Raw genomic sequence first — 60948 nt, 5'->3', positions numbered from 1 at the left:
AGAAGGTGGGGAGGACTCATTTAGACCCACACTTTATACTGGAGTATAAAATAATTTGCAGATGTATTAAAGCATTACATGTAATAACACTACTTAAAAAAGCTAAAAAAAATAGGGACATAACTAAATTTGGGTGAAGGACTTGTAAGAATAAAACCAATAATGAGGGGCACCTGGCTGGCTCAGTCAGTAGAGTATGTGACTCTAGATCTCAGGGTAGTGAGTTCAAGTTCCACTTCGGACCTAGTACTTACTTTAAGAAAACAAAACAAAACAAAACAACATAATGAGAAGAATCATACAAGAAAAAAATGATAGATTTGACTTAGTCAAAATCATAAACTTCTGCAAATCAAAAACACTATCAAAGGTTAAAAGGTGAACAACCAAACTAGGAATAATTATTTGCAACAAATAATACAGGCCAAGGGTTACTCTCCTTATTTTATAAAGGATGCAAAAATAAATGCAAACTTAGAAGTAATCAGTAAACACATAATACATGTTTAACATCATTGTTAATATACAACTATACTTTGCATACCCAGTTTATTTTCATTTATATATGTTATGACACCTTGAGCAGAAAACTCGGGACATAAAATTGCTCATGCAGAAGAATCTAAATGGTATTAAAGCATGCAAGTTGTTTTTAAAAATGGAAATTTAATCACCTAAATACTTCAAATGACTTTCATTTTGGAAGGAATTATAGGTGATATTTATTTATTCATTTATTTATTTATTTTTGCCAAATGTTCCCAATTTGCATAGTACACATCTATTATTTATATAATACTCCATTTTTGAAAATGAGTTAACAGTATTTTCCTGGCTTGGTTCCCCACCAGGTGAATTGTAGAAATGGCTAACCTCCCAGGGGCACCACCGTGGCTCTGTGGGTTGGGCCCCACACTCTTGGTTTCAGTTCAGGTCATGATCTCAGGGTCCTGAGATTGAGGCCTGATTCAGGCTCTGCACTCAGTCTCTCTGTGCCCCCCACCCCCCAATCATACTCAATCTCTCTCTCTCTTTAAAATAAATAAAATCTTAAAAAAAAAAAAAGAATTGGCTAACCTCTTTGGTAAAGAGGGTGTGAGGGGAGGATTCCTGGAGTATCTTGCTCAGGGACAGCTTCCAAGTTGCTGTCCCCATGGAAACTTTCTTCCTGTCCACATAGAACTTCAGACCCATCACCCTGGGTCTCTCAGTTTCACTAAGAAACACAAGCTGCAAGTCAGACCTCCATCATGATCTGGATCCCAAACAGAATGCCACGAGTGGTTCCAGCTCTCTGGACACTGAACAAACTCAAATCAAGCCTTCCTATCTGACAGGGTTGCAGGGATGGGAGAGGGGAGGCACCCAAGGCCAGGAAGTGACAACAATCAGAGAGGAGGAGGAGTTTCAAGAAGACCCTTGCTCCTCAGGAGCTCAGGACCCTTGCTCTATCGAGCACCTCAGTGTCTTCTGCAAAAAGGCCCCATTATGTCTATCTTCTAGCCAGGTCTGACCTGGATGAAAGGCTGCAATTTAGGCTCCAGGAGCTGGAAGCTCTTTTGCAAATATGAGATCATGCAAATTATTGGACAGAGATTTGCAACATGCTGTGACCAACTGCAGTAGCCCAAAGGGCAATGAGAGCAGCAGCGTCTTGCTGGGCCCCTCTTTGTAGTGGGTTGAATGATGACCCCCCACCCCCACACCAAGAGGATATGACCAGGTCCTAACCCTTTGAAACATGGGAATGTGGCCTTATTTGGAAAAAAGTCTTTACAGATGTAATTAAGTTAAAGACTTCAAGATGAGATCATCCTGGGGGCACCTGGGTGGCTCAGTGGGTTAAAGCCTCTGCCTTTGGCTCAGGCAATGGTCCTGGGATCGAGCCCCGCATCAGGCTCTCTGCTCAGCAGGGATCCTGCTTCTTCCTCTCTCTGCCTGCCTCTCTACCTGCTTGTGATCTCTCTCTCTGTCAAATAAATAAATAAAATCTTAAAAAAAAAAAAAAAAGATGAGATCATCCTGGATTTAGAGTGGGCCCTAAACCCCATGGCAGATGTCCATAGAAAGACAGAGATTTGAGACTCATGGAGGCACCCAGAGGAAGAGGGCTGTATAAGACAGAGGCAAAGATCAGAGTGAGGCATCTACAGACCCAGGAATGCCAAGGGTTGCCGGCAACCCCTGGAAACTAAGAGAAAGATATGGAACCCACTGGAATACTCCCTTCCTTCTAGAACAAGAAGCACCCTGAGCCATCTGGCAGAAGCGTGCATCTCAGGCAGAAGACATGGCCATATTCCATCACTTCCAAAGCAATCCTTTCATAGCCCTGAGAAATAAGCAAATAAAATAAAATACAAGAGAAAATGATTGAGGTTGAAATAAAAAATGTAAAACTGATATCAAAGTTACTGAAGCCAAGGCAAAGTATGATTCACAGGTCTTTCTGCCTTTGGTGACAGAAGGTTCTTTGGCATCTCTGACCCTCCCAGTAAGTCCAAGGGAGGTCTGGATTTTCACCTGCAGATGTCACCCACAAGGTGACACTTGTGACAGCAGGCCCTTCTGACTGTTCTAGGAATCCCGTGGGGAATGTGATCAGATATCACGATCTTGGGCACGAGGCCCAAGTTGGAAGGAGACATGTTTCGGGGAAGAGGCAGGCCTTTCCCCTAGCAGGTGACTATTCCTCTGTTGATAAGTAAGATCTCTGCTCCTACCAGGGAACTGGAAAACAAGCCATCCAGGACAGACTTTGAAGGTCTTATCTTATCAGAACAAGAGCCTACCAACAGGCTGGCAAGCCTGTGGGCAGCTTGGCTGGGGACAGAACAGCTTCCTTCTAGAATAATTCATGTCTGTGTGTGACTTAAAATACAGAGGCCACATAATGCCCCCACATTTCGACATTGTTGCCATTGTTTTGAATAAGGCTTTCTGGGATTTTTCTTTTCAGTATGGAAAACAGAATAGCATTACATATTGTTATTATTGTGTTCATAGATGGGAACATTCAGTATATACTGTTCCATGACTTGCCCTTTCTTATTTATGTTCCACAATAAACAGTGTCTTAAGGCAGTTTGGGGCCAAAGAGCAGGGGAGACGCCCTTCTTCCTTACAAACCCCCAGAGGTCTCTTTTTTTTAACCGAGTGAGTGCAAAGCTTCAGAACTCCAAGAGACAGTCAACATGAATATTGAAGGAGGGGAGTGCAGCAACATCTCTGTATTTCCCATGCATATTAGAATATTTAGAAGAATATTGCCTTTCACCCACACTGACATCTCAGCTTTTGGTTGAGGACCTTTCTCCTTGAAATTTTCTTTTCTTTTCTTTCTTTCTTTCTTTTTTTTTTAGATTTTATTTATTTGTCATCAAGAGAGAGCGCAAGCTGGGAGAGCGACAGGTAGAGCAGGCAGAGGGAGAAGCAGGCTACCCGTTGAGCAAGGAGCCCCCCTTCCTACCCCAGCCTACACACTCAGGGATGTGGAGATGGACCTAAATCAGCCATCTGTCAGTCGGCAGCTAGGTTACTGTTTCCCTCTCCAAGGTAGCACCCCTCTGGCTTTTAAACCCGAGGTGTTAAACAATTAAGACATCCAAGTTCAACTTTTCCTTCCTCACTGGGGAACTCTGAGAAGTAAATAAAATCCTTGTGACTTCTTGGAGGAAGTCAGTCTGACACCTTGATAGAATTTATCTCAAGTGTCCTGCAGAACCAAAGATTATTCCATTGTATTTATTGATCTAAGCCCTACGGCTTGCCTTTTGGGCTTTTACCCAATTTTTGCAATTGTAACCCCATGTTTCAAAGACAATTGCTATAAATATATTTTCATTTGTATGTGAGGACATTCCTGAAAGGTGTTTTCTCAGAAATGGAATGGCTGGGTCCCAAGGGATCCATTCAGCACGCTAAATATCTATTCAGTTTTTTTGTTCGTTTGTTTTTTGTGTTTTAAGATTTTATTTATGTCTTTGTCAGAGAGAGAGAGAGAGCACAAGCAGGGGGAGCAGCAGGCAGAAGGAGAGGGAGAAGCAGGCTCCCCACTGAGCAAGGAGTGGGACTTGATTCCTGGACCCCAGGATCATGACCTGGGCCGAAGGCAGACACTTAACCAAAACCAACTGAACCACCCAGGAGTTCCAATGAAGTCAGTTTTTTGGTAGACCCTGCTGAATTTCATTCCAAAACTTTGTGCTTTTTTACCCTGCCAGCCGCGGTCACTGAGAGTGACTGCTTCTCTGCATCCACACTCACAGTGAACACGAGTCTAGGCAGCTTCAGCCATAAACATCTTTGCCATAGACATCTCTACTCTACCACAAGCGGCTTTCACTGTGTAACTGTCGACCAAAGTCCATTTTGCCATAAAAGATAAAATAATGCAAAATACAAGAGGGACATTTATTTATTTATTTTAAAAAGATTTTATTTATTTATTTGACAGACAGAGATCACAAGTAGGCAGAGAGGCAGGCAGAGAAAGAGAGGGGGGAAGCAGGCTCCCTGCTGAGCAGAGAGCCCGATGCAGGGCTCGATCCCAGGACTCTGGGACCATGACCTGAGCCGAAGGCAGAGGCTTTAACCCATTAAGCCACCCAGGCACCCCTAAGAGGGACATTTAAAAAAAAATTATGGAATAAAGGCAATTTGTCATAAAAACTAAAATCATGAAAAATAAAAGGAACATTCATTGAAAAGCACATACTGGAACATGAAAACAAATAATGGAATTAAAAATATTGGGAACCACAAACTACTTGAATATGTTCAAGATCTAAAATGTGGATTCATGGTAATGCTGCACAAATAGTTGATTTTATTTTGTGGATTGTTCTTAAGGACACGTCTTCAAAGTCTTTTGTTCATAGTAATACAGTAATCTGCCCTTATCCGTAAGGGATATGTTCCAAGACCCCCAGCAGATGCCTGAAACCACACCCACCCCTACATATGCTGTTTTTTTCCTGTATGTACATGCCGATGATGAAGTTTAATTTATGAATTAGGCAGAGTAAGAGATTAACAACAAAGGTTCATAATAAAACGTAACAATGTATTGTAATAAAAGTTACGTAATTGCAGTCTCTCTCTCCCTCTCTTTGAAAACATCTGTGCTGTGCTCACCTTTCCTCTTGTGATGATGAGATGACATAGGAGGACAATCATCTGCTTTTGCCAGTGTTGATTGACTGGGGTAAATGAAACCAACCTAGGGGAACCGAAACTCTGGAATGTGAAACTACAGATAAGCGGGGGGGACTACAGTATGCATTTTTAAAATTTGTCTGTTGATTCATCTCCTCATTCTGCATCACACTTTTTTTTTTTTCCGCATTAAAATTTCTTTTCAGGGGCACCTGGGTGGCTCAGTCAGTTAGGCATCTGACTCTTGGCTTTGGCTCAGGTGGTGATCTCAGGGTCAGGCTCCCAAGCTCAGTGCAGAGTTTGCTTGTCCCTCTCCCGCCCCTCTGCTCCTCTCCCGGCTCACTCTGTCTCGCAAATAAGTAAATAAAATTACGGTAAATTCAAATATAAAAGAACACAATTTCTTTTCGTTAAGAGAGGTATCCATTTCCAGCTGGTAGGATGTATTTGTCACTGAGCTTCGTGTTGCGTTGTGAAAGCCTTCCACACCGTTGTTTGCTCTTGGCATATGGTCCCCTGTCTACTGACAGACATTTCCAAGTTCTATGGGAAATGTGGAAGAAATGCCAATGCTGTAAAGTATTTATGACTGAGCTTTGTGATCACTGTAACTGATAAGATATCATTTTCTGGCATAGTATAGTAAGCGGTCTGCTCGACACGCTATGTCACACTGCTGGTAAGTTTTGTCACCAAACTTCCTATCAAGGAGATACACATAGTTGTTATCACCCACTGTTTTAAGATCACTACCTCTATTCAATACCGTCTAGACCATTATGAGGGCTAGCAAAGATTTATGTAACACAAAAATGGGAACTTTGTCAATGGAGAAATGAAACCAAACGTCAACCAGTTATTTTATCTTGTACAGCAAAATCGCCTTATGGCCAATTAGTTTTGTGACAAAAACGTTTGCAGCAAAAATGTCTACAGCAAAGACACTCACAGCAAAAAACACCGGATGTGAGTAGACACTCCCAAGGCTGTTCCTTGTTACCGATCTGATGAGCTACTCTTGTTTTTGATTTGCTTTTAATTATTCGTGAAGTGTAGCTGTCTCAAAGTCTTCCTAACCTCTGAGTGTGTTCTTAAGCAGCTGGTTCTTTGTTGAAAAAACTGAATTTATTAAGTTATATTGTTTCCTCCAGGAAGTGCTCATTATTCTCAAGAGAATATGTGGAAACTCTTACTTCCTATAATGCACAGGAGTTTCCCACTTCCTGCAGAAAAAGCGGATTTCATTCCAGCAGCGGCCAAACCCAGAGCACTTGAAGTCAGATGTGAGGACTTGCCACAGGAAACCAGTTCTCCTGATTTCCAGGGCTTCGGAGGTAAATTTATAGACTGCACACACAGGAAAAAGTCCTTTCAGGCTGCAAATATAAATTTTACGCAGTGAAGAGAAAGAGAAAGAGCGAAAGAAAGATAGAGAAAGAGATCATCGGTTGTTTAACTCAAGTAAGTTTCAAGCCAAAAGAAATTTCAAGATCTTGATATAAGGAGGTTGGTTTTGATGGATTGATCCCACTCATCTCCATCCCAGCCTTCTGCCAGAGTCCCTTCCTTTATCTCACAGCCCGAAAAACTGAAAAGTACACTCTCCACTCTCCTTTGCCCCTAGATTTTTGGATGTGAATTTGGATCCAACCATTAGATCCTGGGGCCCAAGGTTTGGAAGGAGCAGGTGAGATGGGGTATCTTCCTGTGGGGACAAGCAAGGTCAAGAGAAACTGTCTTTTCCAGCAGCATTCCAGCATTGCGGACAGCCCTTCACAGAACAATAGTGGCCCTTGGTGTCAGGATCACAGGTCTCATGGTGGTGTTCCAGATCATTCCTGGGGGCCACAGCTCAGAACCCACTTCTCCAACCCTTCCACTGACTTTGTAAGCCCCAGATTCGGTTCCAGCTACAATCAGCTGGCATAGTTCCTCTATACCCCAGCTGAACCCTGACTGATAGAGCTCACAAATACTAATCTTGACGGAGCCAGGCAAGATACAAGAAGGAAAAGCATGGACAACAGGCAATGCTGTCATGAGTCATGTTTATTATGGGTTCCCTAATAGCATTTTAGTAAAAACAACAGCAACAAAAAACCTTATCCCTGTAGAACATTTGAAAAGTACAAAAAAGGCCAAAGAACAAAATAAAAATCATCTGTTACTGCACAAGAATCAAATATTGATGAGAAGAAAACATTCAGGCCACTAACGATGTAGTCCTAATGGGCCAGCTGTTGCTATTCATTTGTATCTGGAATCACTGGTTCAGTCAAGGGGAGCCTGGGCTGATTTTGGTGCTGTGCTTAGTATCTACAATGGGATTGTAGAGCAGCTCCTGGCCCCTTCCCAAGAGAAAGGGAGGAAAGTTGCAGCTCTAGAATGTGACAAATACCCCATCTGCATCTAGCTCTAACCCACTTGGCGATAGTACGGGGAGGCTGAGTATCTGTATCCTTTCCCTCTCTGGTCACCCTCCTGCCCCCCATTCCCAGAGAGGGTCATCCGTCCCCTGCTAGCTCTAGCTACAACTTAAAATCTTTTTGTCTACTTCTTTCAGGGGGCCTTTTCCTTCCAGCTCTCATCCAAGGTCAAAATTTCTTTCTAGGGACCTCTTCCTTCTCTGTCCAAGAGAAAATAACAATAACAATAATAATGATAATGATGATGATGATGATGATGATGACGATGTCAGCTATCATTTATTGAACACTCTAAGCTACCAAGCAGGTAATCGCCCTAAGAAGCCTACAAAGTAAGAATTATTCTCGTATTACAGGTGAGAGGGCTCAGAGAAACCATTTTCCAACACTCTACATCTCATAAGAGGTGGAAGGAGTGTTCAAGCCCACAACCATCATGATTCAAAGACTGGGCTGTAATCCTTATGCTGTGCCCCACTCTCAGGGACCTAGAAAAGTGCCTATGACCTGCTGTCTTTGGGGGAAGCTGTCACTCCACACAGGGGTCTGTTTGCTCATAAGCACTTCTTTCCTCTATTGATTTGCCTAGCTGGATGGACATTGCATGGAAATGGGATCATACAATCTGAACATTATTCCTTCTTATGGCCAAATAATATTCCATTGTATAGATACACCCCATATTATTTATCCATTCATCAACCGATGGACACTTGGGTTGTTTTTACTTTCTGGCTATTGTGAAGCATGTCACAATGAACATTTGCGTATGAATTCTTATGTGGCCCTCTGTTTTCAGGACTCTTGGACATGTCTTTAGGAATGGAATTGCTGGATCATAGGGTAAATCTATCTTATCTTTTTGAGAAATGGCTAAACTGTTCTCCATAGCAGCCTCGCCATTTCACAGTGCCACCAGCAATGTATGAGGGTGCCAAATTCTCCACACACTTGTCTGTTAGGATCATCCTAGTAGGCGTGAGATAGTGTCTCATTGTGGTTTGGTCTGTGTTTCCCTAATGATTGATGGTGGGGAGCATCTTCTCATGTGCCTATTGGCCATTCATATATCTTTTTTGTGATTTTTTTCATCAGCTCTTCAAGTTTTTTGCCCCTTTTTGTTGGGTTATTTCTCTTTTTTTTTATTGGTTTGTAAGAGTTCTTCATATTTCCTGGGCACAAGTCCCTTGTCAGATATACAATTTGGAAATATTTTCTCCCATTTTCTGTGCCGTCTTCTTATTTTGATGAAGCCCAATGTAATCTATTTATGCTTTTGGGGTCACACTTAAGAGACTGTTATCTGGGGATGCCTGGGTGGCTCAGTTGATTAAATATCTGCCTTTGGCTTAGGTCATGATCCCCAAGATCCTGGGATCAAGTCCCACATCATGCTCCTTGCTCACGGGGAGCCTCCTTCTCCCTCTGCCTGCAGCTCTCCCTTCTTGTTCTCTCTCTATCTCTCTGATGAATAAATAAATAAAATCTTCAAACAAACAAAAAAAATATGAAACTGTTATGTAATCCAAGTCATGAAGATTTATTCCTATGTTTTCTTCCAAAGGTTTTATGGCTTTAGCCATTATATGTATGTCTTTGATTCATTTTGAATTAATTTTTGTATTGAGATGAATTTTGTGTTGAGTTGAATTCTGTATATTGATGTGAGGCAAGCATACAGCCTCACATTTTTGCATGTGGATCCCCAATTGTCTGAACGCTGTTTGTTGAGGACATTATTCTTTCCCCACTGAATAGTCTTGACACACTTATCAACAATTAATTGTCATTAATGTGTGTTTCAGGATTCTCAATCCTATTTCATTGATCTACATGTCTATCCTATGCCAGTACTGCATTGTTCTGGTTACTGTAGCTCTGCAGTAAAATTTGAAATTGGTAAACATGGGTCCCCCAACTTTGTTTTCCTCTTCAAGATTACTTTGGCTATTGTTTTGGCTATGCAGGATCACTTGCCGTTCCATATAAATATTAGTATCAGCATATCCACTTCTGTCAAAAAAACCCAAACAGTTGGAATTTCAAGAAGGATTACACTGAATCTGTCGGTCAGTTAGAGGAGTACCGCCATCTTAACAATAGTAAGTTTTCCGATCCATGAACATGGAATATCTCCCCATGTATTTAGATCCTCCTTAATTTCTTTCAGCAGTGATTTGTAGTTTTGAAAATATACTTCTTGTTCTTTATCTGAGTTTACTCCCAAGTATTTTATTCTTTCTAATACTAGTGTACATAAGATTGTTTTTAAATTTCATTTTTAGACTGTTCATTGTTGGTGTATAGAAATACAGCTGATTTTTATAGATTGGTCTTATATCTTACAATAAACTTGCTTATTCATTCTAATATATATTTTTCCTTGGGTCTTTTCAATATGTAATATTATAACATGTATGAACAGACAGAGTTTTACTTCTTCCTTTCCTATCTGAATGCCTTTCATTTCTTTTTCTTGCCTAATTTCCCTGGCTAGAATCTCCTGGCATTAGGGGAAAGCATCTAATCTTCTACCATTAAGTGTGATGTAGCAGCCAGATTTTCATAAACGACATTTATCAGGTTGGAGAGGTTCAATTCTATTCCAAGATATGAGTATGTTTATCATGAAAGAATGTGGGCTTTTGCCAAATGATTCTTCTGTGTTGAGATGATGGTATGTGTTTTCTGTTCCATTTTAATAATATAGTCTATTATACTGATGTCAATAAACTCTCGATGTATGAGTTTGGGACAAAAGTAGAGCTGTGTTCAAGCAGTAGGCCTCTCTAATCCCTGGCAGGAGGACAAGGTACATAATGGAATCAGTGACTGGCACTGAGAATATTTGATGCCACCCAGTGAAATCTCCTCAGCTCCAAAGCAGCAATTCTCTCTGATTCATCCCAGACAAAGGACACCCCCTCTCTCCTTGAAAACCTCTGGTGATAGGGAACTCACCTTCTAGAAGACAGAGAAGTGGCAGGCCTGGGAGCAGACTTGAAGAGCGCCAAACAATTTTTGGCAAGGACCATACCTCCTCAAAATAGAGTTAGAACATTCTTAATTGTATAAGACAGAAACCCCAACTCAAACCGACTTAAGTGAAAGGAGATTTGTTAGTAAGCTATCGGGGTTTCAAAGAATTAAAGGAAGACCTTTGGGGCTCAGGATAGATCAGAGATCCCAAGGATCAGAAATGGACAGCAGGCCCTGTCAGGACTTCCCCCTTATCTTCTGCTTCTCTGTCATACCATCATGGTGGAAGGCATGATCATTACCAGTGGGGGGTGGCGTGGGATGGGTAACCTCCCTGCCAGCTCCAGTCAGAAAATGCCAGGAAAGGACTCTGACTGGCCTGTCCTGGGTCACATACCTTCTCTGGAACAATAACTGTGGTCAGGGGAATGAGCTTCTCTCAGTGGCCCCGCTTGGGTTGCAGGCCTTTCTCCAAGGCCAGGGGCAGAAGACTGTGATGGAGCAGGAGAGAAGCTACTCCCAGAGGTAAAATCAGTTATTACCAGGAATATGACAAGAGCGGTGCTGGGTTGAATCCCCCCATTATCTCATTGCCTATCTCTCTGGGGCTCTGTCTTATGAAGAGTCATGCTTCAAGTAGAGATGTGTTACTGAGGGAAATTTGAGGGACTCCCTGACCTCCACTAAATTACCATCACAGGTTGCATTACCAAGCACTGAGCCATAGCACACAGCAGTCTTCAATGGCTGGAACCCAAGGTGGGACATGTGTTGGTTTTCTAAGATCTGCATCCCTGAGTACCACAGACTTACAGATGGCTGCCTTCTCTCTGTGTCCTCACAGGATCTCTCCCCTGTGTGCACATATTCCTGTGTCTCTCTGTGTGTCTTAATCTCCTCTTCTTGGAAAAGCACCAGTCACATTGGATTGGAGCCCACCTTAATAGCCTCATTTTACTTTAATTACCTTTTTAAAGGCCCTAACTCCAAATATAGTCGCATTCCGAGGTACTGGGGTTTAGGGCTTCAAGAAATGAATTTGGCTGGTCTTGGGGAGAGGCACAACTGCACTGACAAGAGGAAGTTAGAAGCTATGTGACATTATGAGTGTAAGTAATTATGAGATGGCTTTTATTTTGGAGCCACAAAGAGAAACCAGCATTTGAGTTCACAGGCAAGGAGCCAAGTAGCTCGGAAAAACAGAGACACCATTTACAGCTGGAGGGGCTATCCAATGGCAGGGGAATAGATTTCCTCCCCAGCCCACTCACTCATTTTACAGATGAGGAAGCTGGGGTGCGGGAAAGAGGCATTACCCTCTAATAGCCTACACAGAAAAGCAAAAAGGCATAGAGGTCAGAGCGGGTGGGGCAGAGACAGTTGTCCACCAAAGAGTCCTTTCCATACCATGAGGAGCGACACCCCCGCTGGGACTCCCTTCCCCAGCCCCCCTTGCATCTATGTGCATCCACATGAGCATTCAGGACGACGGCAGGAAGCAGATGACCCACTCGCACCGGGCAATCATGGAAAGTTTAATAACAATACCATTTACAAGGATGCACACGGGGTGTAGGGGAAACAGCAAATGTTGGCACAGTTTCCTGGGGCTGCCAACGGTGGGCTGTGGTTACCTTGCCTCAGTCTAAAAGGGCAAGTAGAGGGAATAGGACAAAACTTGGAGGGAGTGACCGTATGGAGTGACCATCTGGAGACAGAAAGCGGCCTTTAGTAGAAGAACATAGCCAACCTATGGACCTGCTTGGGACTGGGGGAAAGTCTCCAGTCAAGGAGAGACTGGCGGAAACACAGGCTTCCTTGACCCAAGCCAACTACAAGCAGAGGACAAAAGGAGCCCATTGGTGCCATCCACATGGGTCAGCTTCCTCACCACAGAGCAGGATAAGGAAGGCTGGAGAATGGAATGAGTAAGGGTGGGAAGGCATTCAGAAGGAGCTGAGGACCATATCTGTATGCCACCTGCCCGAGTCCTGGCAATGGAATGTGGGCAGAAATGATGGATGCCTCTTCCCCTGGAACTGGATTTTGATCTGGGCACATCCAACTCATTGCAAAGTCAAATGAATGAATTTGCATCATCAGAAAGGCACTTCATCTGGCTGAAAATAAAGATGAGGTCAGGCCGGCCAGCTTTCATTTCTGCTATTTCTTTGGGGACCTTCTGCTGTTAGCTCTAGTTCAGATCTTCTGCTTTGTCAAACATCCTTTTCCCTTTTTGTGGCTGATCGAGACCCAAGTTGGTGAATTATTCACTCTTCGGCCATGAAAACATAACGTTCTTTGTCACAAATCACATTAGGGTTTGTGCGAAGCTGGAGTTGGGATGGTCTGGCTCCAAAGCTTGAAAAGGGCCCTGAATGAAAGGCAGGATCCCAGACCCTCTGGCTCCCCCTAATAGCTTTGATCTTCGGTTGTCCTATCCCTAAAACAGAGTCCGATCATGGTGCTCATAAGGGATGGTAGGGAGAAAAGTGTTTTGTCAGCTGCTCCAGAATCTCTCTGGAGATTTACTCACCAGGTACCAGCCACCCCCAGACATCGGCTCTCTGATGAGCTGATAGGCACCCTCCATCCCAGGCCACAGGTTGAGAACTTGAGCATGTCACTAGCTGGAGTGTGTGACTGAAGGGAAATCTCCTCCTGGTATGAATTGCTGGGATTTCAAGAGCCACATTTAGAACCTGGGGGCTTTCCAGCCAGAGAACTTTCAAAAGCACCCAGTGCTTTCTTGAGTTGAGATGTGTAGACGGGCCTGACCTGGAGAGTTGAGGCCTGTTCAGGAGAATTGATGATCTCATCAGCCTTAGCTTTGGTTCCCCCAAGGGGAAAAGAGGGGACTAGAGAGGAGCAGCTCTGGGTCAGTTTGGTCTTCTCCCCTCTCAGCCTTTCTGTCTGCACTATTCATATCTACGAGGATTGCTTCTGATTGCACGTAACAGAAACTAACAACAGTATCCATCTCAACACTCAGAAACACCGTCTGTCTCACTTTCACCGTAGGAACCACAGGCCACAGAGAAGGGGGACAGACAGAGTACAGAGGGACATGGCTGTCAGTGGAGATGACTCGCTCCTGTTTTCACATGCTTGTCACATCTCTGACAGTTCAATTTAGAATGCCCCCCCCCCTTCCCTTGACTCCATTGTATCTTTCATGGCATTTACCGCACCGCCTGATATCAGATGCGCTATTTCTTGTTTACTTACATAGGTAAACCGAGGCCCAGGAGGCTGCCTTCATGAAAGCTACCAGGGAACTCAGATAGTCTCAGTCCTTCGGGTTCCTTATCCAGGTCCGGGCGGTAGGGGGGAGGGTGGGCAGGTAGAGTGACTTTTGACATGCCCCTGGCCGCGTCCCAGACTGTGAAAGATCTTGTCTGAGCCACTGTTCAGACTCTTGATAAACTACTCAAGGATAAGGTGATAAGAGATTTAGAGATGGAGATACTAAATTATTCACAGCAAAGAGCCTGGTGCTAGGGATTTTAGAAACCTGTGGCCCGAGTGTTGGGAAAGGATAGGTGACACCATCACTGAATAGGTTGCTCCTCGTCCTCTCTCCCATGCCCCACTACTTACCCTGACCCCAGGGCTGGTGAGCTCCCCGTCCCCGGAGGTGTTTAAGCCCGGGCTGGATGTCTGTTTACGGGGTATGCCCGGGTTGGAGATCTGTATTCACGTCCTGGTAGAAGACAGACTCGCCCCCACCCAGAGCAGGCGCAGTGAGCAGACAGTGGGCTCCTGCACTTTCACAAAAGAGGCTTTGCGCCATCTGGTGGACATGTCTTCAAACTGCAGCCCTTTCCCAGGGAGAAGCCCACAGTCCGAGGGTCCCCAAGACAGAGTAGAAGCTCTCACAGTTTCACCGGTGCCTGCATTATTAGTTTGTGAGAGCTCGGCGGGGCCTCCGCGCCCCGGCCAGGCATCGGCAGGCTCCAGAGAGCCAATGGTTATGGGGTGGATTTATTCTTAGCGAGACTCAGGGCTTGCTAAGTCATGTCCCTGGGATTGGAGTGACCTTGAATTGTCTTTGTCCAGGAGCAAAAACTTCCCGGTTCAGTTCCACGTGAGCCTCTGTGAAACCAGCCCCAGAAAAAAGCAACAATAACAATAAAACAAAAACAAAAACAAACTCTCTCAAAGTGTTTTTCCCCATGGACATCATGTCCTGGAAGGGTCTGTGTACCAAAAAGCATGTTCTCATTATGTTTATTACCTGATTGCATCATTTATTATCATCAGAGGCCCTTATAATGGCCCCATTGAAGCCGCGATGGGCGTTGCCTGTCAACAGGACCACATGGGGTTTGTGTCATCAACAAAAGCATAGACATTTGAAAGCTCAGTGGGCCAGGGCAGCCCCATCTGAGGTGAGTGTTATTTGTGCTCAGCCCCCCTAAAGCACTGAAATGGGCTCTGGCTCCCGGCCCAGACTTCCTTCTGCTCTGGGTGGTGAAGCCCGGGGCTCCGTTGTCCCCGAGGGAGATGGGCTCCCTGCCCCGTGCCGAGCCCTGTCCTAGGCCAGGGGCTCCTCTCACCTCTTCTCCTTTTGGTTTCACTTCAGTTCTGAGGAAAGGGCACGGTTTTAATGAACAGTTTATTCCAGGCCTAGCAGCCGGCCAGGCCCCTGGGAGGCAGGGAGCGCAGTTTGGTAGTCTGCTGAGTGACCCCTTGAAGGCTCCTTGTGCACTGGCTCTGTATAACGTGTTTTCCTCCCAGCATCAGCTGTCCCAGGAAGTGGGGTATGTGTGGTGGGTGCTGTTGGGAGTTTTCTCCAGTAGGTCCTCAAGGGTCTGACACAGGACGACCCCTCCCTGTTCCCAAAGGCGTTCTTCACCCTTACGGGAGTGTTAGCCTCAGTCCTGGTCTACTCTCCTGCCTTGCTAGCAAGGCTGACCCAAGCATGTAACTCGGGGACCCTTTTGCCCCCTCCCCCCAGGGACGGGCCTCTGCCGTCAGCCCCTGACCTACCCTCAACTCACCATGGTCATGAAGCCCACAGCCCCACCACACCTCCAGGTCCTCCAAAAAAGGAAAAACAGAGCAGAAGCCTCTATGATCCTTCCTAGGGGTGCTCTCTCTGGCATCTCCCAGGGCCACCTTGTCCCCCACCATCTCCAGGGGGGCATGCCTCTCCTTATACCTCTCCCTGAGGACTGTGACAAGGACTGATGAGTGAACTTCCCAAAGGCAGGACTGCACCCTCCTTCAGATGCCGGCCCTACCCCTCCCCACATCCGCAATTCACTTAAAAGGATTTAGGAATTTCATGATTAAAATCTTTTTTTACATGGGTGCATCCTGATTTCAGATGCATGGTTTGAACTCCCCACGCAAATCTTGGAGTCGGCCCCCGTGGCAGCTTAGTTTGGAAGTCCCATCGAGGGGCTAAGTGGGCACACAGGAGGGGGCGGGTCGCTCCCCAGACTCCTTCTGAGCCAGGAGCGCCTTGGCAGGTATCTCCAGAGGCTGGATAGTTTGGAGGTAACAAGCCCTTGCTCTGTAGATGTATGTGTTTTCTGTGCATCTCTATAAAACTTTCCCAGCCAAGACTTGAGTAGAAAATGCGGATTGACATCATGGGGAGAGATGAGAGGAAGAAGTCAAGAGTGATGGTCACTGCTAGGCTCCTCCACAATAGGGACAACAGGTCACCAGAATCAGCCCAGGTTTCCCCTAAGAGCCCAAGAAATGGCAGGGTCACCAGGATTGAAGGAAGTATTAGATGTCACCACAAATTTACACGGTGCCATATGTCAATCATATCTCAGTAAAGCCGGGGAGAAGTAGAACTTCCTTGTGAGGGAAGAAGACTGTTTGCAAGAATCCACGTAGCAGAAATGGAGAATCATGGAGCCCATGCTCCTGGGTGAATGCGTAAGTGGCTTGACTGGATGGAGACCGTGACTTGTGTCATTTATTTCATTAACGAACTTCTTAACACACTCCATTTTTAAATAAATTATTTATTTACTTTCGACTTTAATATTATCTGGCAAAAAAAAAAAATAAGAGACAAACATGGCTGGTTACTTTTTCAAATCATGAGAATTCATCTCCTGCTTTTTCAAAATGATCGGTGAGGAAGTCCATCTTGACCTGTGTTCAGTGACCCACCGCTTTTCAGGAATCCGTGCCAAAAATGATTGTAAACCCAGAGCCTTACCTGGTGCCAGGTAGACAGCAAGTGCTCCATTAATGCTGGCGGAGGGAAGGGCTGGATGAATCCTTTTAACGCTGGCACCCAGGTGGACATCCCTGACCTGGGCTTGATGTACGGGGGGAGATGGGGAAAGGGTTCCTCTTCCCCTGGGGTTGAGCGGGAAGACCAGGCATTCGGGCTGTGGGGTGGTAGATTCTGCCCAAGCCCAGGCCCTGTGGGCCCAGCGCTGGGTGGGATTCATCACCCTGGGTGAAGATGTAACCCCCGGGATAAACTGCTGTTGACAGCCACGAACGAATGCCTTGCAAATGCCAACATTGTACCTGGAAAAAGTGACTTCTGAGGCAACGTGAGGAGTCGGCCAGGCCGAGCTGGGCTGTTTGTCCTTGAGCCCATCCCTCCCCATCTCTGGCCTCAGTTGCCTTATCAATAAAAGGAGAGGCTGGACAAGTGGATTTTGAAAGGCTTTCCCAGTCCAGTTGTGGAGTTCTGGGTTAGAGATGCTGAGAAAAGCTACGGGGCAAGGGTTCACCCGCGACCAAAGTCAAGGAGATGGAGCAGCTTCAAGGGAGAAGAAAGGGATTTTCGTAGTGAGCCTTTACTCCCAGGCCACTTGCCTGGCCACTCTGGCGTGGAATGTGCCAGGGCCCGGGGCAGGGCTCCACCAGGACAGAAGCCCTGCACGGGCGTGGTGGCAGCTCTGAGGGCCAAAGTCCAGGAATCCTTATCGGCTTCTGCACAGTGACTCAGAGCCTACTCAGGCTCACCAGGCTGGGGATTTCCTGACCTGTGGGAGGGTGGGGGGTGGGGGCAGGAGGCAGAGGTTTCCTCCTGCCGAGAAAGAAGATGTGAATCCAAGAAGTTCTGTTTTCAATGAAGTGAAATATCCCCTTCCCTTTCACCCACAAACCTTACTGGAAGGGTTACAGGGCAGAGGCTCTGATCCCCTGGAGAGGCCCCGGCCACTCCTGGGGCATTGGGGAGAAGAGAAGAGAAGCCGAACACAGATTCATTTTCATGCTTTCGAGCAGTTGGGTTTGTGGTGTGTTTTTGGCGAACACAGACTAAGTGCTCCCTACCGAGCAGGCACACGCTAAGCACGTCACCAATGTCTTGCGGGGATTTCTAGCAATCCTGTGAGGTCAGGTTGGGAACAGCACCTGCATGTTACAGAGGAGAAGCCTGAAGTTCTGGAGAGGGACAAGAACCTGCCCAAGGTCACGTGGCAGGTGTGGGTAGGAGACGGCAGGTTCAGGAGGCCGTGGCACTCTCGCTGTGCCATCGTCATTGCGTCACCAAAGGACTGAAAATAGGAAAGAAGGTTGGGCCAAGGGAGGTGAACCATTCAGCAGAGATGCCGAAGGCAGAGAGGCAGGGCCATGGCCTTGGCTTGAGAAGGGCCCCAGAGTCACTAAAGGCCCTAGAGACACGCAGAGTCACTAACACCAACCGACCAGCCAAGGAACAGCACTGTGTTCTGAAGAGACATCCCAGCTCTGCAAGTCTTGCCTCTGTTTCCCATCTTTAAACCTTGGGGGTTTGGTGTGCAAATGGAATGAGATAAAATATGGGCAGGACCGTTAGCAAGAGGCCTGGTACATAGGGATCACTTTAATGTCAGTTAGCGTTGTTAGATTGTTATTACTAAGACTGATGGGTCCCTTTTACAAAAGAGGAAGGAGTTAAGGCTCTGTGAGGGGCCTCTGCTACTTTCTTCTGTAAGTTGAAGGAGCTGAGTTGGAGATTCTTTCAGTGCCCAGTGACCACTCCCAAGCTGGAGAGGTAGCAAGGGGTAGGGCAGGGAGAGAGTTCACTCTCCACGCCCCACTGAGCCCCAGGGCTGCCTTACTCGAGAACTATGCCCCCACAGTGTCCAGAATGTAAAACCTCCCAGTTCTCAGCCTCCCAGGTGCCCAGGCAGCTTTGAGGTCTGAGACAACGGTGATGATCCTGTGAGCGCAAAACCCATTGGGGATCCCTGCTGCTCTGAGGAAGGCAGAGATGACCCGGCAGCTAGCTGCCATCAAGGAATACTCAATTTCTGTCCATCAGTGCTTGGTGCCCAGAATCCACCTGACCCTCATGGAGAGACCTCCAGCATCTTCTCCTTGAAATCCATCCTGTCCTGCTCCGGGCTCTCTGGCTGCTCCAGGTGGCTGTCCTCGTCCTGGCTGACCTTGCTGGGTGTCTTCAGAAATCTGGAAGTCAAGCCCGGGTTGCAAATCAGCCCCTGCCCCAGCTGCGTCCAGCCCACCCACCACCACCACTTCCCCTTTTCACTTTGGCCCCTAGGCCACTCACCTGAATAAGAGTTTCTGCCCAGGTTCTTTCTTAATGATGTTCAGCTTATAGTAGTGGCGCAAGGCACGAGACATCTTCTCATAGGTCATGTTCACCCGGTTCTAGAAGGCAAAGCAGACCCACATCACCCTCCTCTCCCCACCCCACTCCTTCCAAGCCTCAGTTTCCACACCTGGAAAGGAGCAGGTTGGGGGCAACTGGGGGTGGCTCAGGTGATTAAGCATCGGCTTTTGCTTTCAGCATGAAAGCATGATCTGAGGACTGGGAGATCGAGTCCTACATCAGGCTCCACACTCAGCCAGGTGTCTGCTTGGGATTCTCTCTCTCCCTCTCCTTCTGCCCCTCCCCATGGTCACTCTCACTCTCTCTCAAAAAAAGTATCTGTCTCTGTCTCCTTGCTTCCCATTCTCCACCCTGCCCCCCATTTCTTTAAAAAAAGAAAAAAGAAAAAGAAAGGAGCAGATTGAACTGGGTGGTTTCTTAACCCCTTCAGTCCAGATTGCTGTGAGCATTTCTAAGAGTCTTTTGAGTTTGGAAGGAGAAAGGCAGGGGAAGGATGGAGGAGAAATAATGACCACTACCTAGGGGGTTGAGAACCATGGGACAGGAGTAAATCAGCTGTTGCTTTTACTTTAAAAAAATTTTTTTTAAAGATCTTATTTATTTACTTGAGAGAGAGTGAGCACAAGCGGGAGGGGGGACAAAGGGAGAAGTAAACTCCATGCTGAGCAGGGAGCCTGATGTGGGGCTCGATCCCAGTATCTCGAGATCTTGACCTGAGCTGAAGGCAGACGCTTAACCAACTGAACCATCCTAGCACCCTTCACTCATTGCTTTTAAATAGCAAATGTCACTAGTAGCAACAAATACATATATATTTAGTTGAAAAAAGTCAGAGAGAGAGCATGGGAAAGGGAGCACAGCCATAGGAGGAAATCACAATGAGCTGTGTGACTTTAGCTAAGTCATTTCGTCTTTTCTCTCTCTGAAGGGTGCACAGTGCAGAGTCAGGGCAAAGAGGCTGGGCTTTAGTGTCACCGGAAGCCCCAGCTCCGCCATTTGGCAGTTGCGAGACATCGGATAAGTTTCCTTGCCTCTCTGCATCCATTTCCCTGGCCTTCAAATGAGGATAAGACCATTCATCTTGCAGATGTGTTGTGAGGACTAAATTAGCTAAACCCTGCGAGCACTTAGCACAGTGTTCGGCATGTAGCATATGCTTATTAAATGGAATTGCTGCTGTCTGGGCCTCAGTTTCCCTCCCTGTACTACATGGGGACTGGACCAGGTGAACACATGCAGCTTCGCGTCATTTACATCCTTCCAGCCACCAATACCCTTGAGAGGCAACAAGGGGGGCACTGCGGGGCTGTGTGGGTGGCACAGCTGGTTGGGAGCCCAACTCTTGATTTCCTCCCCAGTCGTGATCTTGGAGTTGTGAGATCGAGCCCCGAGTAGGGCTCCTTGCTCAGTGGGGAGTTTGCTTTTCTTCTTCTCCCTCGCCCTCTGCCCCTCTAGCCACAAATCAATACATCCATCCATCAATCAACCAATCTTTAAAATAGAGTAGAACCCGGAGCCACACAAGACCTGAGACCTGGGTTTCTACCCCAGCTCTCTCCTGGAAACCAGGAAACCGGTCTGCTGCCCAACAGCATATTGCACAATTCAAGTAAAAACACTTTGAGAGTCCCAAGTGCTAAGCAAAAGTGGGTTTGAGCGAGTAGATGGCAAGACCCCTGAGTTTCAGGAACAGTCACCATCCTCCAGAAGTAACGTCCTGTTGTCCCCCAGGATCTCCCAGAATAAATTGATCCCAACACTCCTGGAGCTGCTAGGGAAGCTGGGGACACCCTCCCCTCCCCGGTGGTCAGTTGAGGACTGTCCCCTAGTGCTGACAGATCCACTCTGAACCCCTGCTCTGTCCTCTTCTGGATGTGTGGAGGCCACCCCGCCTGCTGGCTGCGGTTTACCTTATGGTTTCCCCAGAGTCTGGCAAGCCCATTTGGATCCACAACTCTAAAGATCTTGGCGTTCTTGTCTTCCCACCGGATGTAGGGCTTGTACCTGGGGTCAGAGAGCAGCTGGTACACATAATCCCACAGCAGTCGGCAGTCTGCAATTGAGCACAGGGGTGTAGACAGAGCTTTCAAGGAGCCATGAGGACAGGGATTAGGAAGGTGCTCTGGGACTGTCTAGGCTGGGGCCCAGGCATGCAGTGGGATGGTCAAGACGACAGCTTCAACAGGAGCAGTCACATGTGGGGGCTCATTGCTTCATTTATTCCCCATAACTTTAGGAAGATGATGGAATGGGCTCAGAGAGGTATGGACAGATTCCCCAGTCACCTAAGTCTCCTAGTGACACACAGACCAAGGAGTCTAACCTAGCCAACACCCTTCATGTGGGGGCAGGTGGCAAGGGCAGGCACTGGGGGTGCCAGAGGGTGGCCAGTGGCCCGCACCTGCCTCCAGATCTGTCTCTGCCCTTTGGCCGTTTCTCCATTAAATTGGGATTATTAAATCCATCCTATTGAGTCCCCTGGGGAGAGATCTTGAGAAAATCAAATGTGCCATCTTGGAGGGCGAGTGGCAGAGGGGGCCTGGGAGCAAGAGATTTAGTCACCCTCCTTGAGCCTTGCAGCTGGGTCATTTCCAGCAGGTTCCCTAACCTAACAGTTTCCTTACAGGTGGTGATATGAGGATTAAGTAACATAAACTCAAAAGCCCTTGGCCCAGGGTCTGGTACAGAGTAAGTGCTCAAAGAATATTTTATTTATTTATTTATTTGAGAGAGAGAGAGAGAGAGAGAGAGATCACAAGTAGGCAGAGAGGCAGGCAGAGAGAGAGGGGGAAGCAGGCTCCCTGCTGAGCAGAGAGCCTGATGCAGGGCTCGATCCCAGGACCCTGAGACCATGACCTGAGCCAAAGGCAGAGGCTTAACCCACTGAGCCACCCAGGCGCCCCAAGTGCTCAAAGAATATTAAGCATCATTATTAAAAAGACCTGATATTTGTGTTTTAGTGATTCCCAGCCATTTCCAACCCAGAATCTAGGCTTCTACCCCTTCTGTGGTGTCTTAGAATAAACCACTCCTTGGCGGTGGTTAAGCAGGCGGTTTATCTGTCAGTCTGTCTGGCGGCCTTTAATCAACCCTTTACTGATGAATGTAGAGTGGAATTGTGTCACCTGCTTAGAGTTCAGGCTTTGGAGCCATACTTCTTGGGGTCACACCCCAGCTCTGCCACTTACTGCTGTGTGATTGATCCTGGGGGAGTCACATAACCTCTCCATGCCTCGGTTTCCTTCCTATAAAATGGGTCTAACACAAACCTCCAAAAGCTGGTGTGGGATTAAATAAAGTTCTCAGAATCACACCCAGCACCCAGTAAGCACCCAACCACTTAAAAAGAAACCAATAAAAATTCAAAGGAGAGGAATATGCCATGCCAATTTCACTGACTATGACCGGCTTCACTGTCCCTGCCCTGGAGAAAGGGCGAGCTTGGCGACCCTGGACAGCGCTGCCTGCTGCAGCCAGATTGTGGCCGGCATATGGGACAGTCACCCTATATCCCCCAACAACCCAGCACAGACTCATTCTCAAGCTGAAAACAGCCCTCCTCCCTGCCACCCACCCCTGGGGCTTGGCCTCAGCACACCTCCCTCTGGGCCAGGGGCACACGGTCTACTCACCAGCAATCCTGCCATCGATGGGGGCCTGCAGCACGGTGGGGAAGGAGCAGGCTCCCTCAGCCCTGCTGCCCAGCTCCGCACAGTGTGATACGTTGAGGGACTCCTCCCTGCTGAGGGGCCCCTTGGCCAGGGGACTTGAGGAGCTGGCCAGCCCCAGGTGTGGTGGCTGCTGCAGGAGATTGCTTCGGGGGGCCAACGAAAGTGTCCCAGTCCCCTCTGCAAGCAGGTAAATACCACTGATTCTGTGGGCCCAGAGCTCCCCCCGCAACCCCAGCCCAGACCCCTCAATGGCATGACTGGGAGCCCTGTGGGCAGACTTCTAATGCTCTTCCTCCATCCAGTTCCCAGCTGGAAGGTCAGCGAGGCAGAGGGCAAGGGTGGGGGCCAGATAGACCAGGTGCTAACCCCAGCTCCCAGACAAGTAACCCAATCTCTCAAACCTATTCCCTTGTCTGTAAAATTGTTTGCTAAGCTAAGGGATGACAGAACCAGGTCCAGAATCCAGATGCTTTGACTCTGAGTATAGTGAGATCCATTGGAAGATTTTGAGCATAGAAATGACAGGATCTGACTTATGGATCTCTCCAGCTACTCTATTGTGAATAGATGATAGGAGGTCAAGAGTGAAAACAAGGACACCAATGCTGGTGTCTAGAGGTGATAGGGTCTGGGGCATGGGCAGCAGGGGAGGTGTGTGAAGTGGGTGGGTTCTGGATAGATTTTGAGGATACAGCCAATAGGACTTGTTGATGGTGGGGATTTGAGTGAGTGATAAAGAAAGCAGTCAAAGGTGATGTCCAACATTTTGGCCAGAGCAACTGGGAGGATGATGTTGCAGTTTGCTGAGATGAGGAAGCCCAGAAGAGGAGTATGGCTGTGGGGAGGGTGGTAGGGCAGGAATCACGTGTTTGCTTTAGGGGCTTTTAGGGTTCAGATGCCCATTAGACATCCCAGGAGAGGTGTAGTGTAGGCAGTGTGGGGTGTGAAAATCTAGAATTCACAGAGGTCTGGGCATATGTAGGGGTCATTAGTACTAGATGGTATTTAAAACCCTAGGTCTGAGTCCAGATAGAGAAAAGCCATGGGGGTACCCCATCACTGAGAAATAGGGAAGAAAAAGAGAAGCCAGAAACTGAGAAGGAGTGACTGTGGAGTGTTCTGGAAACCAAGGGAAGAGTTTGAGGGGAGGAGGGATGACCGTGTGGATGTGGACATCCCCACGTTCAGGCTGCTAGAATCCCTAATAAGGACAATTTCCACAGACAGATCAGGAGAAGAGGAAATGCTTTGCTGGAGAAGAGAGCAGAGAAATGAGGAGACAGGAGGAGGAGGGCTGCCAAGAGAGTCACAGGGGCCAGGGTGAGGGCTAAGGAGGCAGGGCAGAGGGGAGCTGGGAGCTCATCCCACACAGCTGCTTCTTCCCTTAAGTTGCCCAGAGGAAGCCTTGCCATCCTTCCCAGTGAGGCCAACTTGGGGGAGAGTCCCAGAGCTCTGAGAAGAGCTCCTCACCTTCTAGGAGGCAGGGGCAGCACTGAGTGGACATCTTGTGCCTGAAGGCCCCTCCAGAAAAGGGTCCACACACCAGGGCTTGCCTCTGGGTCTTGATGTACTGGAGCAGCTCATAGAGGACGTCACCTAGGAGTGGAGGAAGGGAGCCAGTCAGTCACCTGACTCTGGGGTGATGGCCGGGGTCAGTCACAAGCTTCATGCTGATGAGATGAGAGGTGGCAGAGTGGAAATGGGTAGAGGAGACAAGAGCCATGGGGAAGGGGAGGGGAAATGACAGGAGGACATGCCTCTGGGTCTCTGCAAACAACAGCCGAACAGATTCCTTTGCTGTAGGCCTGCCCTTGCAAAGAACTACCAGGCAAACATTTATGGAAAGGGGGACGTCTGCCATGCTAAGACATGAGCACGCTCCTCCAACCAATGCATCCATATCCCTCTGTCTCCCTCCTGGGCCTACCTAGGTTTCCATCAGAACATTTTAGAGGGAATCCAGTGAGTTCCCCTGACCTGAACCAGGTGCACGAAGCCGGAAGTCATCCTTGGTGAGAATGCAGAGGGCTCGGCCGTTCATCTCAAACCCATGCTCTCCAGTGCACTGCAGAGAGTACTCCTGCTCAGCCCAGCGCAGCCAGTACAACACATCCTCCCTGCTCCAGAGTGCTGGCTGGATGCCTGCAACCACAGGGACAGGGACTGGGAGAGAGAACAGGGCAGGGGCAGGAGCTCTCCCCACAACAGTCACTCATCCTTCCACTTCAGGCCCTCTCTGGAATGTCACCTCCTCCGAGAAGCCCACCCAGAACGCTACATCTGCACCAATGCTGTCCTCTCCTGTCTCCCTCTTGGTTACCATGTCCTGTTCTTTTCCTTCCTGGCACCAGACTTTCCTTTTCATTGCACTTCACATTGTTATAAATTTAAGTTTATGTTCATCATTATCTATGCATTATGCATAGATGCATATGCACTTATTTTTGTTTTGGTACCCCAGCTTGTTTTCCAGTTCTTAATTCAACACATATTTACTGAACTATTCCATGCCAGGCACCAGGCTGGAGGCTCGGGGACACATTGGTGTATGTGTTCAGCACCAAGGACAGCACCTGGACCACAGGCTGTGCTCATGATGGTTTGAATGATTAACAGTCCTGTGAAGAAGGCGTGTGTTATTGTTACTGTTTTCCCAATGAGTTAGCTGAGGCTCCCAGAGGCTGACCACTCCCGGATCACATGGGCAGAATGAGGTACAGCCAAGTCCAGAATCCAGGTCTGTCTGGCTGCTGCACTCTTCTGCTCTGTTGTGCCAGCTCAGGTCTGGGTTTGCTCAGGGAACAGCCCAGAGGACAAAGAAGTCTCCTGCACCCATTTCCAGCTTGTGTGCTCTTGTCTCTGGCAATATCCAGACAAGAAACTGTTTTCTTTTATTCCTCCTCTTTACATGTCTACTCTGTTTGGACCTCTTATGCTCCTAATGCCAATTATTTACCTCCCTCATCTGGGTTGTGTTTAACCAGGCCACCTTGTGACTTTCGTGGACCCTTGGTACTCTTGCCTTCAGAGGCTCCTTCCTCCCCTAAAATATACTTAAAATTTTATTTTATGACTGCATTGGTAGAAAGACGAGTGTCTTGTTATATGTGAAAGCATTTTCTTTTTTAATTTTTAAAATTATTATCTTTTTAAATAACATATAATGTATTATTAGCCCCAGGGGTACAGGTCTGTGAATCACCAGGTTTACACACTTCACAGCACTCACCTTAGCACATACCCTCCCCAATGTCCATAACCCAACCACCCTCTCCCTAGTGAAAACATTTTCTTCTGCTTAAAAGTTCGTTTTTTTTCTTTTGACTTCAAAAGAAATCAGAACTTTTTTGTGGGCCCCTAAAAGTATTAGGGCCCCCAGCCCTGTGCCCACCTTGATGGTGGCCTGGTGCTTTGCTTTGTGTGGTGTGTCTCCTTCCAAGAATGCTTCAGCCCTGTCAGGATCCTGTGTGACAGTGGGAGGAGGTCGGGGCTCATCAGGACTGGTGCAATGGGTAGCAAAACTGAGGCAGGGGAGATACCTGTCCAAGGCCACACTTTGGCAGTGACAAAGACTAAACCACCCTGTGACTGTCTTGGTCAGCACAAGAGATAAAACTTGTTTTCATGTTTACAAAAAAGGAGAAGAAGAAGAAGAAGAAGAAGAAGAAGAAGAAGAAGAAGAAGAAGGAGGAGGAGGAGGAGGAGGAGGAGGAGGAGGAGGAGAAGGAGAAGAAGAAAGAAGAAGAAGAAGAAGAAGAAGAAGAAGAAGAAGAAGAAGAAGAAGAAGAAGAAGAAGAAGAAGGAGGAGGAGGAGGAGGAGGAGGAGGAGGAGGAGAAGAAGAAGAAGAAGAAGAAGAAGAAGAAGAAGAAGAAGAAGAAGAAGAAGAAGAAGGAGGAGAAGGAGAAGGAGAAGGAGAAGGAGAAGAGGAAGAAGGAGAAGGAGGAGAAGGAGAAGAAGAAGAAGGAGATGAAGAAGAAGAAGAAGAAGAAGAAGAAGAAGAAGAAGAAGAAGAAGAAGAAGAAGAAGAAGAAGAAGAAGAAGAAGAAGAGGAAAGAAGGAAAGGAAGAAAGAAGGAAAGGAAGAAAGAAAGAAAATTTAAAAAGGAAGAAAGAAAGAAAAAAGAAAAGAAAAAGTACAAGTGTATCATCCACTTGTCATCAATTCAGCCAATATCTAACAAGCAGAGGCCATGTGCCGGGCACTGTGCCCTTGCTGGGGACCTGGCACAAAGTGAAGCTGGCAGGAGAGTGTACCCAATGACTAATGACAATCCTGCTCAGCCACATGGAGGGAAAGGACCCTGGGCTACAAACATAGAAGGCAGAGCAATACAGCCCAGTTTGGGAGGAAGGAGAGGCTCCCCTTAACTTTCTTTGGGGACCTAAGAATGAATAATGAAGAAGAAGAAATTTCTGAAACTAACCAATAAAGTATTTAAGGGGGAAGAAAAGAACAGAGGTGGCAACTAGCCTTCATGTACTACATACCACAAAGCCAGTAGTGAAGATTTGATGCTATTACTGAGACTGACAAATATCAGGGAAAAAGATGGAGCCTGGAAGTATGTGCGCGCGTGTGTGCGTATGTGTGTGCTTGTGTGTAAATTTAATACACGATAGGGGGTTTTAATTCAGTGGAAAAGGATAGTGAACTTGAGCTATGTTAAAACCACAACAGGTTTTTTTGTCCAGCTGGGAAAAAAATTTATCTGGACCTTCACCTGTCTCTACTTAGAAAAATCAGTTCCAGATGGGATTAAGCCTAAATGAATAGAACAATAGAAACCTCAACAGAAATCATGGGTGCCTGGGTGGCTCAGTCCATTAAGCATCTGACTTGGGCTCAGAGCATGATCCCAGGGTCCTGGGATTGAATCCCATGTCAGGCTCCCTGCTCAGTAGGGAGCCTCCCTCTCCCTCTGCTGCTCCCCTGCTTATACTCTCTCACTTTCTCTCTCTCTCTTATTATGTCAAATAAATAAAATCTTTTAAAAAAGAAGAAAAATAAAAGCTTTTTTAAAAGAAGTGGAAATAGGAAACCCACACGCATTAAACAAGGGTCGGGTCGGGGACCTCAAACCTCAACCAAGACAGGAAATTCAGAGGCTGTCACATAAGTGGAAGATGACTTGACTACATTAAGTTTTGTATGTGTGGTAAAAGAGACCATAAATGAAACTAAAAGTGGGCAGAATAAAAGGAAATATTTGCAGCATAGATGACAGATGAAGGGCTAATGTCTATCATGGTGAAGAGCATCTCCAAATGGATTCTTTTTTTTTTTTCCAAGATAAAACGTCTTACCAGCAATTCACAGTGAAGCAGGATTTCTTAGTCACAGAACTACTGGCATTTTGCCTTGATCATTCCTTGATGTGGGGGCTGTCCTGAGCTTTGTGGAATGTTCCCCAGCATCCCTGGCCTCTGTGCACTAGATGTGAGCAGCAAACACACACACACACCCCAATAAAATGTGACGACCCAAAATGTCTGCAGACGTCGCCACGTGTCCCCAGGGGAGAGGAGCAAAACTGCCTCCAGTTGAGCATCTCTGCAGCAGAACAGATCCACTAATAAACTGGCAAGATGTGACACCTCACTAGTCAGGGACAGACACCATCAGAGAATGAGATAGCGTTTTTTAAATAACACCTACCCCTGGCGGGAAGGCAGGGAAAAGGACACCTTGCTGGTGGAAAGAGGAATTTAGAGCCTCCGTGGGAGATCAGCCCAGTGATTGCAGAAGGGCTGAGACACAAAAGCTGAGCAGTGTGAAAGCTAGAAACCACCCGATAGTGAGATTCAGAAGTGTCAGGGCGGGCCCCTTGGCCAGCCAGGGCTGTTGGGGCTTGGGGGCCCATGGGCCATTGCATTTTTGTGGCATTGCCTTTTTCACGGTATTTGGGGCTGTTGGTCTGAAAATTTAAGACTATGATTCCTGAGTCAGAGGAGTACACAGGCCTGTTTGGCCAGAGGGTGGGGATGGATTCCACACCCTCCCCAGCCATCCTGCCTCCAGGGAAACACTAGAACTACACGAAGAGAAGGAAACCGTGAATCTGGCAGACAGTATCAACCACAGATGTGGTCCTGCTACCCAGTCCAGAGACATGGGCTGAGGACATCCCAAGCTGTCTGTGACAGACTCTGAGGTCACACAGTAGAACTTGAAAATGAAGCCTGTCATTGCCCCAGAGTGATATTTAGTTTTTCTTTCATTACCTCTTGTTCACGCCTATCCTCGCCTTTCATCCCTTTGCTGCCAGCACCTCCAGTCCAGTAAGTACAGAAAAGGGACCTTCCTGTTCCTCCTGTTTCAAAGAATACCAGGGGCATAAAGTGCCTTCCAATAGGGTTTGAGCCCCCAGGGAAGGATCAAATTCCAAGCAGTGGATCAGCCACCTAGCTCAGGGCCAGATCTCCAACCCCAGGGTCTGGGTCCCCAGCTCAGCCCCTTGCTGGCCAAGTCGCCTACAAACCATTCAACCTCTCTGAGCCTCCATTTCCTCCTCTGTGAAATGGGATAACATTTCACTGCCTGGTGGGGCTGCTGTGCTGTTTGAGGGGCAGGATGGAGCAGGGGTTAGGAGCCCAGGCTACATACTATGCAGTCCAGCATCGCCTAAGGGCCGTGGTGGGAATGTATCCACCAGAAGACATGTATGCGAATGTCCCCAGTGGCTCTGGTCATAATAGAAAAGAAGTGGGATCATTCCAAATACCCACCAGTCTGAGAACGGACAATCAAGTTGTGATGTTTCCATGCAATGGAAAACAGAGAGTACAGGACATTGCTACTCCGGACACATGGCTTAAAGCTCACTGATATTCCGCTGAAGGAAAGAAGCCAGACGTAAAAATGCCATCAAGAACAGATGCTAATATAGGGGGAGAAATCAGAAGAGTGGTCACCCTTGGCTGCTTGGAGGGGAATGGGCTGGAAAGAGGGACAAGGCAACTTGCTGGGGCACTGGAAATGGTCTAGTTCCTGATCTCAGTGGTAGCTGTACAGGTGTGTCCACATTTGTACACTTGAGATCTGTACACATGACAGTATGTAAATCATCCTTAAAGGAAAAGGAGAAACCTACAACAAAAAGGATTGATGATGGCAGGCCAGCTGGAAACTGGCAAAACGACTGTGTTTCAGGGTCCTCATCGGCAAATCGAGGGTGGTGACAGAATACAGTACCAGCGATATGGGGCTGTTATCAGGATTCTACGGAATAACCAATGTAAAGACCAGTGTCTGGCACGTGGTCTGCGCCTTCCAAGACAAGTGGAGCTCTTGACGTTAGCCCAGGTGACACGAGTAAAAAGCTTGGCAAATGCCCCCCCCCACACACCTAAGAGCTCCATAATTGCTGGCAAGTGTTATCTAAGGCATCCATTACCCTCCCCCACCCCCAGACATCTTCCTGACCCCGTTACTGGGATGAGCCTAACGGAGTCTCCCCTTACCAGTCTGACCACTCCTCAGGGGCTTTGCCTAGGCTCCTCCCTCTCTTGGTTGTGATCCATGATATTTTCAGTTCCTCACATCAACCGTCTTTGTGTCTGAAGATTCCAGCCTGATATCACCTTACTCTCCCAGCTCCAACCACATGATCGCTGGGGATTTCCAGCTTGGCTGCTTCCTGGCTTCTGGAACAGGTCTGGACAGTGTCCCCAGCTGGGGAAGCTGGAGAGACTGTGCGTCCAAGACACTGCTGGAGGGTTTGTGTATCTCCCTGAAGAGTCAGCACTACCTTCCACCCACCCCCAAGAGTAAAGCAGGACTCAAAGCCTCCCCTCCCCATCCTGGGCCACATGACCCTCTGCTGCATTTATCACTGGGCATCTTGCTTAAGCAGTCACTGTATCCCCCGCTAGAATGTCAGCTCCATGACCACAGACTTTGCCAGTCCCAGTCACTGCTGTCTCTCCAGCACCTACTACAGCAATGCCTGGCACATAGTAGATGCTCAATAAATATAAACTGTCTAAATGAGTGAGCTGAAAGACTTCTAGGCATCCTGAATAGCTCCCAATCCCACCCAAATCAGGTCTCTCTTTCCATGGCATCTCTTTCACTCTCTTGCTCAAGAAACTGACATGGCTCCCAACTATGAACCTCAGCAAGTCAAAACTCCTCTGTCTTAATTTTAAGACCCCCTCAAGCTGCCCCTCCACTCCTGAGCAAAGCTATTTCCCAGCTACTCCTCACCATACCCCTGCAGTTTGCTAGATAGAGTGACCTCTAGAACGACAGAACTGGACCAATCGTGAGCAACCAAATCCAGAACTAACAGCTGGTTTCTACCTTCCTGACAGGGTTCGCAGGAAGAATACAAGAAACTGTAAAGTGCTTGGCCAGTCTGATAAAAACGAGAGTTGCCATCATCCCACACTGGAGGCTGTTGCTCAGAGTGAGTGACGGCTGTAAGGTCTGAGTTACCCGAGTTTGAATTCCAGCCCCCCCATTTTACTGGAGGCTGACTATGGACAAGATCATTCTCCCCACTGTAAGACCAGTGTTCACATCTGTTAGGCAGAGATAATAAGAATCTACTTACTAGGTCCATTTAAGTGTATTTAACCACAGTAAACACAATATGCCCAGCACAATGACTGGGCAAGACTAAAAACTCAACAAATGATATGTATTATGATTACCAGCATCCTCACTGATGAAGCCTGCCTGAAAACAGAGGGAGCAACTTGTTTCTATGCCATGATTGCTGTAGCTTGTCCTTGGTTTATTGAGGGTCATTGTCTGTGCAGGGTCTTCAAATCCATCACCCCATTGTTTGCCTGACTGTCTCAGCTGATATGGCCTTTCTTGGTAATCACACTCAGCTTTATGGTCACCAGACATTGGGCCAGGGCTAATGCAAACAGTTGTGTTGTGTCCTGTACAAAGGCACCATTGGAGGGAAGGGATGGAAGGGTATGGATGAAGCCAAGCCCAGCCCTGGCTGGCTGTGGCTTGGCTTTGTCAGAAAGGAGAGGTCTTTCTAATCAGCACAAAGATGCACACGGTCTAGCCCTGACGGTGACTTCAGGAAGGAGGAGCTTCTTTGTTCCCAGATCAGGGGGTTTTGGAATCTCCCCTCTGTGTGTTGTTTGCCACATTCCCTTTCATTGGCAGGTGGCAACAACACTGTCAATACTCAAAGCTTCCAGAACATTCCCTTTGAGCCTCCAGCCTCCCCACTTCACCCCACCCCACCTCTCTCTTGGCACCTGCATCCATCTAACTTACTGTTTCTCATATGCCTCAACCTAGGGCAGAGTTTCTCAGACCATTCTGACCTCAACCCACAATTAAAAAAAAAAAAATGCATTCTATATCATGACCCCCACACACGTATATACAAAGAGCCCAAAGTATTCATGAAACATTCTATTTCATTTTTTAAAAATAACTTATTTTGACCCGGTTTCATTCCTTAGTGAGTCCTGACCAAAAACTGAAAATCACTGTTAGGACATAGCTATATAAAATGAGGCCCTCAAATGTATTTTTTTTTTTTAAGATTTTCTTTATTTATCAGAGAGAGCACAAGCAGGGAGAAAGGCAGGCAGAGGCAGGCACCCCGCTGAGCAAGGAACCTGATGTGGGACTTGATCCCAGGACCCTGAGGTAATGACCTGAGCTGAAGGCAGACACTTAACCAACTGAGCCACCCAGGCATCCCCCAAATGTATTTCTAGCAGCAGCAGCAGCGTCACCCAGAAGTCTACTAGAGATAGAGCTCACTAGAGGCTGTGCCCACCCTCAGGCTACTGAATCAGAATCTACATGTCAACCAGGCTCCCAAGAGACTCGTGTACACAGGAAAATAAAGTGCCAGGGGACTCTCTGTAAGTGAAGGGTGTGAACTTGAGCAGGAAGCTTATGTGTTGGAATTCCCCCAAGGGCCTTTTCCCTTGTTTGACATGGCCAGGGAGTTGCTGAGAGGTGTCATCCCTCTGCCCATGACATCTGAAAATTGCAGGTGGCACTTTATGGTCTCTTCCAATGGCTTATTCACACCTAGGAACTTTGAAAATCAATTTCAAAAGGCAGAGACACCAGTTCCTCTGTATCCAGTGGTGTCAAGTTCAAGTTCAAGAGAGTTTTTTTTTTTTTTTTTTTTGCGGGGGGGTGGGGTGGGGTGGGTGGGTGGGGGTGGTCAGGGAATGAGCTCCAGGAACAGAGAGTGAGGACCAAAAATTAAGTCCTGGGTGTGAGGCCCCTCTGGCCATCAGCTGCACAGATGACTTTCTCATGTTGAGTCTCAGTGTCTCTGTCATCAAATGAGGCCATGCTGGTGACCAGCTCTAAACTGCCTCTTCTCAAAATCCCCTGAGCTGTCCCAGGAGGTTGCATCATCTCCTCCCAGACTCCCTCCCTGGGAGACCTCAGCCCGGCTCCTACAAGTGGTCCCAGGGACTGGACTGCCTTCACAGCTCCTGACTCATCTTGGCCTTGGGAAAACCCTCCAGGATGCAGATGGGGGTGGGGTGGGGGGGGGGGGTGGAGGGGCCATGTGAATCTGCTTCCACTCTCTACTTCCAGAGAAGAAGGCATCATTGTGAGTCTCCTTGTGAGTGCAGGGCACTGTGCTGGAGCCTCATGGATCCATGAGATCCCCTCCGTCCCAGCCCACATCCTGTGACAAGACTGGACAGTCATCCTCAGAAGGGACTTTGAACTACTCTAATGCACATCTTTGTTTGTCAGGCAAATAAACATGGAAATGTAAGCTCTACAGGGAAATTGTTGGTGTGTTCCCCTCATTGCCAGCTCACAAAGCTATAAGCAAGATTTGTTTTGTTGGAGAAATGAAATCTTGCCATTTGTGATGATGTGGATGGAACTAGAGGGTATTATGCTGAGCGAAATAGGTCAATCTGAGAAAGACAATTATCATATGATCTACTTGACGTGAGGAATTTGAGAGGCAACGTGGGGGCTTGGGCTTGGGGTGTAGGGAAGGAAAAAAATGAAACAAGATGGGATTGGGAGGGAGACAAACTATAAGGGACTCTTCATCTAACAAAACAAACTGAGGGTTGCTGGAGGGGGGGGGTGTGGGGAATAGGGAGAGGGTGGTTGGGTTGAGGACTGTGGGGAGGGTATGTGCTATGGTGAGTGCTATGAAGTGTGTAAACCTGGCCAAGCACAGACCTGTACCCTTGGTGCTAATAATACATTATATGTTAATAAAAAATTAAAAATTAAAAAAAAAAAGAATGTGAGGCTTAGATGAGTAAACATTGCTACTGAAGGGGGGAAAAAAAAGATTTGTTTTGTTGATTCACCTTCCTGCTGAGGCAAATCACCCTGATGATTAGAAGAGAAGCCAGAGGTGGAGGAGGGAATGGGGTGGACAACTGAGGATAAATGTCAGAGAGATGCCCAGCAATGGAAACTTGATTTCAAGAAACAGGAATGACATCACCCCAGCCATCTGAAAGGTCAACCCTTCATTAGGTGTCAGCAGTTTGCTTATTTGGGATGTTGTTGAGAGGAAAATGAGTCATTTCATATGCCCTATCTTTTAAGACTTTTAGGTATTTACTAAGGGCCAGAACTGGGTTGCCTGAATATTTTCAGAAGTAAATATGACTCAGGAAATCTAAGATGAGAAGCACAGAAAATGCTGCTGGGGTCCTGCCCATGGTCCTTGGCTTTCACCTCTATTCTCTGAAGGCTGCCAAATGCTGAATGTCAGCCCTTGACTTTGCACCTGACTTAGCCAATGCAAAGGGTGATGTGGAAAGCTGGAGAGGAATGGGAAAGTGGGGATGAAACCAAGCCAAGCCCTGGCTGGGTTTGGCTCAGCTTCTCCCCAAAGGAGGGGTCTTCTCAATTTGCAGTGGAGTCAATGGAAGCAGCCTCACCCCAGGGCAGATGAAGAACCTGCTTCCTTACCCTGGGGCTGGGAGGACTCAGGGTGTACTCTCACTGCCCCCCAGAGATCCCCATTGGGAGTGAGCTCCAGTTGCCCGCAGTGCTACAATTTAAAAAAATTTTTAAAGATTTTAGGGGTTCAGGTCATGATCCCAAGGTCCTGGGATCGAGTCCCGCATCGGGCTCTCTGCTCAGCGGGGAGCCTGCTTCTCTGCCTACTTGTGATCTCTGTCAAATAAGTAAATAAAATCTTTTAAAAAAAAGATTTTTAAAATTTATTATTTATTTATTTATTTATTGAGAACCTGCATGCAAGTGGAGAGTTCCAGGCAGACTCTGCACTGAGCATAGAGCCCAACACAGGGCAGAGATCCCACAACTCTGAGATCATGACCTGAGCTGAAACCAAGAGTCAGACACAACCCACTGAGTCACCCATACACCCCTACCATTTAAATTTAAATTAGATTTCCTTCTCTCTTCTATGGGGAAGTATTTCAGGGTCTGCTTCTGGAGAAATCTAATCAAAGGCAATAGGATTAGTACCTAAGGAGTTCTAAATAGATCACATGACCCTGATCCCGGAACTGAGTAACCAGGGAACCAACTGGCTAAAGAGGAGAGGAAGTTCTTGTCACTAGAAATGGGCAGGAGGGCCTGGTAACCATCTCAGAGGGGCCCCATCAAAGGGGGCTTCAAAAAATTAAAAGGCTGACATAATTGTATTTACCAAGGTGATGACTACATTTTCTAAATCCCCACTCCTCCTCCTGTACCCTCTTACCCAGTAACCTTGAGCTAGGCACCCAATGGCAGGGAAGTCACTGACCTGGGCAGTACACAATCTTCTGGCCCTCAATTTCCTTATTTGGAATATGAGTGAATTATCCGAGGCAGCGTCTAGGGTCTCTATCAGTGTTGACATCCTAGGACTTGGTGTGCCAATTATGGAAGTAGACTTTGAATATAGGGGAGGCCATAGGAGGTAATCTGGAGGGCCTTGTGGGACCTGAAAAGAATTCCATCCCTCTCTGAGAATCGGTATCCTCAGCTGCCATAAGATGACATCAAATGTCCTTCTCAGCAGTAACACCCAGGGTCTTTAGGTCCAGCCCCAAAGTCCCATTTTCCTTCATCACCGTGGCTTGGGTTGGGAACAGAGCCCAAATCCTACCCTCCTACCGATGTAACCATTGCCAAATATCTTCTTGGAACATCCCTGAGCCTCAAGCTACCAGTCAGGTTGGCAGTTGGACAAAACAAAGCAACAGAGGTTCTTTGTAGAGCTCCTTGCTCCTCTCCCTAGATCCCACAGCTACTTCCCTCCACCACAGTTCTGAGGCATGAGGGCTTCCTTTACGCTCTGTGGCTTTCTCATATCCATGAGTCCCCATCTTCCCACAGGCTCTGTTTCTCATTAAAAGAATGCCAGGCTATGGAGAGGAGAGGCAGAGGTATTTGGGGGCAACCTGGTCTTCCCAAGGCCTTTGAAGTCATACCCAACATTCTGTTCAACCCGGTTGGTGGCTGAAAAAGAAGGTCAAGGTCAGGATCAGAAGGATGTGAAATCAATTAGGCAGTGTTCCAGTCACTGGGTGAGCCCAGCAAGAAGTGGCCTGGATGCTTCCCAGCCCAGATCACACGTACCTGCCTATGCTGCCCCAAGAGCCCCACCCAGATTAAGACCTCCCACTGGCAGGCAGCTTGTTGCCCAGCCTATGATTCCCGTGGCTTAGGAAGTATGTTGAAAACTCTCTTAGAAGAGTATCAGCAGGACCAAGGTTTGGCCTTAGCATGGAGAGCCCACGTGCTCTTGAGCCTGTCATTTAGCTCTCCCACCTCTCAGCTCTGGCAGTTAAAACATAGGCATAAATACATGAATCTATGGCCTGTTCTCTGGTTAGGAGCTTCCTTGGGCAAGAGCATTACTTAGGAAAATGAAATAAAAAGATATGGCCAGTCGGTTTCTTGTGGCGCTCTTTGGGTTGATTTGATTGTTCTACATATTTTTTTTTTTTAAGAATTTATTTATTTATTTGACAGAGAGGGAGAGAGCACAAGCAGAGTGAGCAGCCGGCAGAGGGAGAGGGAGAAGCAGGCTTCCCGTTGAGCAGGGAACCCCACGTGGGACTTGATCCTAGGACCCTGGGATCATGACCTGAGCCAAAGGCAGATGCTCAACTGACTGAGCCACCCAGACTCCCTGTTCTACGTGTTCCTATGCTTCCCCACCACTTCCCAATTTTTGACAATACACATATGCAACTTTTGAAACAATAACAGTTAAACGTAATTATTTAAGAGAGAGTTCTACATACATAGAATTTTTGTTCACTGTTTAACTCCATCTGACTACCTCATTGGAAGGAGTGTCCCCAACTCCTTGTCTTCAGATTGGAAAAGATCCCAAAGCTCATTTGATCCCAACCCTCATCTTACTAATGAGGAGACTGCCTGCCCTGCCCTCACCCTTGGTCATGGCAACCACATTCCCCACCGTGAGTGTTCACGTTTCCCTCTTCTGATTTCCTCACCACTGAAAAGTTAAAGAAAACCCAGCAAAGAAATAGCAGATGGAGGGAAGGTAGTTCCTCAAGTAAGAAGTTCATGGGTCACATTTATGTCCTTTAAAAACATGAGCCTGGGCCACCTGGGGGGATTAGTGTGTAAAGCATCCGACTCTTGATTTTGGCTCAAGCCGTGATCTCAAGGTCATGAGATCCAGCCCCAAGTCATAGGGCTCCACACTCAGTGGGCAGTGAGACTGCTTGAGATTCTCTCTCTCCCCTTATCCTTCTGCCCTTTCCCTCCTCTGCTCTCTCTCAAATAAATAAATAAATCTTTTTAAAAAATAAAAAATAAAAATAAAATGAAAACATCAGCCTTTTTCCTCCTCTCTACTCACGGAGTCTTCCTGGTAGCTTGCAGATTCCCCCTTCACCCAGCAAGTTCATTCTAGCTTCACATCTGGCCTGGGTGCCCAGGGGTGGTGTGGCTGCCTCCGGCCTCACGGAAGAGCTGGCCAGTGCTCCCTCCTAGAAAGAGGAAAAACCAGGGCAGTCCAAAACAAGCCTTCTCAATGAAGGCTCGGTCATCCTTAAATGTATTAAGAATTTTTCTTAAAGGGAAAGAGCATCCATCTCTGCATCCATCTTGAAGGTAGGAACCAGGTGGGGGCACCTGGGTGGCTCAGTCAGTTAAGTGACTGCCTTTGGGTCAGGTCATGATGCCAGGTCCTGGGATCGAGACCCATGTAGGGCTCCCTGCTCAGCGGGGAGTCAGCTTCTCCCTCTCCCTCTGTTTCTCTCCCCTGTGCTCATGCTCCCTCCCACCCCCTCCCCCCCAAATAAATAAATAAGAAATTTTTAAAATTTTCAAGGTAGAAACCATATATGTCATCAGATTGGTAACTTCAACATTTTGAACAGAGTGGCACATGATAAATTTCATTTTTCTGATTCAAGTTCTTCATGCACCGGCCTCACCCCACCAGAAGGCTCCCTGCCAAGATTTGACTTGTAAGCTGGAAACCCAAGAGCCTAGGAATAGTCACTGGGACCTTGGTGAGAGGACACAAGGAACCCCAGGGGCCAGGATACAGAGACCTTAAGTCAGAAATAAATAAACCAACAAGTAAATGCTGTTTTCAAGGAGAAAAAGGAAGGGTACATTTCTGAATCCCAAGGTTCCCACCAAGGGAAGCCTGTATCTTTACAATTTTACCACCAGCTTAGCCTCAGAGATGATATGGTTCATGCTTCAGGACGGAGGGATGAAAAAAGTGACAGGAGTAACCTTGGGGGCTTATGCCCAGCCACAGGTGCCAGCCCGTGAAAAGTAAAAGTGAAACCAGTCCCAGCAAGTCATTTTCTCAAACTAGAATCTTCAAGAGAATTACATTAATCTCTTGATGTCCGAGGACTGCAGCCTGCAGTGAAAGACTGGGGCTCTGGAACCACAAAACAGAGGAGGATTTAACACCTTTTGGGGGTAGTTCTCACCATGTTTCTGGCTGACCCCCCCCACACCCCCCCACAATGCTGTATCCCAGGTAACTCAGCTTCAGAGGCTGCCGCCTGAGAGCAGCGCATGCCCAGTCAGAGAAGAGTCTAAGGTTTCACACTTGCAAGAAGCCCCTTGTGGACCCTTCTACCCTCTTCCAAGCATGAGGACCGGCCAACTCCGGGGTTTTCACTGCCTGGGAAATGCCAGCCCGGGAGCTACTGAGTGAGCTCTGGGCTTCAGCATGAAAGCCAGGGAGAGGTCTGATAAAATATGGATTTGGATTGGAATCTTCTTCTTGGAGAGAGGAGGTGGAGAAAGGCTTTGGAGGTGGGAAGGGGTCCCTGCTCTGGGGCGGTTCTGAGGCTGCTGGGGAAATATGGCAAATGGAGAAGGACTTCTAAGAAGTGGGGGCCCCTCTGTGGTGGCATTTGCCAGCGGTTCGGGTCTGGTTTGCGCAGGAACTTCCAGGGACGTCACAACTGTTTGCTGGTAGGGGTGAGGAGGAGGTAAGGAGGTGCAGTATATAACACGGGGCGGGGGGAGAGGGTAGAGGGGGCATCGGATTTGAGACAGTGAGGCCGGAAGTGAGTGAGAAGGAAGGGCTGGTGAAGGATGGATGGTGAGGTTTGGGAATGCGTTGGAAAGTGAGATTCCAGCCAGGAAAAGGTTCTGATAACATGAGTGCGGAAACAGAGGTGGTGGAGGAGGGATTGGGGTGGGGGTGGGGGGCGGCGAAGGCTCCGCGTGCGCGGGGCGGGGTTCCTCCGCCAGGCTCTTACCTGCATTACAGGTGGAGGTGAGAGAGCCCCCGCCGTCAGTCGTGAGCGCTCCCCTGGCCGCGGCTGCTCGGCGCGCTGAGCCCCTCCTTCCCTCGCCCCTTAACTGGGCCCCCAAAACTGGAAGGTCGCGTAGGAGGAAATCTCTTTCGAGAAGTGCCCTCGGGTTCCCCGGGCCAGAAAGGTCTCAGAGCGCTCGGGTAATCGCTATCCTTCCGGGAAACGAAAACGAAAGAGCGGGATCCGGCTTCCACTCCCGCCCCGGCCGGCCCGAGGAGGGCAGGCGCCGGGCCCTGCGGGAGCGCAGCGGCGGGGACTCTTGGCTCGCCAGCCAGGAGGCGTCGGCCCCGCTCGCAGCCTCCCGCTAGAGGACGGCCTCTCCGGCAGCCTGGCCCTGGCTCCCAGGCGCACGGGGGTGAGATTCTGCGGAATCTGGGGAGCCGAGGGAACCCCTGGTCCCTGGGTCAGGACAGCAACAGACCAACTTCATGTCATTCCTGTGTGTCTCCGCACTTGGATGGGAGGGGACCTCTTAGGCTGTCCACCTGGACCAGACCCCCGCCCGGCCTGCCGTTGGGCCCTATGGACGCCCTACCATCCCAGCGGCGCCCCACTGTCAGAGCGGCTGTGCTACTCCTCCTGACTCCCGACCCTAGTACCCTGTGGATCCTGGCTAGAACCTTTTCCCAGGCCTCTGGCCACTCCAGACAAGCCACCACACCAGCACAATAGAAGGAAACCTGAACCTTCTGCGGAAACTCCGAAGCTATAGACGCTGTTACAAAGAGGGCTTAGCACTGATGTATGACAGGCTCCTGAAAACTAGTTAAGAGCAGAGCCAGAAACACAATAGAAAATGAGCAAAGGGGGCGCCTGGGTGGCTCAGTTGGTTAAGCCTCTGCCTTCGGCTCAGGTCATGATCCCAGGGTCCTGGGATCGAGCCCCGCATCGGGCTCTCTGCTCTGCGGACAGCCTGCTTCCTCCTCTCTCTTTCTGCCTGCCTCTCTGCCTACTTGTGATCTCTCTCTGTCGAATAAACATTAAAAAAAAAAAAAAAAAGAGAAAGAAAGAAAGAAAGAAAGAAAATGAGCAAAGGATATGAATAGGCAGTCCACATAAAACAAAATGTTGAATGGCCTGGGAACATAGAAAACACTACTTAGAAAAGATGTGCAAATTAAAGTTTTTGAGATATCAATTTTTTTTTTTTTTTTTTTTTTGCCCGTTACTTTGGCAGAAATTCATACGTTTACTAACTTAATCTGCTGGAGAGGCTGAGGGGAACAGAGGACACTGGGCAACCCCACGGAAGGCAGTAAGGCCTTCCTTACTGGCAAAAGTTATAAATGCCCATCCCTTCACCCAGCAGTCCCACTACCAGAAATGTATTCAATAAATCGACCTGCACATATCCAAAATGTACGTGTTATTATTCCAGCATGGCTTATGATAATGACTAATTAGAAGCGATCCAGGCATCCATTAAAAGGGGCTGATGAAATAGATTATGGTAGATCCATTTAACAGAACTCCGGGATGATGGCAAGCTCTCCAAGGGGCAGTATAGCATAGCAGTTAAGAACCTAGACTCTGGGGCCTCTGGGGGGCTCAGTTAAGTGTTCGACTCTTCCTTTCTGCTCAGGTTGTGATCTCAGGGTTGTGAGATCCACCACTTTGGGCTCCATGCTCAGCTCAGAGTCATCTGGAGATTCTCCTCCCTCTCTTGCTGTGCCTCCCCCCAAATAAATAAATAAATCTTTTAAAAAATGGGGACAAAAAGAACCTAGACTCGAGGACAGTCTGGCTGTCTTGCAATTCCATCTATGTCACTTCCTGGTTATGTGCCCTTAGATAAATGAGCTAACCTCTCTATAGCCTCTCTCCACTCACTGTCTCTGTTTCCTTAATAGTAAAACAGAGTGAGGTGCCTGGGTGGCTCAAGCAGTTAAGTGTCTGCCTTTGGCTGAGGTCATGATCCCAGGATCCTGGGATCAAGTCCTGCATTGGGCTCCCTGCTCAGTGGGGAGTCTGCTTCTCTCCATCTGCCTGCTGCCCCCCTTGCTGTGCTCTCTCTCTCTCTTCCTGTGTGTCAAATAAATAAATAAAATCTTAAAAAAAAAAAACACCAGTAAAACAGAGCTAATAATAATACCTGTCTCATAAGGTTGCTATGAGGAGTAAATGAGTTAACATTTGTAAGACAACTAGAATAGTGCCTGATCAGCATGCAAAGCAAAAAAATCATGGTACAGACAGAACAATGTGTACTACATGCTACCTTTTGTGTGTAAATGTATATATATATGTATTTATTTAATATATATATAAAAAGAAGCTCTGAAGGGATATGTAGCAAGCTTCTAGACATAAAGGGGATTCAGGATAGAAAATAAGAGCAGGAGTTTTCACTGGAAACTTTTTAATATTGTTTTGATTAATGCCTTTCAAAAGAGTAAAATAAAATAAGAAAGATGTTTTTAGCATCTGTTCCATGCCAACAAGCCAAAACCTAAATAATGATGGAACTGTATAGGCATTGCCTGAGACAAACTGAAAAAATGAGGACATTTCCCTTTGGAAGGACAGAGGTGATGCTCATATGATCAAAGTCTACAAACTTTTGAACCATTGTGAGCAGGAATAAGTGGAATCCCTCCTTCACAAAGAACTATGACAGGTGTTGGGTCACCTGGGTGGCACATCTGGTTAGGCGACTGGCTCTTGATTTTGGCTCAGGCCATGATCTCAGGGTCGTGAGATTGAACCCTGCATCCACTCTGCACTCAGCAAAGAGTCTGCTTGTCAGTCTTCTCTCCCCCTCTGCTCCCTGTGCCCCTCCCCCTGCTCTCTCTCTCTCTTTTCTCTCTCTCAAATAAATAAATAAATAAAACTAAAAAAAAAAAAAAAAGAAAAGAAATACACACAGGTGTTTCATGCTCAAAATTGCAATATTTGTTTCATTTTAAAAATTATTAATTTTTTAAATAACACTCTTCCTACAAAGAATTCAAAATGTATATATAAAACTTCTAGTTTATAACTTTCTTAATACTTGTAATACTTCAAAAAGGGGGGGGTTGATGAGGTAGACAGAGAGGTAAAAGAACAAGGTCCTGCAGGTCTGGACACAGGCCACAAGGGTGGGGCCAACAGGTGGCAGGAGGGCCCAGTACCCTGGGAAGGGCCAGGAGAAAGCTCCCATTTCTGTGTCCTCTGCTTTGAGGATGAGATTCAGTTTCACTCACAGAAGAAAATGCTAAAGATTTCCTTACAAGGAGCCCTGGGGCCATCCACGGCACTGGTGTTTTCTAAGTGGCACGGCCTCCTTGGGCTTTCCCGGGAGGCATCACAAACATCTCATAGTGCGTCTCTGCACAGACGGCCAGTGAGTCGGCCGTTCTCCAACAAACCAGGCGTGAACCGATGGTGATTTTTACCGACGGGTAAAAAAGGAGGGAGAGGAAGAAGGGTCTTCTTCCTTCTGTTCCAGGAGGATTCTCGGTTTCTCAGAGGAAAGCAGAAGTTGGCAGGTACATTCCTTTTACATCAAGTGGTTGTTCCAGAGAAAGTGCAGCAACACATGGACTCCTCCGAAGAAAAGCAACACAAAATGAGCCAGTGCCTCCCTGACTTCCTGTTGAAGATCCTGTTTGAGAAAAGATCGCAAGAGGTTTTAAAAAAACAGCAATAGAATAACCCAAAGATAGAAATTCAATATTAAGATTAATTCAGTGGGGGACATCTGGGTGGCTCAGTCAGTTAAGTGTCTGCCTTCTGCTCAGGTCGTGATCCCAGGGTCAGGGGTATTGAGCCCAGCTTTGGGTTCTGTGCTCAGCGAGGAGCCTGCTTCTCCCTCTGCCCCTCCCCCTGCTTGTGCACGCCTGTGCATACTCTTTCTCTCTCTCTCTCTGACAAATAAAAATATTAAAAAAAAAGATTAATTCAGTGAATGCCACAAACAAGCTCCTTGGACTGCTTTATGAATTATACAAGCAGGACAATATCTCTGTCTGTTTTGTAAGCTCCGCACCTTCTGGACGCCTTGGGAAGTTTTCCTCTGGATGTCTTTTCCCACGTTAATAACCATCAGTGAATTGGGGCATTCTTTTCAGGGCTGATAACCTCTTCCTCCGGCTTTGCAGAGCCCTTCCTTAGTCCTCTCAAAGAAGCAAGACGTTTACTTTGGGGTTGGAGGAAAGGATAGGATTTAGGTGAGTTGGGGGGGGGCATGAGCGAAGTTGGAGGTGACAAAGAGCACAGGAGGGGTGCGGAGCTGAACTGAAATGCCACTGTTGATTTGTGGACATCAAGAGAAGAAGGCTGAGGGTCCAATCCAAATGGGTCTCTGTCCCTGCCCCTCCTCCTGCCGTCTCTTCTCAACCCAGCAGCTTTGGGGAGGGATGTGGGACTGTGCTCCGAGCTCTCCAATGGGTCTGCCTCAGTCTTCGTGGCCACCTCAGGGCCCCGCCTAACCTGCCCCCACCAACCATTCTGATGGTATTTTTTACTACTTTTCCCTTATTCAGCCTCAGCCACATTTCCTCCTTGCTCTTCTTCAAACATGCCATTGGCTCGTGCCTCAGAGTCTTTGCTTTCCTCCTGCCCGCAAGTATCCACACTCTCTCCCATACTTCTGTCAGGGTTTTGCTCCGAAATCACCCTCTCAGGAAGGCCTTCCCTCCTCTACTTAAAAGTCTACAATCCCCCCATATTCCTCACTCCTTTCCTTACTTTATTTTTCTCCACAATATTTACCTGTGTCTGATAAACTATATATTTTATTGGTCTGCTTATAGTTTGTCTCCCTTTTAGAATATCAACTGCATGAGATCAGGGAGTTTTGTCTCTTCTATTTTTATTTATTTATTATTATCTAGTATATTATTTATTTATTTTATATTTATTTATTTAATTTTTTAAAGATTTTATTTATTTATTTATTTGGGAGAAAGAGCACACACACGGGGAGAGGGGCAGAGGGAAGAGGGAGAAGCCGACTCCCCACCGAGCACAGAACCTGATGTGGGGCTCGATCCCCGGCCCCTGGGATCATGACTTGAGCAGAAGGCAGATGCTTAACCCAATGAGCCACCCAGACACCCCAGTTTTGTCTCTTTTAATCTCTGTCATATCTCCAGAACTTAAGCAGATCCTGACACAGAGCATATGCTCAATAAACATTAGTGGAATGAATGAATAAATGAGTGGTAAACCAGTAGTAACAAGCTAAAAAATTTAGACTTTGTCCTGTCTGATGGGGTCCGTGATCAAAGGAGCGAGACTGATACAAAGCAAAGGTCAAGCAAAGCTTTATTTCGCGCCAGCACCGAGAATCAAACTGACCGGCCAGGGCCATCTCTTACGGAGAGAACGATGACCCTCAGCCTCACAGACTAGCTTTTATAGAGCAAAGACCATGTGATTGAGCCTGGCCAATGAGATTGTCTCCACCTGGCCTGACTCGTCCTTGAATTCTGGGCTCTGTTATCTCCACCTGACCTCACCCGTCCTTGTATTTGGGCTCTGTTATCAGGGACTGGTCAACCACATTTTACTGGTTTCCCAGACTTGCTTTTAAGTAAGTTCCTCTGGGAGGGGAGGCAGGGTCAGTTTAAGTTTTACTGCATAAACAACAAAATGGCTGTTTAACTGAGATGGAGTCACTCTGGCTAAGTAGGCCCCTACACTATCAACAACTGGGAATCTTTAAAGGACTGTTTCCCTTTAAAGTTGTTATCAGCTAGGAAAATTGAATGAAGTTCCTTCCAGGAAGGTAGAAGAGGAAATGTATAGAGCACCAAGTCAGAGGCTCATATACCTAAATTCTAGATATGCCACTTAATTGCCCAGTGACCTTCAGTTACCGAATCTCTCTGAACCTCAACTCCTCCTCCTGAGATACTAATCCACTAATGCATACAGTTATTGGGAGAATCAAATGAAACACATCAGAGTCTTTCAAAGAGTACCTGGAAGAAATCGTTTATTAATGTTAGCTTCCCTCCCCTCTTTCTAACAAAGTGAGAAATTTCCTATGTGTTATTGTACCAGTCAGGGTCCCAGAGGAAACAGATGGCACACTTCAAATTAGGTTAATTTAGGGAGAGTTAAATAAGGAGACTGTCTACAAAAGTGGGGGATACATGGCATTGTGCATTTCCCCAGGCTGGTAATGTCTGAGCTGTTGCCACTCCTAGGCCACTAAGGATGGGGTTGGGGGGGCACAGTTTCTAGAAATTGGAAGGACTGAGTCCTATGGAGAAAAAAAATCCCAAATACATATGTAAGATCCTAAAAGTGACAGGAAGACTATTTTAAAACATACTTTAGGGGCACCTGGTTAGTCCAGTCAGTTAAGCATCCAACTCTTGGTTTCTGCTCGGGTTGTGACCTCAGGGTTGCAGAACCAGGCCCCAAATTAGGCTCTGCACTCAGGGTGGAGTCTGCTCGGGGTTCTCTCTCCCTCTCTCCCTGCCAAGTAAATAAATTTAAAAAAATATAATAAACATAAAACATACTTTATATCTAGGAAAATTTCATCCCCAGATGGGAAAAAAAAAAGGTCCTAGAACGAAAATCCCTCAAAAACCCTAAATAGCAAAATAGAAGTTGCTATTTTGAGAATCAAGGCCAATTTGAAAACAAAGAACACTTACTCAAGTGAAAAGGACAAGAAAGTAAGCTATGTGGCAGCTCAAGGACAATCCATTCAGTGGACAAAAGTATAGCTTGGTGAGCTCCTTGCTAGGGAGTTCCAAGAGTAAGAATAAAAGTTTCTTTAAATACACCAAATCCACGTGGATTTGGGCAGAAAGCTCGTGAGAATTGGCTGGGATTGGGCGGCAATTCTGGCTGTGGCGGGCCGGTGCTGAGAGCGCTTTCTGGAAAGGTGTGTGTTTTGCTGCTGTGTGAGACTGCCAACCTGGGAGCTAGACACACCTGGTTCCCAGAGGGCCCCACAGAGGTGAGCTCCAGGTAGCAGAGTTGAATTAGGGTGTGAGCCTGAGCCTCAGGCTCTGGCTTTTTTTGGTAGAAGGGGGGGCCCAAGGTGAGGGTGGCCTGAGGTGGGTATGCAGGTTTCTCCCGCTCTGAGTGTTTCCCAAAGCTCCCAGTGACACAGTTTCTTCCTGGGTGGCAGGCAGAGTCCTGTGGTATGGCTCAAGGGTGCCCAATCCGAAGGGCTTGAGGGCCAGGCCTCTGGGGACGGAGGCCTGAGAACCCAACTCAGGGTTAGGGCTCCGGCCTAGGGGCATGGCATGCCCCACCTCCCTGTGCTAAGGTGGCTCCCTGAGGGGCTGAGGAGAGGGCAGGTTTGGCCTGCATTCCAAGGCCACCAGGGCCATGTGTGGACCTGCCTTTTAGCGCTTTCCCGTAGGCTTCCCCACAACACCATGCAGGACCCTGGGTAGGGTCCAGGTGGCTCCCCCGAAGGTCTCGCCGCAGGAAGCGAGCTTTCGGAGGCTTTCTGGCCAATTCTCAGGAGCTTTCTGCCCAAATCGACATTGATTTGGGCAGAAAGCTCCTGAGAATTGGCCCGCATTGGGCGGCAATTCCGGCCATGTGCCAGACCCTTGCTGAGAGCGGTTTCTCGCTAAGTGAGTGTTGTGGCCTTGTGAGACCTGGAGCTGAGTCCACCTGCAGTGGTGAGCTCCCTGGGGGCTTCCTGGCAGGCCCCACCTGCAGGTGCAGAGGCGGGCTTCCTGGTGGCTGAGTAGACGGCAGGTTTTCCCTGCATTCAGAGGCGACCTGGGCTGCCTTTGCACCCAGCGTTTAGAGGGTTCTCGCAGGTTTCATGCGACACTATGCGGGAACTCGGGCGGACCCAGGCAGCTCCCCCGAAGGTCACCGCCACTGGAAGCGAGGGCTTTCCAACCAATTCTCATGAGATTTCTGCCCAAATCGAAAGCTCGTGAGAATTGGCTGGCGCTGGGCAGCGATTTGGGCAGAACGCCGGTGCCATCCTGGGAGGGCTTTCTCACTTGGTGCTTGTTGGGGCCCTGCCTGCCGGACTGCAACCAAGCCCATGCGGCTCCCTGTCGGCCCCCAGAGGCAAGCTCCCTGGGGTCAGATTTGAGGGAGTGAGGTGAGACTGAGTGTCAGTCTCTGGGTTTTTGGCCCAAACGGGGTGCCGGTAAGGTTTTACAGGTGAGCTAAACGCACCAGGCAAGATTTATTAAAGGCGCCCTCCGCGAGGTTCCGCGCGCGACTCTGGAGAGGGAAGTCCGGGAAGTCACGCGGGAGGGGTCGAGTGCGTCTTTTATCTGGGATAAGACAGGGCATAGGTTCACAGCCATATAAGGTAAGGTATTTGGTGATTGGAGGGTAGGGGAAGTCCTGATGTTTCTGTTTTCTGCATAGGTATGGGGTTACTTATGGTAATGTGCCCTCAGCATACGTCCTGCTGGCGGGAGAGTCATGGGTTAAGGAAGAGGGCGGCCTGGAAGATGATGACCCGGTGGCCATTTTTATTGCTCCTCCTGCATTGCCTGGGCCACTGACCTAACAGCACCGAAGATGTGGATGGCCTGAGGGGTGCATGCAGGTTTCTCCTGCTCTGAGTGTTTCCCACAGCTCCCAGTGACAGTTTCCTCCTGGGTGGCAGGCGGAGTCCTGGGGTGCAGATCAGGGGTCCCTTATCTGGAGGGTTTGGGTTGGCCAGGTCTCTGGGGACAGAGCCTGAGAACTCAACCAAAGGTTTGGGTTTGGGCCTAGGGGCATTGCAGACCCCACCTGCTGGTGCTGGAACGTGCTCCCTGGGGGCAGAGTAGAGTAGAGGGCGGCGGGGTTGGCCATTGGGAGGCCACCCTGGCCCTGGCTGCAACCAGCATTTAGAGCGCTTTGTCTCAGGCTTCTGGCAACAGCACTCCAGACCCCGGGCAGGGCCCAGGAGGCTCTCCCATTGGCCCCGGCCGCCGGAAGCAAGTTTGGCAGGGGTTCCTGGCTAATTCTCACCAGCTTTCTGCCCAAATTGACATCAAGTTGGGCAGAAAGTTCATGAGAATTGGCCTGCACTGGCTGCAACTCAGACTGCGCTCTGGCGCCGTGCTGGCAGTGATTTCTTGCTAGGTGCATGTTGGGTTCCTGAGGGAGTGCTAGCTGGGCCTGCCTGGCTCCCTGAGGGCTCCAGTGGAGGCGAGCTGGGGTGGGGGGGACAGATTTGAGCGAGGAGGTGAGACTGAGCGTCAGGTTTAGTTGTTTTTTTTTTTAAGATTGTATTTATTTATTTGGCAGACAGAGATCACAAGTAGGCAGAGAGGCGGGGGGGCAGGCTCCCCACTGAGCAGAGAGCCTGATGGGGGGCTCAATCCCAGGACCTGGGATCATGACCTGAGCCGGAGGCAGAGGCTTTAACCCACTGAGCTACCCAGGCGCCCCGCGTCAGGTTTAGTTTTTGGCCGGTAGGGGGTGCTGAAGATGGGGGTGGCCTGAGTGGGCATGCAGGTTTCTCCAGGTCTGAGGGTTCTGCACAGCTACAAAGGGTGCAGTTTCCATGTGGGTGGCAGGCAGACTCCTTGGGTGTGGATTCAGGGTCCCCAGTCTGGAGGGCTTGGGTGACAGGTCCCTGAGGATGGAAACCTGAAAACCTAACCTAGGGTTTGGGTTAGGGCCTAGGGGCATGGAAGGCTCAATATGCTAGCACTGAGACCAGGGGGCTGAGTAGAGGAAGGGTTTGGCCACCCGTGCACCTGGCTTTTATAGTGCTTTCTCACAGGGTTCGGGCCTCTACCATTCAGGACCTTGGGTCAGGCCTAGGCGTCTCCCCTGAAGATCCATGCAGCTGGGGGTTTCTGGCCAATTCTCATGAGCTTTCTCCCCAAATCGATATCAATTTGGGCAGAACACTTGTGAGAATTGACTGTCTTTCAGTGGCAATTCCGGCCACAATTCGTGCCTGCTGTTGAGAGCGCTTTCTGGTTAGGTGCGTGGTGCAACCATCCGGGAACTTGGGCCAGGGACACGTAGCTCTTGGGAGGGCCCCATCTTAGGGGAGCTTTCTGGGGGCAGAGTTGATGGAGGGGTTGAGGCTGAGCGTCAGGCTCCATGTTGTTGGCCTGTTGGGGCACTTGAAGGTGGGGGTGGCCTCTGGGGGGCATGCAGCTTTCTCCTGCTCTGAGGGTTTTGCACATCTCCAAATGGCAGTTTCCTCCTGGGTGGCAGGTGGACTCCTGGGATGTGGCTCAGGGGTCCCCAGTCTGGAGGGCTTGCAGGCCAGACCTCTTGGGAAGGAAGCCTGAAAACCCAACCCAGGGATAGGGCCTAGGGTCATGACAGGGCTGATCTGCCAGCTCTTAAAATGAAACCCCAGGGGGCTGAGTAGAGGGAGGGTTTGGCCACCTGTGCCCTGGCTTTTAGAGTGCTTTCTTACAGGGTTCGGGCCGAACCCACTCGGGACCTCCGGTCAGGCCCAGGCGGCTTCCCTGAAGGCCCATGCAGCTGGAAGCAAGTTGGCCAGGGGTTTCTGGCCAAATCCCATGAGCATTCTGCCCAAATCAGTGTTTGGGTAGAAAGCTCATCAGAATTGGCCAGCATTGCGTGGTGGTTCGGGATATGCCCGTGCTTGCTGTTTAGAATGCTTTCTCGCTAAGTGCGTGTTGCAACCATCTGGGAACTCAGGCCAGACCTGCTCAACTCCCCTGAGGGCCACAGCTGAGGGGAGCTTTCCAGAGCCAGAGATGAGATAGGGGTGCAGACCGAGCCTCAGGCTCCATGTTGGTGGCTCAGTGGGGCGCCAAAGGTGGGGGTGGCCTCTGGGGGTCATGCTGGTTTCTCCTGCTCTGAGGGTTTTGTGCAGCTCAGAATAGCACGGTATCCTTCTGGCTGGCAGGTGGAGTCCCAGTGTTGGATAAGGGTTCCCCAATCTGGAGGGTTAGGGGAGCCAGGCCACTGGAGATGGAAGCCTGACAACCCAAACTAGAGTTAGGGTTCATGGCTAGGAACATGGTAGGCCCAATCTGCCAGCGCTGAAGCAGGATCATCAGGGGTCTGAATGGAGGGAGTGTTCAGATGGGGTGTCAGGCTTTGGGTTTGTCACTAGGGGGACCCTCGAATTTGGGGGTGGACTCAGGGATGCATGCAGGTTTCTCCTTCTCTGATGGTTCTGTGCATCTCCATGGGCCACGGTTTCCTCCTGGGTGGCAGACAGACTCCTGGGGTGTGGCTCAGGGGTCCAAAATGTGGATTGCTTGGGGGACAAGGCCTCTTGGGTGAAAGCTTACAAACCCAACCCAGGGTTAGGATTAAGGCCTAGGGTCATGGCAGGCCCCAACTGCCAGCTATTAGGCAGACTCCCCAGAGGGCAGAGTAGAGGACATGCTTGGCCTCCATTCAGAGGCCATCTGTGCCTCAATTGCACCTGGTGTTTAGAGGGCTTTCTCTCAAGCTTTGACCCGCGACCACATGGGACCCCGGGAAGGGCCGACACGGTCCCCCCTGAAGGACCCCACTGTCGTAGGCTAGTTTACCTGGGTATCTGACAAATTCTCATGAGTTTTCTGCCCAATATGGCATTCATTTGGGCAGAAAACTAGTGAGAATTGACTGTCATTGTGAGGCTATACCAGCCACGGGCTCAACCACTGTTGGGAGTGCTTTCTTGCTAGGTACGTATTGGGGACATGTAGGACCATGGTCCTGTCCAGGTGGCTTCCCTGTTAGCCACCAGGGAGGTGAGCTCCCTGGAGGCAGAGATAAGGGAGGTGGAGAGGCTGAGCCTCAGGATCTGGGTTTGTAGCACAGGGTGGTGCAGAAGGTGGGAATGGCCTGATGGGGGCATGCAGGTTTCTCCCAGTCTGGGGGTTTTGCACAGGTCCCAATGGCACAGTCTCTTTCTGAGTGTCAGGCGGAGTCCTGGAATATGGCTCAGGGTTCCCCGATCTGGAGGGATTGGGGGGTCAAGCATATGGGGACAGAAGACTGGCAACCCAAAGTAGAGTCAGGGTTTGGGGCTCAGTGCATGGCAGGCCCTATGTGCTAGGGCTGAGGCAGGGTCACTGGGCAGCTGATTGGAAAATGTGGTTCAAATGGGATGTCAAATACGGGATTATGGCCCAGGGGGCCACTAAGTATGGGAGTGACCTCTGGGGTACATGCAGGTTTCTCCCACTCTGAGATCGCTCTGCAACCACACTGCGTGGCCATTCCCATGGGACAGAAAGCATGCTACTGTATTGTAGCCTCCTTGCATCCTGTGGCTACCGAAGAGGAAACACATGCTCCTCCTCACAAGTTCGCACTTACACCTCCATTTCTGAGCATGACTACCATGGAAACAACAGTGAATTCCCTTTGGGTGGCAGACCTGTAACCATGCCATTTAAGGTGTCAAGAGAGGAGGCATGAGATGGAGTTCTGGCTAAAAGGATGGAAGTCCTTGCCTCTGGGGGTGAAGAAATTAGATATGACCCAGAAGGTGCTACATTCTACTCAAAGAAGGGACATGATCTAGGATCTCTGAGACCAGGGATCAGCATAGACTTCTGCAAAGTCTTCTGTAAAGATTTTCTGTTAGGTGTTGCGGTCCATGTGGTGTCTCTAGTAATGACTGCACTCTTGCACTGTGACTTGAAAGCAGCCACAGACCATCCATAGCTAATGTTCCAGACCACTTGATTGAGAGAATGTGGGGGGAGCTCCATTTGGCCCATGGTGGTAGTTTCCTACACTGCAGATCTGCAACACGATGGATGATGGGAGAAGAGGGCTCTTCTTTTCCAGTGACAGAGTGGAAAGACACTGGGATCCATCCTGCCTGACCCTGGCCCCTGCACTTGAAAGGAAAAAAAAGATGATAGTGAGACTGGCCAACAATGAAGGCCTCAGGAATTCCCTCCCACCCTCCATTTCTCTGTCGGCCTCGAGCTTCTCACAACACGTTTGTCTGTGGTTGAATTCCATGTAGGTATTGTTTGGCTGAGTCTGTCCCCATAGCCTGGCAGGTCTATCTTGCAGGTGTATACCACAGAGATGCTTGTCTTATTCAGGCCAAGACCATGAGCACATTTGGGGTTCTCCTGAGTTAGCAGAGGATCTAGCATGTGTGGGTTTCTGGATGAGTCTGATTCAGCCCTCAGCAATGGTATGGAGCACCTGGCTTCCTGGGCCCTCTGTGACACTGGCACCAGCCTGGCCTAGGCCACTTATGCAGTTGCGATGGATAAGCCACTGGCCTGGGTGGTCCACCTCATGATTATTAGGTCTATAGGCTGAGACTTAAAGTTTGTCTCTCCTTATTATCTGGGACCAGGTCACATGCCCATTTATGAGCTAATTCCTGGAGCCAGGAAGTAGAGATGTAGAGATTGGCACAGGTTGTTAGGATTTTTGTTGTAATGACATTTCTAATGGCCATGGTGGCAAGATCTTCTGTGATACATCTGTTAATAAAATGAATATTAATTTATTATAGTAAGTGGTTGAAGGTGCTGTCTTAGCACCTAGCACCTCAGTCCCAGCACCTCAGTACTGCTGTACTACTCTGCAGAGACAATGGCTGAGAATGAACAACATGGATGGAAACTCATCTGGAGGCCACAAGGGAAGGGTGTGTGTGTGTGTGTGTGTGTGTGTGTGTGTGTGTGTGTGTGTGTAGAGGTTTTTAGCTCTGGCCAAGATGTAGCTCAAGCTTATCTAGGTTCAAGAAAATGTGAGGAATCCTGGTGTTTCAGCGTCCATTGTTTTGTAGATGGAGAATATGCCTTTTGCTTGGAGTATGGCAAGACTTGTTCCAAGAATTCTCTAGTTGGTATGGAAGTCAGGGAAAGCAGCACCCTCCATCTGCTAGGATAGGCATGAGAGGCTGAGTGCTCTCAAGAAGTTGTTTGGCTTTCACAAGGCTCACTGTGGGCCTACACATAGGACTGATGAGGACACGGTTTTGTTCTGAGGATGGAGTCCTGGAAAGAATGCGGGGCCCTGTGTGATTCCAGGCAGGGGACAGACGTGGAGTCCACTGTAGAGCTACTTCATGGGAGTGGTGGTGATCTGTAGCATCAGCTTCATGAGATGTCTATCCTTTATTGAGTTCTGGGTTTGGTTTCTGTGACTGTGTCCTGATGGCTGGGATTTCCAAGGGGTGGGATTTTTTGGCTTCACTGTAAGAGTTGGTCCACGGGAAGTGGGCAAGTCCCATTCTGCTGCTGGGAAGTGTGTCTCTAGTGGTTGGAGTGTGTATTACAAGCCTAGAGGCCAAAGGTGAGGTGGTTACAGTGGTCAGCAGGCTATTGTTATTGATGATTTATATGGGTGAATTCCATAGGATGAGCCATTAGATCTTATGGTTAGGGATCCTCATTAAGTGCCCATCAAGGGTTCTTTTTCTGAGTTTCATATTCGATATCTTTTTATTGCTTCTAATAGTCCTCCTTGTATTTGGTATTCAAATGAACAGTGCATTACAACATGGCCTGCATTTTACTCGTGTATTGATGAGGATTCGAGAAAGGAAAATGTTGTCAGTGCTTCCACAAATTGTACACTGGAACAGCCAAATAATAAAATTTTATTTTTGACACAAAATAGGATGTATCCTGCTGTGATTCTTAGTTTAAAGCAGAGGAGGGGCCTTCTTTAAGTACTGGTAATGAGTACCATAGGCCTTCCTAGGGAACATTATCAGAGTCTATTGGAGAATTGGTCTTTGTGGAAGAATCAGGAATTGACCTATTATTTGTCCCCTATTTCATTTTCCATGAACAGTTACACAATATTTGGGCTCACATCTCTACCATTGTGAAATCGTCCCAACTTTGGCAGCTGCTCATCCTTCTCTGTCAAGGGTATGTTTGAGCCAAGACAAAAGCAAATTCTCAGTGACTGGGGGACCCTGGGATCAGAATGCTGTTGGTAGGGAGTTACTGAGATCTTAAATTCTAAATGAGCTCCGGACACCCAGATGAAATGCATTTCAGATTTAGAAAGTTCTGATAGGAATTTTGTGTCCATGATGACAACCAAAGAAAATGTGTCATCTCTAAACCTAACCTAACCCCTAACGTTAATGGTGAAACATAACCTGACCTTAAAGCCCAAACTGGAACCTTGAATCCCAAACCTGAAATTGAACCTGAAACCTAAACTCTGAACCTGAGCCCTGGACTCAAGCCCTGAGCCATGAACCCAAACCCTAAACCAGAACTCTGAGCCATGAACCCTGAACCCAAATCCCAGCATGAACCCAAACCCCAAATTTGACCTTGGACTTTATCCCAGAAGCCCTGAGTCTTAAACCTTAAAATCATAAACCTAAAGCCCTGAACTCTAACTGTTCCCTTGTCCCTCATTCTAAATCCTCACCCTGACGCTATCCCCAAAGCCTGATCTAGAACTCTGGCTGAAACCTGAACCTGAACCCAGTTGAAACCCTTCACCACTCTTTGTTTATGCATTCACCACTGATGGATATTTGCAGTTTCTACTTTTTGATTCTGGTGAACACTGTTTGGACTCTGGGCTAGGGCTAGGGTCTTGGGTTGGGGTCAGGGCCAGGATTGAGAGCAAGTTCAGATCAGAGTGTGGGTCTGCGTCAGGGCCAGAGTCATGTTCATTGCCACCATTTGGGTCAGGGACTGTTGTCATTCCATATTGTTTCCAATTCATTGTTTATTAGCTATTTTTGGAGAAGTTGGGGAATGTTGGGCTCCATGCAGCTTGAATTTCCAGAATGAAATGGCTCCAACTGGATCCCGGGAGGGAGCAGGTGCTGCCAATGAAGGGTGAGCTCCCCTAGTCCTGCACTGCCCTCCACCGCCTGCAGAGGGTGCAGGAAACCAGCTCCCATCCTGAGCCTGGCCTGTGCAGCCACACTGCTGGAGGAGGTGAGGAGAAGCCGCCGGAGGAGCTGGGACTGGTGACGGGGTGCGTGGTCTCAGTACCCCACGGAAGAAGGGCGTGCTGTGTCGACACTGGGGCTTCTGTGGTTTTGTGTGTGGTGAGGTGGCTTCCCACGGTGCTATTTGTGGGGCTGTGGGGTCCCCCCTTTCTGAGCTTGGATGTCCTGCATCTGTGTTTGTGTGCATGCGGATTTGGTTCCTGGGGCTCCTGAGACAGTCTGCAGTGAGGGAGCAGCCGCCCGCCTCGGAGCTTGTGCTCTGCCTGCCTCAGCCCTGCAGGGTCCTTCCCATGTCCACACCCATGTCAGGATTGGTCCAGAGTCTGGAAGTTTGGCAGCAACAGCGCGGACTGTGTAGACAGCTTTGGGGAGAGGAGGTATTTTCCCAGTGTCAATTTTTCCTTGAGCACAGAGTGTCTTCCTGTCTCTGCGTGTCTCCCTCCCTGTCTGTCATCAGTGTCCAGTGGCTGTCAGAGGACAGGTCTGTTAGGTTCAGGGACTTCTAGGCATCTTGTTCTTTTGGATGCAGTAGTAAATGCGATTGTTCTCCGTAGTCTCTTTCTGATGGTTCCTTCAGAGCATATAGAAATGCAGTTGATTTGTGTATATTGATTTTGTTCCTTGCAAGTTTCTTGAATTTATTAGTTCTGTTTGCCTTAAACTCAAACTGCCAGTTATTTGACCAGCAGAATGGGTTTATGTGGGAATAGCAGAGAAAGGCAATCTGGGATGACCTAGCTATGGGCACATCACAGGCAAGTGCAAGAAACAAAGGAGAGGAACATTATTTCATGGAGGAGGAAGAAGTTGGGAAGGTTGCTTGGAAGTAAAGTCCCCTGGAGAAAGGCAGGGGTTTTGGGGGGATGGAGGATTCTCACCAGCCGAGCTGCGGGGATGGTGGATTTCTTGTAGATGAGCCCTCCAGCTGCCCCTGTGGGGCCTGGAACAGATGAGTCTCTCTCATGGGGTCTGTAATGGGCACTGAGTACCAGGCGCCCCCTTCCAGCCTCCTCTTCCGGTATCCCCAGTCCACTTTATGGGGGCTTCCCTTCATGCTTTTCCACAGTTCTAACCAGGTTGTGGTGGAGTGTTGTGGAGAATTGGAATTCCAAATCCCACTGCTTCTACTTCACCCAAGACATGGGGGCACCCGATTTAATCCTCCCATGAGTCTCTTGCTAACAGGTGACCTCCTCCAAGGGTTGAGTGGCCTCTCCACAGTGGGTGACTGGATCTGGGAGGGCTTGGCCTCCATCCCGAAGTCTGTTGTCCTCTCTGCTTCTGCAATGTGGTGCTAACGTGGATGTTTGGAAGAGTCTTTTACTCTGAGGTGATTTCAAATCTGCAGTAACTTGTCACAGCAGCAGAAATATACCTTATCTCCGCACTCAGACTCTGCAGCTGTCATTTCTTTACCATATTTGCCACTTCACACAGGCTACTTCGGTGCATTTTACCCCAAACAGGGACAGTGTTCCGCGGAACCACCACGTAACACCAAGTAAGGAAATCATGAGGTTCCCACATTTGAACCCAGAACCACAGGCCCGCTTCAGCTGCCACCACCTGCCCGATGGTCTGAAATGTCTTCTCCATTCGGATCCCGTTTTCTTCTTCTGGAATTTCTTCCAGAACTTTCCCTTATTGGGGCAACCTTGATGGACTTAAGGAGCACAGAAGTTTCCCATCTGAGTGGTATTTCTGTATGGCTTGTGTCACTGGGGTTGTTTTCTGTGGACACAACATCCATCCGCGTTGTGACATGCATCAGTCGTTCGTTCACTTTTTCACAGGGACTGAACATGAGAACATTGACCCCTTAAAGCATTTCAGGTACACAATTCTCTGGCCTTAGCTGAGATCTCACGGTTGTATGTCACTCTCCAGAATTTTCTCATTCTCCCCGAGGGAGCCTGTATGCATTAAACACCAATTCCCTGTTGTCCTTTCTCCTCAGCCCCCTGCAGCCACACCAGCTTTGTGTCCCAGACACCTCATCCAAGTGGGATCATACAGTATTTGTCCTTCTGTTACTCACTGATTTCACTCAGCGTAATGACTTCCACGTTCAACAGGTGTTGTAGCCTGTGTGAGAAGTCCCTTCCTTTTTAAGGCTGAATCATGTTCCATGGTGTATAAACCGCATTTTGCTTATCCATTCATCTGTCAGTGGACACTTGGGTGGCTCCACCTTTTGGCTGTTGTGAGAAATGCTGCTCTGAATATGGGTCCTTCTACTTTCAGTTTTTGGGGGCATATAGGTTGCAGTAGAATTCTATGTTTATTATTTTAAGGAACCACCATATTTTTTCCCCACAAATGAACCATTTTACTTCATTCCTGCCTAGGGCAGAACAAGATAACCATTTATGGATCTACCTCATTTTGTTTATTCTTTTCCCCATGGAGGGACATTTGCATATGTCATTTACAAAAGGACATCCATTTCCCTGTGGATGGACATTTCTGGTTTTTGGCTGTTGTGAACACAGCTGCTATGAATATTCCTGTACATTTTTGTTTGTTTGTTTGAGCCAGTGTTTTCAATTTTGGGGGTATATATCTAGGAGTACAATTATTGAACCCTATGGTAATTCTGCATGGATCTATTTGAGTAAATGCCAAACTATTTTATATGTACCATTTTTCATAAGTGAGGTTTAAGGGTTTCAGTCTCTCAATATCCTTTTGTTATTTTTTGTTTTCTTGATCATAGTGATTCTACTTGTGTAAAGGGACGTCTAACTGGTTTAAATCTTCATTTCCATAAAGACTAATGATGTTTAACATCTATTCATGTGCTTTTCACCATTTGTATGATTTCTCTGGAGAAGGGTCTATCCAAGTCCTTTGTCCATTTTAAAAATGGGGTTGTCTTTTTGTTGAGTTGTAAAAGCTCTTTACATATTCTGGGCAACAGACACTTACTAGATAAATAATGTACAAATATTTCCTTCCATTCTGGAAGTATCTTTACACTTTCTGGATAGTATCTTCTGATATATATATATATATATATATATATATATATATATATAAATTTTTTTTTCTTTAACTTCTTTTTTTAAGAGTGAGTGAGAGAGAGTATGCCAGTGGATAGGGGCAGAGGGAGAAGGAAAGAGAATCTTAAGCAGGCCCCATACTCAATGTGGAGCCTGACATGGGGCTCAATCTCATCACCTTGAGATCATGATGTGAACCAAAATTAGGAGTCAGACAGTTAACCAACTGAGCCACCTAGGAACCCGGGACAGATTTTTAATTTTGAGGATATTATTTTATCTATTTTTTTCTTTCCCTTCTTATGCTTTGGTGTCAGATCTAAAAGCATTGCTAAGTCCAAGGTTATGAAGATTTATCCCCATTTGTTTCTTCTAGGGTTTATAATTTTACCTCTTACATTTAAGCCTTTAACTTATTTTGAATTAATGTGTATATGTGGTGTGAGGTCAGGGTCCAGATCCATTCCTCTGTACATGGATAGCCAATTGTCTAGCGCCCTTTGTTGAAAAGACCATTCTTTTTCCCCCATGTAATGTTGTCCACCCTTGTCAAATTTCAGTGGACCATAGATAAAGGGGCTTATTTCTGGGCTTTCAGTTAAATCCCACTGATCTGTATGCATCCTTTTAAAAAATGTTATTTTATTTATTTAAAAATTTTTTGTAAATTTAAAACCAATTAATTGACATATAATGAATTATTTGTTTCAGGTTGTATGCATACCTTTACAGCAGTATCACAATGTTTTATTTACTGTTGCTTAGTATTAAGATTTGAACTTTGGAAGTAGAACTTTCACCTTTGATTTTCTTTTTCAAGGTGGTTTTGGCTAACTTATGGTCCCTTAAAATCCATATGACTGTTACGATTAGCTTGTGTATTTCTTCCCAAAGGCCTTTGTTAAATTTCTTGGGAGCATATTGAATTTCCACATTGCTTTGTTACTGTTGCCATCTTATCAATAGTATGTCTTTTTATCACCATGGTGTGTCCTCAACTTCACTTAGGTTTCCCTTACTTTCTTTCAGCAATGTTTTGTAATTTTTGGTGTACAAGACATATACCTTGATTTCATCTATTCCTAAGTATTTTGTCCATGTTGATATTCCCTAAATTGGAATTGTTTTCTTAAATTCCTTTTTGGATGATTCATTGTTAGTGTATACAGGAAACAGAGATTTTTGTGTATTGATATTTTGTCCTGTAACTTTGCAGAATTAGGGAACTGGCTGTGATCATTTTTTTGCTGATTCTTTAGGGAGCTCTCTATATAAGATGATGCCATCTCTGGTCTCTGAATAGACCTAGTTGTACTGTTTCCTTTCACATGTGTGTTCCTTATTTCTTGCCTTATTGTTCTGGGTAGAACTTTCAGTGCAATACTGAGCAAGGAGTGAAAGCCAGCATGATGTGCTTGTTTGTGATTTCAGAGTAGAGCTGTCAGTCCTCAAAACTGAGCACAGTGTTTGATTAGGGTTAGGGTAGGGTTACGGTTAGGGCTTAGGTTTAAGGTCTCCCTGTTCTCCACTGTACAGAGCCCCTTCTTCTCCAGTAACCAGCAGAGTGATCTTTTCAGAACATAACCTTTGAGATTCTCTGTGTTCTGCTCCCCAGCTTCCTGTCCTCTCCAACCTTTCCTCTCCCACCACATCCTCCCCACGCCCATGGGACTCCCAGGTGTGTGGTTGTCCCACATGTCCCTGGGCCTGACTCCAGGCCTTTACATTCTCTCTGCCCTCTGCCAGGAGCATTCTTCTCTCCCCCTGCTTCACGTTGGGCTTCTTACCCTGTTGGCTGGACCTGGACTTGCCCCCCAGTGAGCTGACTCGTGTCTGTCAGCTGTGTGTGGCCTTGTCCCCTGTTTAAATGTAGTGCCCATTTTCCCTGTGTGAGCGATTTGCTAAGCTGCCAGGTATGGGGCAGGCACTGGGAAGTAGCCTTAGTGCCTGTGTGAAAAAAATCAGTCTCAGGGCACCTGGGTGGCACAGTCATTAAGCATCTGCCTTTGGGTCTGGTCGTGACCCCGGGGTCACATGATCCTGCCATGTTGGGCTCCCTGCTCAGTGGGGAGCATGATTCTCCCTCTCCCACTCCCCCAGCCTGTGTTCCCTCTCTAGCTGTCTCTCTGTCAAACAAATAAATAAAACCTTAACAAAAATCTGTCTCAAAGGTACTTACCACCCTTGCTGACAATGGGGGAGCTGCTATCCCCACAGGGAGTCCCCTCAGAGAGACAAGACTTCCAACTTCTTGGAGCCCAGAGATGTAGACCTGGACCTGGTAGCTTCCATTCTTGGAATCACGGTTGGGGCCTTAGCAAGCCCTCTCTTCTTCCAACCTTCCTGTTTCTCCTTCCCTACCCATGGTTTGGACCCAATTCCTGATCTGGGGGAGTTCAAGGGTGACCGCTCCTAGGAATAGCAGTGGTTGACTGATGGACCTTGTCAGCAAGAGGCCCAGTAGCCTTCAAGGGAGGCAGCTCTGTGGGGGCCAGCAACAGCCCCCTCAAAGCAAAGTGGGGAAGGAGACCAGCCCTGCTGATTCTAGCCAGTCTGTAATGCCATAGAAAGGAGGGCTGTGCCCAAAGGTGCTCTACTCCTGGCAGGTGGGGACAGGACCTGCAGGGGGTCAGCCAGGGAAGGGCACCTGCAGGGTTTTCCTGGGAGTTCGGCACAG

The 60948-nt window shown here is 47.9% G+C and overlaps 1 protein-coding gene across 4 annotated transcripts; it reads right to left on the bottom strand.

The window, feature by feature from the left end:
* Positions 1-18331: 18331 nt before the first annotated feature.
* On the bottom strand, positions 18332-40274 carry ETV7 (ETS variant transcription factor 7). 4 transcript variants are annotated; one of them, XM_046005623.1, is made up of 8 exons: positions 39447-40056; positions 37568-37697; positions 24759-24923; positions 24252-24377; positions 22743-22958; positions 21021-21163; positions 19048-19148; positions 18332-18944 (listed from the first exon to the last, which is right to left on the bottom strand). In XM_046005623.1, exons 1-8 carry the CDS (start codon positions 39450-39452, stop codon positions 18827-18829), a joined length of 1005 nt encoding a protein of 334 aa, XP_045861579.1. In that variant the 5' UTR covers positions 39453-40056; the 3' UTR covers positions 18332-18826. The 4 variants fall into 4 exon arrangements, with proteins under 4 accessions (XP_045861579.1, XP_045861581.1, XP_045861580.1 ...); XM_046005625.1 differs by lacking the exon at positions 39447-40056 and adding an exon at positions 26173-26244 and having other exon boundaries at positions 37568-37699; XM_046005624.1 differs by lacking the exon at positions 37568-37697 and having other exon boundaries at positions 39447-40259.
* Between the last annotated feature and the right edge of the window lie 20674 nt (positions 40275-60948).

Source organism: Meles meles, chromosome 5 (genome assembly GCF_922984935.1).
Source record: "Meles meles chromosome 5, mMelMel3.1 paternal haplotype, whole genome shotgun sequence".
Classification (NCBI taxonomy): Eukaryota; Metazoa; Chordata; class Mammalia; order Carnivora; family Mustelidae; genus Meles; species Meles meles.
This window is presented reverse-complemented; position numbering and strand designations above follow the sequence as displayed.

Bases quoted from the DNA above. Each gene is read 5' to 3' on its own strand.
- ETV7 (XM_046005623.1), bottom strand. The intron at 24,378-24,758 runs GTCAGGGGAACT...CTCCACTCCTAG, and splicing joins GCTTCGTGCACCTGGTTCAG to GTGACGTCCTCTATGAGCTG. The intron at 21,164-22,742 runs GTGAGTAGACCG...GCTCAATTGCAG, and splicing joins CATCGATGGCAGGATTGCTG to ACTGCCGACTGCTGTGGGAT.